Source organism: Capricornis sumatraensis, chromosome 6, assembly GCF_032405125.1.
Source record: "Capricornis sumatraensis isolate serow.1 chromosome 6, serow.2, whole genome shotgun sequence".
Lineage (NCBI taxonomy): Eukaryota > Metazoa > Chordata > Mammalia > Artiodactyla > Bovidae > Capricornis > Capricornis sumatraensis.
This window is the reverse complement of record NC_091074.1, coordinates 62,276,831-62,348,919: the sequence shown is the minus strand read 5'-3', so window position 1 is coordinate 62,348,919 and position 72,089 is coordinate 62,276,831. Positions and strand designations below refer to the sequence as shown.

The 72,089-nt window shown below is 43.5% G+C and overlaps 1 protein-coding gene across 2 annotated transcripts; it reads right to left on the bottom strand.

Annotated features, from left to right (window-relative positions):
- Positions 1–43,590: 43,590 nt before the first annotated feature.
- Positions 43,591–71,210, bottom strand: PSAT1 (phosphoserine aminotransferase 1). Of its 2 annotated transcripts, XM_068974287.1 has the most exons (9): positions 71,089–71,210; positions 67,118–67,178; positions 66,115–66,184; positions 63,058–63,263; positions 61,907–62,079; positions 60,202–60,371; positions 54,033–54,161; positions 45,588–45,725; positions 43,591–44,689 (listed from the first exon to the last, which is right to left on the bottom strand). In XM_068974287.1, exons 1-9 carry the CDS (start codon positions 71,146–71,148, stop codon positions 44,584–44,586), a joined length of 1,113 nt encoding a protein of 370 aa, XP_068830388.1. In that variant the 5' UTR covers positions 71,149–71,210; the 3' UTR covers positions 43,591–44,583. The 2 variants fall into 2 exon arrangements, with proteins under 2 accessions (XP_068830388.1, XP_068830389.1); XM_068974288.1 differs by lacking the exon at positions 45,588–45,725.
- Between the last annotated feature and the right edge of the window lie 879 nt (positions 71,211–72,089).

Here is a 72,089-nt window from a genome sequence, read left to right as displayed (position 1 = left end):
TCTCGGAAGTTGGAGACCCCTGCCTTAGTGCCTCAAACAAAATCTGTGTGGCTTTTCCCCATTTAGAAGTCACAGCTTTGGTGACATTACTCTGAGAGCCTTCCCTGACCTTCCTCCCCGACCTGTGCCTCATGAGCATAACTCACACCTTCTTCCACACTCATATCCCACCCACGCACCACCCACCCCCAACCATTACTTGTTTGTAGCTTTTACACTAGGTTGTCATGTATTTGCATGTCTGTCTCCATCAAAAAACTCAAGATCTGGATGAGGGCAGGTTCCAGATCCACTCACTGTTAACTGTTGCCTAAGCCAGTGCTTCAATGTTAAGGTGTCTCAAATCATGAGTTACCAGGATCTTACCTGAAAACCAGACTGATCCAGCAGGCCCAGAGTGGGGCCTGAGAGTCTACACTTCAAACAGGCTCCCTGAGATGCCAATACTGCCTGTCAGTGGACCACATGTCCAGTAGCCAGGCCCTAAATGACCTTCAAATCCAGTCTCTATGTCATATTCCCAGTGCTCGGTACATAATACGAGGTTTTAATAATTACCTCCCCCAACCAGTTGTTAGATGATGAGCTGGTAAGTCTACCTACTGGTTCTCATGTCTACTAAGCCCATAGTAAGATACATTCTCTTGGGTTATTTGTTACTAGAAACAATTCAGGTGCACAGACAAATGGATCACTAGTCCCCTGAGGGTTCACCAGCTTACCTAAATAGGAAGCTGACTCCTCCCTCCCCACTCCCTCAATTCAGTCACCCCAACCCTGTCACCTTCAACAGGTCCAGTACAATCTGTTTCTTTGAAGCACTAGTACTCAAAATCATGTGAGTAAAAGTCATGCTATCCATTCATCCCTTCCCCTGCTCATTGCCCATCTTCCCACTGAAGGGCCAGGTCCATGGAAGCATGTCTGTCTCTCGCTCCATAACTTCATGAGTGCAGAGCACGCCTTGCATTTAAGCATCAAAAATGCCCCCAAACCACTGGGGGTCCCAGGGGTATCCCACAAATTCCCCTGGGCCCACCTCGCGTTTTTGTGTGGAGACTTTTGAACCACTCTTGCTCTTCTTCCTCTTATCAACACTGAATGACTCCATAAGCCAAAAAGGCAGAAACACCATAGGAAAAACTATATTTTCACCCTGGAACAGAGGCAGGATTTATCTGGAGAGCACTCAGTCATTTTTTAACCTCAGTTGGCTTTTTAAACATTAGAGTCCTCTGGAAATGCTGATTTGCATGAAAAGCAAACAAGCATCCTCTTTTGTAATGATCTTTATTTCTGAGGACCCTTGTACCCCCTGTGCTGTTAACATGTGCTCTGAGGTTGAGGAAAGCATTCCATTTTCATCCCAATGCTTCAATCTTCTAAGGAAGCTATTTAAAAAGAGCCAAACCATGAAGATTGGCTTGGGGTGGGGGGTAAATAAAGCTGGAACATGACTTCACTAAGGCAGCTTTGAAATTCAGAACAATACTTAACACTGCAGCTGAGGAGATTTGCATTTTCTTCCACTAAGAACTCGGTTTGGATAAGAACACTGGAAGTTTTACTATTTTCCTTAAAAATTCAGTTACACAATTATCAGAAACTGTTCAGCTAGAGAAAATCGAGAAGGAGGATAGGAGGGACAAGTATAAGCCTCTCCACCCTCTACTCTGAATTTCTAGCTCTCTATTTTGTTCAGAAGTATTTTAGGAGTAACTGACAGGAACCCACCTCATATCAGCCTAAGCTGAAATATAGAAGGAATTCATTGGCTCATGTTATTGTTAAGTTCATGAAAAGATATAGCATTAGGCATAACTGGACCCAAGGTCTCTACAAAGGTCAAATGTTAGAAGGTCAGTTGTTTTTAAATCCTTCAGCAAAGACATGTGAAATCATGTCTATGTTGGTTCAGCTTCAATTCTAGGGACAATCTGTAGCCCTAATATTGATAGAAACATTATACAAAAAACCTACAAGAGACAATGACACACACTTCAATTATCCAAATTTCTATCAACACCAAGGCTTTGCCAATTAACAGTGAGACTAAGAAGACAGGAGCTAATTAATTAACATGATGAATGTTAAGAATGAGTTATTAATGGTGGAGTTAAAGATATTCAAAACTATGCAGACGAGCAAGTATTTGAGACATTCCTCCCCCTGCAAGAAAAATGCTGGTGTATCATTTCTGCGAGACGTAGGGTTTTTACCCCCAGGGATCCCCTCCCAGTGCTTCATCCCAAACTAGGCCTGTGTCAAGCTACAGGTCTGGCAGATTTCTGGTTATTTACGCAGATCTTAATGGTAGCTCAGCGGGTAAAGAATCTGCCTGCAATGCAGGAGACCTGGTTCAATTCCTGGGTCAGAAAGAATCCCTGGAAAAGGAATTGGCTACCCATTCCAGTATTTCTGGAGTTCCCTGGTGGCTCAGCTGATAAAAAAATCTTCCTGCAATGGGGAAGACCTGTGTTCAATCCCTGGGCTGGGAAGATCCCCTGGAGAAGGGAACAGCTACCCACTCCACTGTTCTGATCTGGAGAATTCCAGGGACTGTATAGTCCATGGGGTCACAAAGAATCAGACACAATTGAGCGACTTTCACTTTCACTTAATGGAAAAGAATCCTGCCTCTAGGATATCATTATCTCTGCCTCAGTCAAACCTTCTAAGCAAACACCTTGATGTGGTCACTCTGCAGACACAGGATGGACTCTCACCCAAAATTGCATTTGGAGATCAAGACTGAAAAATAGAAGACTGGCTTGCCTTCTTATTATGTTTAGGGGATGGAGCTGGGGACAGCATTTGCACAAAGAAAGAGGCTTGAGTGGTTTGAATCCACCCCCCACCCTACCCTGGCAACAAAGGAAGGAACACCCAGGCTTTCTGACCCTTACCCACATGTGGGGAAGAGGAAGGATGCTAAGAAGTTGTCAGAAAACATCTAAAAAAAAAAAAAAAGGAGAGCAGCCTCTTTACTGCAGCCCTAAAAGAAATCAAGATTTCTAAATTGGTAAAGCTAATTGAATACATCAAACTATGTGGCTCCTGCTCGCACTTACATGCACTTATTAGGTATCTACCTGTGTGATAACATTTTTGGGAGACCTGCTTTCCTTACCATCAGGAAGTAAGGTTAGAGGGCAGTCAACCCTACCCATCTTAAACATTTTGATGGTTAAAATCACCAGTCAAAAACCACCCATGGGCTTCACATGAGCCACTTCTTTCGGGTAGCTTTACAAGTCCCCTGCTTTCCTTTCTGTCACACCCATTTGCAGGCAGATTCTCTGCAGGTGGTGACAAAGGTCAGCACACTGGCCACACAATCCCAGCCAATGGACAGGTCTCCATTCTGACAAAGTCATATCGGGCCAGGGTCACATACCTGAACTGGAACCAAACCCCTGACGTCCAGGCCTGGTTCCCCTGCCCTGGGACCAGACACGCATGCATGCATGCGTGCACCCATGCACAGACACACACACGTACACACAGGCAGTAAATATGACTGTACAGACAGAATCAGTCCTGGCAGAGAAGAGTTTAGGCTCCGAGGTTTGGAGCCCCTCTCACCCAGCATCTCATGTGACCCAAGGAAGCTTTAATTATCCAGTGGCAGTTTAGCCATATTCTTGCTTCTCTCTTTAAGGCTTCCTTCCTTCAAACCACAATTTCCCAAAGTGGTCTTCTGCTGATCACCTTGGAAGTTTGGGAAACAGTCAATGGATTAAACAAAGTCAAAAATTTTCCTTCTGCAGGAGTTCTGAGGGTCTCACCACGCCAATGAGCACTGTGAACCACTGAGAAGAAAATAGCAGGCCACTTCTCATAGTGGGCCACCAAACAATTTGGTTCCCCTCCACTACTCTAGGAGGAAGATCTTCTGAAATGAACTCCATGGAAAGTGGTTTGAAAAAACACTGTTCTCCAGAACTAACTAACTGGCTTTTCTTTTCTTTAGATGTGGAAAGATCTATACACAACAGATCTCATTAAAACTTTTTCTTCTTTAATCTACTGCAAGGTTTGATCCCTGACTTTGCACTTTATTGACTGTGTGACTTTAATCAGTTGCTTCAGTCTCTGAGATTGTTTTTCATCCATCAGATGGAAATAGTACCTACCTCTCAAGATTATTAGAAGGGTTCAATAAGAACAAATGTAAAATGTCTAGCACTGTACTTGGTACATAGCTGGTGTTTAATCAATGTGCATCCTCTTTCTTTATCAAATGTAACAAATCCTTCTGGGAGAAGCAGCCATCTTTCTCTATAGCCCACAACGCTGGCATGTGCTGTGTCCAACATGGACTTAAAATATTTTCTAAGTTCATGGATGAATGAACCACCAATGCTCTGCTAGACCCTCATCCCTGAGCCACACAAATCCAGGGAGGATGACCCATGACAATGTGATGATCCTAAAATGGAAAGAGTTCTGGCGCTTACAACTTGATCTCTAGTTGAAAAATTTTCACTGAATGTCATCCCTCCATGCCAAAATAGATAATTAAAGAGCATGGCAGGGAGGTTTAAGTGTTCCAAATCTTTGCTTAAGGACACTGATGACACGATGTTGCTTTTCTAGTGTAGGCAGATGGATGATACTAACGCAGAGAGCATTAAAGCAGAGAGGAAAATCAGTACACACAGGAAACCCTGCACTTGAACCTTGGAACCAGACCAGAGGGGTTTGAACTGGAGTCTGGTCAAGTGTGACCTTGTCCTCCTCATGTCTCAGTTCCCTGTCTCAGCACCTGTTTGTAGGGCTATGGTTAGGATGTAAGTTAATAAATGAGATGTGCTCAGAGCAATGCTTAGATCACATAAGCACTCAATAAATACTGATTGCTATTACAGTCGCAGTAATTGAAACTGCTATTAATTTCTCATCAGAAACCCACTGCAGCCCTGTTTCAAAAGGTTTCTCTCACTTCACTGTCCTAATCTCATGGGTGAAACTGGAGAAGAGACTCAGCAACACAGGAGGAGTTACTAAAGAAACTTTATTCACAGAACAAGTGTGAAAATTTTTTTATTGGTATTAAAATGGAATTTTCAAGCTGTAATACCAGCTCTTTATTCCTCAAAGGGAAGTAGTTACTGTAATGATGTACTTGGAGCCACATGGCTAGTTAGCACCCTCTTTCTTCAATGGGGAACCATGAAATCTATTATGTTCCCTTAGGAGGGCAGTTTTCAACGAGAAATTGCTACATTTGTAAAGAACATATTGACCATGATGAAAGATTTTATCCACATCTACACAATGATGACAAAATTGGACATGACTGAAACGTTTGGGCAGCCCAATTCTCAGGAACAAAAGGTAGAAACAAATGTCATGATACCCATAAAAATACCTTGATGTGTCACAGGACAGCAATCTAAGCCTTTAATTCACATTCCAGTGCAGATGGCCTCAAAGGTGTTTAAGATCAGTGGTTTTTAAATTTTATTTTAGCAGAACAGCCCTTTTCTCAGAATCTTACATGGAACCCAAATATGTAAATAAAAAAAGATACTGCTGGGCCACTCTAGGTTGAAAACTGTAGGATGGCAGTTCTATCCAGCAGTGGCCTCTGAGCTCTTCAAAGAATTTTCCTGGCTCTGTGAGATCTCATGAGCCTGTCTCATAAACTGATATTAAATTGGAGAAGATCAGACAAAATGAAGGAGAAGGTATTGCAACAGAAGAGACTATGCAATTATCCCCCAAAGACCAATCACTCTCTAAAGGGACTTTACACTTATTGGAGCCTACCCAGTTCTAAACCACAAAAGACTTAATGGTATCAATTTTTTTTCCTTCAACCGGGTAAGTGGGGCTCTTGAGGAATATTAGACCAGCTTTAAGCAAATTTAAGAAACATTTTTTCTATATATTTCAGTTGTAGTTTCAGTAAATTTGGAACCTGTGCACTAAGGACTTTCTCCTTCTAGACCTGGCTTTCTCAACCTCAGCATTATCTCCATTAGGAGCAGGATAATTTGGAGGGTGGAGGTAGGAGCTGTCCTCTGTGTTCTTAGATACGTACCTAGATGCCAGTAACAACCTCCAAGTTATAATAACCTAAAACATCTCCATTCATGACCAAATGTCCCCTGGGGGATAATATTCCTCCACCCCATAAGAGTTCTGTTCCACATTCACCCCTTTCAGACTACTTTTCATAGTGGCAGGAGAAATTCTGAAGTCCTTCCATTCATTCATTCAGTCATGTAGTAAACATTTATGAGCACTCACTGTGTGTGCATGAGCTTACACAGCTCCATATGGCCTTCAGAGGGTGCCTTTTACAGCATTAGCCCCACCTCCACGGGCACTTTGACCCGCAGCCTTCCACCAGCTGGCCATCATGTAATAACTGAAGATTTGTTCATAATCTTGCAACTTTGTGCTTGCTTTCTCTTGTATCTGAAATTTCTTTTCTCAATACCTCAACCTCCGTGAGCGTCCCTTTTTTAACTATTTAACAAAGCTCCCTCAATGCCACATTCCAAGGATAAAGTTAGTAAGCATACACAATCCCTGCTCTGCAAAGACTTAGCCACCAAATACAAACACAAAGACCTATGGCAATTGAGGGCTGACTCATCTGCTTCTGCCTAGAGGCTGAAACTCCTTGAGGCATGCCTATATGCTCAGCAACCACCACAGCTGTTAGAAGAGTAACTTCAGCAGGATAAAAGTTTCCTACACTCTTTTAAAATCTTAAGGGCCACAACAGTAGCGTTAAATGCCATTAGAGAGGATTTAAAAAAGCAGAAAAACAATCCAAGAAGGAATATTCAATAGGAAAAGATACTACAACTTCTTATAATTCATTATAAGGACAGCAAAACATCAACTGATATTAAATTGGAGAAATGGGTAATTAACTAATTTCAGCTCTACTGATTTCAAGATTGCTGGAGGAAAAAAACCATGGTTGAAGCTAATTTTGAGCCCTCTCTTCAAGAGCTTTGTATCAGCCAAATGCTGTGTATTAGGCTAAATTTCCACTGGCTTTTCTAAATTTGTGTCCAGACAAATTGCAAACATCACACCATCCAGTGGTCACTGTGAGTCTGCTTTTCACAGGCTGATTGATTTTTATAATGTTCCAGGCAATTTCAAGTTGTCAGTAAGAACTAATTCTGTCTCGTTACTGCCTTCACTCTTGGCAGCTCTGTGACCACTTATTGGTTTTTTGTCTTCGTGTTCATTTTCTCCTGCTAACTCTAAAGTCTGATTTTCCCTCTCTAGCCCCATTCAAGGTCTGAAGCTGTAATCACAGGGAGCACCCCCCCAGCAGTTACAGGTGTAAGCATCAGCCCTTCTCATGGGCTCCAAAGTTGAATCCTAAAGCCCCAGACCCCATGAAACCTCCTGTCAAACCTATTATGGCCTGTAATACTGTATTACTTAATCAATCCAGCAACTCTGTAGCTGCAGCCCTTTCTTGAGCTGATATTAAGCCAACTTGTCAATCTGTAATTGTGGCGTTCCACACACTCAACTTACACAGCTAGGAAATAGAAACTGGCTCTGACACGATTCTCTGGGTATCATCACACAATCTAAAATAGGAATCACTTATGAACTCCTTTGCTCAAAATCCATATGGTGGGTGAAGACTCAAACTCATGAAATCTCAACCAGCACGTATTATAGTGGCCAATTATTAAATTTGTAGGACTAGTGGGGCTTATGGACTCAGAATCAAATTATTGCCATTAAACAGAAACATAGGCAATTACTCCCTTTGTACCACACATACTTCTTAGACAGTGGAAACTACTGTTAAGACCTGTACTCAAAATAAATTCTAGCATAGCATGCAAAGTATTATAAACAAAATGCTCTGTGGCTTCTCCCTAGCTGATGAGAGCTATGTTTTAAGAGGAAACAGCAAATCTTTGGCAACATTACATACATTACATCTTACCCACATGATTGTTGATATTGTTTAGTCTGAAAGTCACTGCCACTCTTTTGTGACCTCATGGACTACAGCCCCACCAGGCTCCTCTGTCTATGGGATTTTCCAGGCAGGAATACTGGAGTGGGGTGCCATTTCCTTCTCCAGGGAATCATTCTGACCCAGGGATTGAACCTGCAGTTCCTGCATTGGCAGGAAGATTCTTTACCACTGAACCACCAGGGAAGCCCCTACCCACATAATTACTAAGAACCAGACCTCCTTTGGGTAGAACCAATAAGAGGATTAAAATATGCTTACACACTTGAGGAACTCAAAATCAACCGAGGCCCCTAAAACTGAAGCAGTGCCATACAAGGAGTGTAGACTCTCGGGGCTCGCAGACAAGAAAACCACGAGTTGGGGTGAGTGTCAGGAAGCGTTCCACAGACAAGATAAGAGCTGTGCCCTGGGGAGGTGGTCCCAAGATGGCGGAGGGATAGGATGAGGAGACCACTTTCTCCCCCACAAATTCATCAAAAGATCATTTGAATGTTGAGCAACTTCTACAAAACAACTTCTGAACGCTGGCAGAGGACACCAGGCACCCAGCAGGGCAGCCCATTCTCTTCGAAAGGAGGTAGGACAAAATATAAAAGACAGAAAGAGAGACGAAAGCTTTAGGGACAGAGACCCATCCTGGGGTGGGAGTGATGAAGGAGGAGAAGCTCCCACACAGTAGGAAACCCTCTCACAGGCGGGTCTGTGGGGAGTTTTGGAATCTCAGAGGGCAACATAATCAGGAGAAAGAAAAAAAAAAAAAAAAACCCACAGAATACATGCCTAACTGCAACTGCCAGCAGAGAAGTAGCTCAGATGCTCGCGTCAGCCACCAGCGAGCAAGGGCTGGGCAGGGAGGCACAGGCTGCATCATCGGTCCTTAGGGTAAGGACCGGGCCTGAATGCCCTGAGGACAATCTGAGGGAGCTAAGACGAGACAGCAGCCCAAATCGTGGACCACCAGAGAGTCTGCTCACAGAACAAAGGATTGAGCAAATACCAAAGGAGAGCTAGCCGGCTGTGTATAGACCCCGCCCCCCACTCCTGGAGGCTGAGAGGCCGGCGTGCAATAGCTGGAGCAGCAAGGCAAGGGGCTGCTGCAATCTCGGCCCCAGAGACAGCATCTCCCACCAAACTGTGAGCAGTCTCCCAGTTGCTAACCACATCTTCCTGGGATCCTGGCTTGTTGGCATCCACCGGAAACGTCGCAGCCTGAGTGAGATCAGCTCCCCAGAGGAAACATGTGGCACACCTGAAATGGTGCTCTGGTGACGCATCCAGGAAACCAAGTGACCAGGATCAGGGAGGTAATAAAGATGCACGGCTCTCCTGGGACAGTGCACTCACCAAGCACCTGGTCGCCTGAGCTGCTCGGACTTGGGAAAGGCACAAAACGCATGCCCCGTTAGGTCTGTGCCCTTGCGGAGTACCTGAGAACCTGAGTGGCTTAGACTTGGGAAGTGCATGAGGTGCAGGGTCCACTTGGGACAGTGCCCCTACAAAGCACCCTGGAGCATGAGCAGTGTAGACCCGGGAAGCACACGCTGCCTTGGGCTGTGGCAAACCCAGTGTGATCCATAAACTGCAACCACTCCCCACGCATGCCAGTGATATTTGTTTGCAGTATCCCTCCCTCCCCACAGCACAACTGAACAAGTGAGCCTAAATAAGTGACCACCTCTGCCCCCTTGTCAGGGTGGAAATTAGACACTGAAGAGACTTGCAAGCAGAGGAAGCCAATAAACAAAGAAGAGGGAACTGTTATGGAACTGACTGCAACAGATTAAAACCCTGTAGTTAACATTGACTGTGCATCGGAGAGGGCCTATAGACTTGAAAACAAGTGCAAAAAGGAACCATCTGAAACTGAACTGATCCCACATTGCCCACAACAGCTCCAGAGAAATTCCTAAATATGTGTTTATTATTATCACTTTTTAATTTTTTTTAATTTCTTTCAGTTCAGTCGCTCAGTCATGTCCAACTCTTTGTGACCCCATGAATCGCAGCACACCAGGCCTCCCTGTCCATCACCAACTCCCAGAGTCCACCCAAACTCATGTCCATCGAGTCCATGATGCCATCCAGCCATCTCATCCTCTGTCGTCCCCTTTTCCTCCTGCCCCCAATCCCTCCCAGCATCAGGGTCTTTTCCAATGAGTCAACTCTTCACATGAGGTGGCCAAAGTATTGGAGTTTCAGCTTCAGCATCAGTCCTTCCAAAGAACACCCAGGACTGATCTCCTTTAGGATGGACTGGTTGGATCTCCTTGTAGTCCAAGGGACTCTCAAGAGTCTTCTCCAAGACCACAGTTCAAAAGCATCAATTTTTGGTGCTCAGCCTTCTTCACAGTCTAACTCTCACATCCATACATGACCACAGGAAAAACCATAGCCTTGACTAGATAGACCTTAGTCGGCAAAGTAATGTCTCTGCTTTTGAATATGCTATCTAGATTGGTCATAACTTTCCTGCCAAGGAGTAAGCGTCTTTTAATTTCATGGCTGCAATCACCATCTGCAGTGATTTTTGAGCCCCCAAAAATAAAGTCTGACACTGTTTCCCCATCTAATTCCCATGAAGTGATGGGACCAGATGCCATGATCTTCGTTTTCTGAATGTTGAGTTTTAAGCCAACTTTTTCACTCACCTCTTTCACTTTCATCAAGAGGCTTTTTAGTTCCTCTTCATTTCTGCCATAAGGGTGGTGTTATCTGTCTTTATTACTCCTTTAATTTTCATTTTTACAACCTACTGTTACCTTGCCCCAAAAGACCCTATTTTTAAAACAAATTTCATACATTTTTTTTAATTTTTGTGATTTTGTTTTAGATTTTTATATTGTATTTTTGAGAGTGTAACCTCTATTTTAGATTTTTAATCTTTGCTCTTTGGTATTATCAATTTTGTACCTTTAATAATCTAATCTTCAGTATCCATTTTCACTTAGGGATGTGATTACTGGCTTGATTGCTCTCTCCCCTTTTGACTCTTTTTCTCCCCTAGGTCACCTCTATCTCCTTCTCCCTTCTCTTCTCTGCTTAATTCTGTGAATCTCTCTGTGTGTTCAAGGCTGTGGAGAACACTTAGGAAACTGCTTACTGGATAGATTGCTCTCTCCCCTTTTGACGTCCCCTCTTCTCCTGGTCACCTCTATCTCCTTCCTCCCTCTTCTATTCTCAATGTAACTCTGTAAATCTCTCTTGGTGTCTCTCACTGTGGAGAATTGTTTCACCATTAACCTAGATGCTTTATCATCTGTGCTGTATGGATGGAGAAGTCTTGAGGCTACTGTGAGAGAAGGACTGAAATTCAGAGGCAGGAGGCTTAATTCCAAAACTCGAGAACATCAGAGAACTCCTGATTCCAGAGAATATTAATAGACAAGAGCTCACCCAAAAGTCTCCATACCTACACCAAAACCAAGCTCCACCCAAGAGCCAACAAGTTCCAGTGCAACACATACCAAGCTAATTCTCCAGCAATGCAGGAACACAGCCCTGAGCATTAAAAGACAGGCTGACCAAAACAGTGTCAAACCCATAGACACCCCAAAACTCACTACCAGACACTTCCCTGCACTCCAGAGAGAAGAGATCCAGCTCCACCCACCAGAACACAGATGCAAGCTCCCTCAACCAGGAAACCTTGACAAACCACTAGTCCAACTCCATCCACAAGGAGAAGACTCCACAATAAAGAGGAACCACAAACTTCAAGCCTACAGAAAGGGCACCCCAAACACAGCAATCTAAACAAAATGAAAAGGCAGAGAACTATTCAGCTGGCAAAGGAACATGATAAATACCCACCAAACCAAACCAAAGAGGAGGAGATAGGGAGTCTCCCTGAAAAAGAATTAGGAATAACAATAGTAAATATGATCCAAAATCTTGAAAACAAAATGGAGTTACAGATAAATAGACTAGAGACAAGGATTGAGAAGATGCAAGAAAGGTTTAACAAGGACATAGAAGAAATAAAAAAACAGTCAATGAATAATCAATAACTGAGATCAAAATCACTCTGGAGGGAACCAACAGTAGAATAACAGAGGCAGAAGAGAAGATAAGTGAGGGGAAGATAGAATGGTGGAAACAAATGAAGCAGAGAGGAAAAAGAAAAGAATTAAAAGAAATGAGGACAACCTCAGAGACTTCTGGGACAATGTTAAACATCCCAACATTCGAATCATAGGTGTCCCAGAAGAAGAAAACAAAAAGAAAGGGGATGAGAAAGTACTTGAGGAGATAATCATTGAAAACTTCCCTAAAATGGGGAAGGAAATAGCCACCCAAGTCCAAGAAACCCAGAAAGTCCCAAACAGGATAAACCCAAGGTGAAACACCCAAAGACACATATTAATCAAACTAATGAAGATCAAACACAAAGAGTAAATATTAAAACCAGCAAGGGAAAAGCAACAAATAACACACAAGGGAATCCCCATAAGGATAACTGCTGATTTTTCAATAGAAACTCTTCAGGTCAGAGGGGAATGGCAGGACATACTTAAAGTGATGAAAGAGAAAAACCTACAAAGACTACTGTACCCAGCAAGGACCTCATTCAGATATGAAAGAGAAATCAAAAGCTTTATAGACAAGCAAAAGCTGAGAGAGTTCAGCACCACCAAACCAGCTCTTCAACAAATGCTAAAGGATCTTCTCTACACAGGAAACACAGAAAAGGCTTATAAAATTGAACTCAAAACAACAAAGTAAATGGCAACAGGATCATACTTATCAATAATTACCTTGAATGTAAATGGGTTGAAAGCCCCAACCAAAAGACAAAGACTGGCTGAATGGACACAAAACCAAGAGCCCTATATATGTTGCCTAGAGGTGACCCACCTCAAACCAAGGGATACATACAAACTGAAAGTGAAGGGCTGGAAAAAGATACTTCATGCAAATGAAGACCAAAAGAAAGCAGGAGTAGCAATACTCATATCAGATAAAATAGACTTTGAAATAAATGCTGTGAAAAGAGACAAAGAAGGACACTACATAATGATCAAAGGATCAATCCAGGAAGAAGATATAACAATTATAAATATATGTGTGTTAAACATAGGAGCACCTCAATATGCAAGCAAATGCTAACAAGTATGAAAGGGGAAATTAACAGTAACACAATAATAGTGGGAGACTTTAATACCCAATCACACCTATGGATAGATCAACCAAACAGAAAATTAGCAAGGAAACACAAGCTTTAAATAATATAATGGACCAGTTAGACCTAATTGAAAGGTCTATAGACCTTTCAACCCAAAACAATGAACTTCACCTTTTTTTCCAAGTGCACACAGAACCTTCTCCAGGATAGATCACATCCTGGGCCATAAATCTAGCCTTGGTAAATTCAAAAATATTGAAATCATTCCAAGCATCTTTTCAGATCACAATGAGGTAAGATACAGGAAAAAAAAAAAACTATTAAAAGCAAAAACATATGGAGGCTAAACAACACGCTTCTGAATAACCAACAGATCATGGAAGAAATGAAAAAGGAAATTAAAATATGCATAGAAACAAATGAAAACATGACAACCCAGAACCTATGGGATTCAGTAAAAGCAGCGTTAAGAGGAAGATTCATAACAGTACAAGCTTACCTCAAGAAAAAAGAGAAAAAAAAAAAAGAAAAGAAAAGAAAAAAGAGAAACATCAAATAAATAACCTAATTTTACAGCTAAAGCAACTAGAAAAAGAAAAACTGATGAACCCCAAAGTTAGTAGAAGGAAAGAAATAATAAAAATCAAAGCAGAAATAAATTAAAAAGAAACAAAGGAAACTATAGCAAAAAGCAAGACTAAAAGCTGGTTCTTTGAGAAGATAAATAAAATAGACAAACTATTAGCCAGACTTATCAAGAAAGAAAAGGGAATAGAGTCAAATCAACAAAATTAGAAATGAAAATGGAGAAATCACAACAGACAACACAGAAATATAAAGGATCATAAAAGACTACTATCAGCAACTAAATGACAATAAAATGGACAAGTTGGAAGAAATGGACAAATTTTCAGAAAAGTATAAACTTCCAAAACTGAATCAGGAAGAAATAGAAAATCTTAACAGACCCATCACAAGTATGGAAATCAAAACTGTAATCAAAAATCTTCCAGCAAACAAAAGCCCAGGACCAGATGGCATCTCAGGTGAATTCTACCAAAAATTTAGAGAAGAGTTAACACCTATCATACTCAACTCTTCCAGAAAATTGCAGAGGAATGTAAACTCCCAAACTCATTCTATGAGGCCACCATCACCCTAATACCAAAACCAGACAAAGATGCCACGAAAATAGAAAACTAGAGGCCAATATCACTGATGAACATAGATGCAAAAATCCTCAGCAAAATTCTAGCAAACAGAATCCAACAACATATTAAAAAAGATCATACATCAAAACCAAGTGAGCTTTATCCTAGGGATGCAAGGATTCTTCAATATTTGCAAGTCAATTAATGCAATACACCACATTAACAAATTGAAAGATAAAAACCATACGATTATCACAATAGATGCAGAGAAAGCCTTTGACAAAATTCAACACCCATTTATGATAAAAACTCTCCAGAAAGCAGGAATAGAAGGAACATACCTCAACATAATAAAACCCATATATGATAAACCCACAGCAAACATTATCCTCAATGGTGAAAAATTGAAAGCAGTTCCCCTAAAGTCAGAAACAAGACAAGGGTGCCCACTCTCACCACTAATATTCAACATAGTTTTGGAAGTTTTAGCCACAGCAATCAGAGAAGAAAAAGGAAATAAAAGGAATCCAGATTGGAAAAGAAGTAAAACTCTCACTGTTTGAAGATGACATGATCCTATACATAGAAAACCCTAAACACACCAGAAAATTACTAGAGCTAGTCAATGAATGTAGTAAAGTTTCAGGATATAAAGTTAATACACAGAAATCCCTTGTATTCCTATACACTAACATTGAAAAAACAGAAAGAGAAATTAAGGAAACAATCCCATTCACCACTGCAATGAAAAGAATAAAATACTTAACAAATAGATGGAGAAATATACCATGTTCATGGGTCAGAAGAATTCATATAGTGAAAATGTTCATGGATCAGAAGAATCCATATAGTGAAAATGAGTATACTACCCAAAGCATCTTTGGATTCAATGCAAGCCCTATCAAGCTACCAACAATATTTTTCACAGAACTAGAACAAATAACTTCACTGTTTGTATGGAAACACACACACACACACACACACACACACACACACAAACCCTCAAATAGCCAAAGCAATCTTAAGAAGAATGTTACTGGAGGAATCAACCTGCCCAACTTCAGACTGTACTACAAAGCCACAGTCATCAAGACAGTATGGTACTGGCACAAAGAAAAAAATATAGATCAATGGAACAAAATAGCCCAGAGATGAATCCATGCACCTATGGTCATGTTATCCTTGACAAAGGAAGGCAAAAATATACAATGGAGAAAAGAATCTCTTAAACAAGTGGTGCTGGGAAAACTGGTCAACCACCTATAAAAGAATGAAACTAGAACACTTTCTAACACCATCACAAAAATAAAATCAAAATGGATTAAAGATCTAAACGTAAGATCAGAAACTATAAAACTCCTAGAGGAAAACATAGGCAAAACATTTGATGACATAAATCACAGCAAGATCCTCTATGACCCACCTCCCAGAGCAAAAATAAACAAATAGGACCTAATTAAACTTAAAAGTTTTGGCACAACAAAGGAAACTATAAGCAAGGTGAAAAGATAGCCTTCAGAATGGGGGGAAATAATAGCAAATGAAGCAACTGACAAAGAATTAATCTCAAAAATATACAAGCTGCTCATGCATCTCAATACCAGAAAAATAAACAACCCAATCAAAAAATGAGAGAAAGAACTAAACAGACATTTCTCCAAAGAAGACATACAGATAGCTAACAAACACATGAAAAGATGCTCAACATCACTCATTATCAGAGAAATCAAAACCACAATGAGGTACCATCTCACACAGGTTGGAATGGCTGCTATCAAAGAGTTTACAAACAATAAATGCTGAAGAGGGTGTGGAGAAAAGGGAACCCTCTTACACTGTTGGTGGGAATGCAAACTAGTACAGCCACTATGGAGAACAGTGTGCAGATTACTTTAAAAACTGAAAAGAGAACTGCCTATGACCCAGCAATCCCACTGCTATGCATACACACCAAGGAAACCAGAATTGAAAGAGACACATGTACCCCAGTGTTCACTGAAGCACTGTTTGCAATAGCTAGGACATGGAAGCAACCTAGATGTCTATCAGCAGACGAGTAGATAAGAAAGTTGTGGTACATATACACAATGGAATATTACTCAGCTATTAAAAAGAATCCATTTGACCCAGTTCTAATGAGGTAGATGAAACTGGAGCCTATTATACAGAGTGAAGTAAGTCAGAAAGAAAAACACCAATACAGTGTATTAATGCATGTATATATGGAATTTAGAAAGATGGTAACAACGACCATATACACAAGACAGCAAAAAAGTCACAGATATAAAGAACAGAGTGTTGGACTCTGTGGGAGAAGGTGAGGAAGGGATGATTTGGTAGAACAGCATTGAAACATGTACATTACCATATGTGAGAGAGATGACCAGTCCAAGTTCAATGCATGAAACAGGGCACTCAAAGCTGGTGCACTGGGCCAACCCAGAGGCATGGGATGAGGAGGGATGTGGCAGAGGGGCTTGGGACAGGAGGGACACATGTACACTGGTGGCTGATTCATGTCAATGTATGGCAAAAACAACCACGATATTATAAAGTAATTAGTCTCCAATTAAAATAAATAAATTAATTTTTTAAAAAAGAGAGGGAGCTGTGACCTGCACAGGAAGGGCCCTGGCAGGTAACCAGAGAGGTGAACAGCTAGAAAGAGGTAAGCCTGTACAACACTCTCTAGAATGGTCCAAAAACAACCAAGAGGGCTGGGGGTATCAGTTGGCCTCAGCAATAGGCAGGGTGGATACACATGAGGCTGCAGCAGACTAGGAAAGAGTCTTAATTATCCTGAAGACCTCAGAAATTTAACAGGAAGATGGTGTTGCTATTTTAGAAACTGGCCAAGATGGCCTTAATCCCCTCAAGCTGATTAAACTTTAGATAGTATTCTTCCTGACTCTGGAGCATTTTCTTTAGAAAACTTGTATATTCTCTCTCTGTCCTCCTTAAAAATTATCAAAAAATCTTTTTATAAAGCTTCTTGGTTTCTCAATCCAGTACGATCTTTCTCCAGGACCTGGGCACCTTCTCTTGAAATACTGATGCAATCAAAGAGGATAGCACCTTCACCACTCATTTCCTATGAAAGGGGAGGAATCTAACCTCAGTGGGCACCTTGCTTGAAGTTGTAAACTTGCTTTAAGTTGTAAACTCCCTCCTATTATAAAGATATGAGTTTACTTTTCTTTTGGGTAAATCCAATTGGCAAATATGGATAGCCTACAGCTCCCTATCACCAACGCCCTTAAGAACCCTCTCTGACCCTAGCTTCAGATGAGCTGAGCTCAGAATGAGATCTGGCCTCTCTCTCCTATTGCAATAGCCTTGAATAAAATCTTCCTTGCCCATTTAGCTTCTCCCAGTTTAATTTTGCTATAACAAAACATTCTCTTGGGTCCCACATTCCCCTTCAGCTACCTCCCCATCTCTCATCCCTTTTACAGCAGAACTCCTTCCAGGACTTGTCTAGACTCACTGTCCCTCTCCTCTGCTCCACTCTGACTATTGCCCCATGATTCCACCAAAACTGCCCCATCAGTCCCATAAGTGACTTCCCCTTGCTAAATCCCAGGTCACTTCTCAGGCCTCAGCAGCATATGACCCAGCATATGATCACCCCATCCTCCTGGAAATAACTTCAGCTTCCAGCATATCTTATTCTTTATCTTACCTCTAGCTGCTCCTTCTCAGGCTCTTACTGACCCCCTGATCTGTATGTAAACTCTGAAGCATTCCAGGACTCAATCCCCATGCCTGTTCACTTCTCCTCATCCCCTCATCCCCTAGGTGTTCTCACTGCATTTAGTACGATGGATTTGCTGACTGTCTCCAAGTGCATATCTTCAGCCTGTACTTTGTCCATGAACTCCAATGTGCATTACAAGAGCTTATATATCAATGATTACTAAACATCTCTACTTACAGCTCTAACAGGCATCTCAAACTTAACTTGTCCAAGACTGACATCCTGTCTCCCTTCCCCAACCTCCTCTTTCCACAGTCTTCCCCATCATAATAAAAGGCGACTCCAACCTTCTACTTTCATAGTTTAAAAAACGCTACAATCATCCTTGATCCTACTTTTACACATAACCATGTCCAATTGATCACGATATCCTGTCCCTACTTTTAAAATACACCTGGAATACAGTCAAGTCTCAATTCTTCCCCTGCAAACACCCTACTCCAAGCCATCATCTCGTCTGGATGATTGCAGTTACCTGCCACTGGGTCTCCTCTTCCCTTCCAGCACTGCCTCCACAGTCTACTCTCACTGCAGCAAGCAGACGCATCCTTTTAAAACACATGTCTGTCATGACGTCACTTCCCTGCTCAGAACTTGCCTGACACGTCCCCCTTCACTCAGCACTGCACATCCCTGCAGGGGTGCAGCAGGCACTACATGGCTGGTCTCCACAGCTCAGGTGGTCAAAGCCCCCACTACTTCCTGTCCTCCCTCCACTCCACTCATTCTCTCTTCCTCACTCTTCCACAAGCCTTCTCCCACCTCAGAACATTAATGCATGCTGTTCTCTCTCCCTGGAGAGCTTCTCTTCAGGCCTCCACCTGTATGTCACATTCACAGAAATGTCTACCCTGAAACTCTGTTCAAAGTTGTAGCTCTTCTCCTTTCCCCAAAGCTATGATTTTTCTCCGAAGCGATTATTCTCTCCTATCCTGCATATTTTTCGCTGTAGCATTGTTTTTTGTTTGTTTGTTTGTTTTTTTACCACTACATCACTCCCTTGACTAAAGTATAAAAACTCCATGAGGGCAGGCCACTGCCCAGCAACTGGAACAGTGCCAGCATCCAGCATGTGCTCAGCTATGAGTGAATGGAGGTAACATGAAAGATCAAAGATGGTGTGAAATAATGACATGTATCAGAAATAAGGCTACTGAAGAAGTCCAGACAAGTGAGGGGTAAGGGGTCCAGAACAAAGGCAGTAACAGACAGAAGAACTAGAGACACAGAACCTATTACCTTGAGGTGGTGACATCAGAGGCAGGATCCCAAAATTTAACTGGTCATGGAACCTTCCTGGGTGGAAGTGACTGACAGGCCTATAAGTTGTATGGAACCTAATGTGGGAAACCAGCAATTAGAGGTTCTTTAAAGTTGTTTCCCCAGCAGTAAAGACCAATGATCCTGGGTCAAAAATCATAGATGACTAGGTACATCAGAGTCACAATTATGGAAACCCATCTGTGATGTGGGGATCTAATCTCAAAGATGAGGATAATGAGAATACTCCCAGTTTCCAGTAATAGAACCAGATTAACACGTGTGATCACTTCATGGGAAATAGATGGGGAAACAGTGGAAACAGTGTCAGACTTTATTTTTTGGGGGCTCCAAAATCACTGCAGATGGTTACTGTAGCCATGAAATTAAAAGACGCTTACTCCTTGGAAGAAAAGTTATGACCAACCTAGATAGTATATTCAAAAGCAGAGACATTACTTTGCTGACTAAGGTCTGTCTAGTCAAGGCTATGGTTTTTCCTGTGGTCATGTATGGATGTGAGAGTTGGACTGTGAAGAAGGCTGAGCGCCGAAGAATTGATGCTTTTGAACTGTGGTGTTGGAGAAGACTCTTGAGAGTCCCTTGGACTGTAAGGAGATCCAACCAGTCCATTCTGAAGGAGATCAGCCCTGGGATTTCTTTGGAAGGAATGATGCTAAAGCTGAAACTCCAGTACTTTGGCCACCTCATGCGAAGAGTGGACTCATTGGAAAAGACTCTGGTGCTGGGAGGGATTGGGGGCATGAGGAAAAGGGGACAACAGAAGATGAGATGGCTGGATGGCATCACGGACTCGATGGACATGAGTCTGAGTGAAATCCGGGAGATGGTGATGGACAGGGAGGCCTGGCGTGCTGCGATTCATGGTGTCCCAAAGAGTTGGACATGACTGAACGACTGAACTGAACTGAATACATGTAATAAAGATATCTAATCTCATATAACAGGAAATCTGGGAGCATATATTCCAGTTCTCAGAGAAGGGAATGGCGACCCACTCCAGTACTCTTGCCTGGAAAATCCCATGGGCAGAGGAGCCTGGTGGGCTGCAGTCCATGGGATCGCTAGGAGTCGGACACAACTGAGCAACTTCACTTTCACTTTTCACTTTCATGCATTGGAGAAGGAAATGGCAACCCACTCCAGTGTTCTTGGCTGGAGAATCCCGGGGATGGGGGAGTCTGGTGGGCGGCCATCTATAGGGTCACACAGAGTCAGACAGGACTGAAGCTATTTAGCAGCAGCAGCAACAGCATTCCAGTTCTGGTGACAGCCTGCCAATCAGGTTCCACCTGGTTTCTCCGATTTTCATGTTTCTAAACTTAGGGTTGCAAATTGGCTGCTACTGCTCCAGATATTGTATCATCACAATAGTGTTCAACCTTGGGAAAAAAGAGGAGGTATAAGGCAAACTCATTATCATATTTCTATAGGGAAACATTTTTAAAATTTTATCCTAGAAACCACAAAACTCATTGGCCAATGTCACATTGCCATTCTGAGCCATAAAGTAGGATGGGTTTGAGTTTAGATATGCAGGTCAGGAAGCAACAGTTAGAACTGGACATGGAACGACAGACTGGTTCCAAATAGGAAAAGGAGTACGTCAAGGCTGTATATTGTCACCCTGCTTATTTAACTTATATGCAGAGTACATCATGAGAAACGCTAGGCTGGAATAAGCATAAGCTGGAATCAAGATTGCCGGGAGAGAAATATCAATAACCTCAGATTTGCAGATGACACCACCCTTATGGCAGAAAGTAAAGAGGAACTAAAAAGCCTCTTGATGAAAGTGAAAGAGGAGAGTGAAAAAGTTGGCTTTTCACTTTCAAAATGTTGAAAGCTCAACATTCAGAAAACGAAGATCATGGCATCTGGTCCCATCACTTCATGGGAAATAGATGGGGAAACAGTAGAAACAGTGTCAGACTTTATTTTGGGGGGCTCAAAAATCACCGCAGATGGTGATTGCAGCCATGAAATTAAAAGATGCTTACTCCTTGGAAGGAAAGTTAAGACCAACCTAGATAGCATATTCAAAAGCAGAGACACTACTTTGCCAACAAAGGTCCGTCTAGTCAAGGCTTTTGTTTTTCCAGTGGTCATGTATGGATGTAAGAGTTGGACTGGGAAGAAGGCTGAGCACCAAAAAATTGATGCTTTTGAACTGTGGTGTTGGAGAAGACTCTTGAGAGTCCCTTGGAATATAAGGAGATCCAACCAGTCCATTCTAAAGGAGATCAGTCCTGGGTGTTCTTTGGAAGGACTGATGCTGAAGCTGAAACTCCAATACTTTGGCCACCTCATGTGAAGAGTTGACTCATGGAAAAGACTCTGATGCTGAGAGGGATTGGGAGCAGGAGGAGAAGGGGACGACAGGATGAGATGGCTGGATGGCATCACCAACTCAATGGACATGCAATTGCATGAACTCTGGGAGTTGGTGATGGACAGGGAGGCCTGGCATGCTGCAATTCATGGGGTCGCAAAGAATTGGACACGACTGAGCAACTGAACTGAACAGGTTTACTGCAAGTAGTTCAGACCTCCATGCTTCATCCCTTAGGGTTAGAGGAGGGGTATCTGTTTCCTAAGATCAAAGCATCTTCACTCTACCTGAACAAAACAGCAACCACTTAAAGGGAAAGAAGTGAGGGTAATGGGCAATGAACAATGGGCCACAGCTGCTGATGATTGAGTTGTTGGCTTTAAGGCCACCACATCAGTCCCAGCAGTTCCAAATAGCATATGGTATGCTTATCACCCAACGATCTTGACTGATAGCAGCAGCATCCTGGAAATGCTCTGTTGGGAAGCACCTACCAATGAAGTACTTATAGGATCCCAGAAAAGAAGTACTGTGCTTTACAACAGCGGCCGTGACCCAAATGGCTCAGGCAGGTAGCAAGTAGCATGGTATCTATACTACAGGTCTTTTCTCACAGCTGCATAGCCCTAGCTTATGACGTCAATTCCTGTTTTCTTCCCCCTAGAAGACTAATCCCAACCCCACTACACCTGCTTCCACTTCCTCTGGGTCTGAATGTCAACTGCTCACATTCAGGAGGAAAGGATGAAGCCCAGGAGAGGCATAGGCAGATGAAATCCCACATTCCTACTGATATCCGATTGAAGCACAGGTAAAATGAGCCTTATGTTGTCCTTACCAAGTTCTAAGTGTAATGAACTGTACTATACCCACAACCCCAGAGTAAGAACTGGAAATAAATCAATCTGGAAACTTTGTATCTGAAAAATCACCTCAAATCTGAAACCACCAGTATTTCCACACAGTATTTAGTATCTGTTTTTACGAACCAGTGTCCAGACTTGAACACTTTTAGGCAAACTTTTCATCTTCCTTGACTAGATGAGCTCAAGAAAAACATTTCATTTAAGAGGGCTGCATTATAAAGCTCTGCCCCAAGAAAACACAAACTCCTCAAGAGTAAGGATTTGGGGCTGGTTTGCTCAGTGTCCCCTGTATCCACCTGAGGTGTCCTTACATCAAAGTATTCAATAAATATTTGCTGAATTTATGCCATCGGATGACCATCCTTCTTGCACTGTCTGAGATGAGCTGTATGACTTCTCCCTTGAAGATTAAGATACTGATGGAGCATCCTTCAAGATCATGGTGTGCTAGATGAGAGATAAGGATGTATAGGAGGAAATGTTGCAAGTCAAAACTATCTATCTATTCAGTCTTAAGTGCAAACTCAAAAGACACACACCAAGGGAGCTGATAGTAGGCCCAAAGTTACAGCTGGTTAAAAGGAACTGTGTCATGCTAGAAGTCACTTAACAATAACAGCAGACACTTATATAAATGTCAGGCCCTGTTCCAAGTGTTTTGTTTAGATTACCTCACTTAATCTTCACAACAAGGCTACAAAGCCAGTTCTATTACCATCATGTTCCTTTAACCGATGAGCAAACTGAGGCACTGTGTTAAATTACTTGCCCAGTGTCACATACACAGTGTCAGAACCAAAATTTGAACGTGGCAATCCAGCTTAAGTAGCTGTGTGTATAACATCTGCACTGTGTGACCACCTTGGCCTCCCAGGACCTCTTGGATTTCAGTTTGCTCACTGTCTGGGGGTCGGGGGGCAGACAGTGAGGAATGATGGAAATACTAGGGGGCTATCAAACCTTTTCAGCTGTTTGATTGCTTTTTGAAAAGCAATCTTACTTGGCTAATCAAATTCATAGAAACAGTGCAGAAGGGGAGGAAAGGGAGAATTGCTTTTTAAAGAGAATAGAGTTGCGTTTGCAAGAGGAAAAAGTCTGGAGATCTGTTTAACAGTGAGTACACTGGGTCAGGAAGATCCTCTGGAGAAGGAATGGCAACTCACTCCAGTATTCTTGCCTGGAAAAATTACATGGATAGAGGATCCTGGGGGCTACAGTCCCTGGGGTCGCAAAGAATTGGATGCAACTGAGCACGCACACACATACACACACACTTAACACAACTGTTTTTAAATGTACTACTCAGTAAAGATGGAATTTTTTGCTATGTGCTTAACCACAGGAAAGGAGGAAAGGATGGAGGAAAGAAGAGATGAAAGGACTCTTACCTGGCTGCTCAGTAAGGAAAACAGAGGCGGAACTGCTGATTCAATGGGAATAGGCACCTAAGCTCCCAGCCTCTCAGCTTCTTTTCCCAGCCCCTCCCTCCAGAACAGCCCTGCAAGGAGATCATCAAAGCAAAGGTTTAAAACCACTAGACAAGACAAATTCTAAATTCTCTTTAAGACAGTTTCAAAGGCCTCAGGTTAAATCATACTCTCAAAATTCTCCAGCTCAAAAACCCTTATGGCCCCTCAGTGCAGAATCAGTTCAGTTCACGTTCACTACCATGGTCCTTGAGATCAGCCACGATGTAGCCCCAATGTAAGAGTCCAAGCTTAGAGAGCACCACTGAGGCCCCCTATACTCAGAATTACTCATCACAGCAGTCTCTCAAGCCTGTACATACAGCCTATTCCATCCCTTTTGTGAAGCGAGAGAGTGTGCTCACCCGCCACCCCAGCTTAGAAGACTGTGTCTATTCCCACCTTAGTTATGGTGGCAGTGCTACCTCCATTCCACTGGCCCCTGCACAAGATGCCCAGTTCCCCATCCTGTCCCTGAGGGAAGGGAGGAGGAGGAGTAATTCACAAAAGCATGATGATACCCCAGCTCTCCCCATCCCTTGACCTGTTTCATGATCAGGGAGAGAATGGATGCTGGGAAGGCAGCAACATCATAACCAGCTTGAAGCAATGAAAGCCAGAGAACTAGGACAAATATGTGCCATTGTAAGGACCATTGTAAGGACAATGGCACATATTTTCAGTTAAAAAAACAGAAAAAGGAATGCTAGGTAAAGGGCAGAATAATTATTATCTTTGACTGTAAACCTCTCTCTACATCGTCCTTGGGCCCTAAAGTGACTTATTTCTATCACATGTTCATTCCACCAGCAGCCAAAATTCATCTCAACACCCATGTTATATTCTCCATTTTACATGGAGCTGACTGAAGGCAATATTTGCATAAGAAAGTGAGGCATTTGAAAGGGAAATCAAACTTCCTAGTTCAGAACTACACCAACTCCTTTGCCCACCACAGGAAAGGATTTGGCTACTCAAACCATGTAACCCATTTCTCTTTGTTTGGGAACATGGTGATTATACTCAGGGGGTATAAATAAGATAAAGGACCCATGCACACTAGATTTTTTTAATTTAGCAAGCAGAATAAAAATCATCTGAATATATCCCTGTGGAAAAATTATCAATTTTTTATAGACTTGTTACAGGTTTCACAAAATCTACTGCACACTTTTTTTAAAAGTAAGAAAATGGCTTTTTAATGATACTTAAAATATATGGCATGGCAAGAATTATTTAAAATGTGTTTCTGGGGCCTGAAGTTTGGTACTGCCTATTAAAATATAGATGATTTGGATAAAGCTGTCTTCTTGGGATAAATGTGAGACCCAGGCTCCGCTTATTACAAAGCTAATAGGAAGGAACTTGGTATTCAGGCAGTTAATTAACTGGTATAAATCCTCCCAAGATATTAGATCCCCTGAACTCACCAGTTAGTGGTTGGTCATTGGCCTATGTGCCTTAACTTCTCTTAACCCAGAGACCAGGAACACATTGTTCACACAGAAGAAGTCAACACAAAACAGACCAAGAAGCAGCAGAGCTGAACCCAACAGATATGTGACCACGACTCACCAATAGTGTTTCCTGAGCAGTGTGCCAGGCCCCGGCAAGCAGGACACGTGATCCCTGTGGTTAGGATTCTCAGTCTCCATTTTTACGAGCCACAGGCTTGATTTTCCATGTTGGTGGGCATACTTTGTGCAAAAACATCTCCATTTTTTTTTTAAAAAAGGTTATGCACCTATACCTGTGACCAGCCTGTATGAGCGTGTGTGTGTGTATGTACATACGTGCATGCATGTGGGTGTATGCATACATATGCGTGACTGAATGGGTAAATGAATGAAGCTTTTCATATCTACATGAAGCAGATCTAATATATGAAGATCTATGTTTGCAAAAAGGCTTTCCTTTTTTTCATCATGTAGCAAGTCACTGAAATATTACACTATTTTGTGTCTAGCATCTCCTTTCAAGGAGCTATGAAGACATGAAGCACCACAGAAGTCAGAATTCATAGTCTATCTGAGAAGACACATGACAGACTTGAAACAGGCCACATCAAACATCTGACACCAAATGTAAAACTTCCAAAGTCACTTCAGGCCCAGTTTGGCTGAGAAGACTTAGAGAGAGAGTGGGTGTTAAGGACAGGAAAGATGGTAGGTTTTAGATGGCTAAACAGGCATCTCAGGGAGGTACAAAAGCAGAAGAAATTATTTAGGAACAAAAATAAGCCTTCTGTTTGCTGATAGAGGTGACAGCACCTGCCCTGATCAGAGCCACAGGAAACAGGGATCATTATAGGGTGGGTACTCGTTATGAAGGGGTAACAAGCTGCCTAGAGAAGTTGATTTATTGTATCAGGGAGTCATTTTAGCATCTTTAGTTGAAGTAATGGTGTTCCTTCTGTATGGTGAGAATTCACCCCAGGATTCCTTTAAAGAACACACCCCCCTTGACATTGAGTTAATGATTTCATTTGCACTCAGCTTTTCAATATTTCATCTCAGTAGTTCCCAACTTTTGGGCCACAGAGTTATGGCAGAGGTCCCTGCAGTCAAATAAACACTGCCTAGAAATGACTTGCTCCTGGTATATTGCTACGATCTCTTTCTAATATGAGTAGATACTGCATGAGACATAAAATGCAAATTCACTGGAAAGCAACAGTAACCTACACTGCCCCAGGCTCCAGTCTATGGCTTCACATGGAGTCACTTTAACAATAACCCAAATGTCACCGGCTCCAATCTCGCTGCTGTTCATGCAGGACATCAGCCTCCAGTAAAATACACCCTAAGCATATCTAGGCGATCTCAAGGATTTGGGGTCTGCACCTGCAAACAAAGCCGTCCTCTTCTCCAGCCGGCCACTGGGCAGCGCTGCGTTTGCACGACTTTCTTGAGCCTTCAAGCACCCCAGGCCTCTAACTCCAGCCAGGCCAAAACTGCAGGATGGTTTACACAGAGTATATATTAGTTGCTCAGTCGTGGCTGACTCTTTGCAACCCCCTGGACTGTAGCCCGCCAGGCTGCTTTGTCCATAGGATTTTCTAGGCAAGAATACTGGAGTGGGTTGCCGTTTCTGTCTCCAGGGGTTTTCCCTACCCAGAAATCAAACCTGGGTCTCCTGCACTGTAGGCATATTCTTTACCGTCTGGGTCACCAGGTAGATGGGGAATATCTCATTCTTCCTTCCAGCTCCTATTCCCAGAGCAGTCATATTAGCACCACACACAATATTTTACTGAAAGTTTTCTGGGAAAACCACTCCTTCAGTTTTTACTTACGGCCCCTAAGCTATAAATGAAAACTGTATGTGAATGTGAATCCAGTTGAGGTTGATCAGGAAGAAATATACCAGGGACAGAGTCCAAGATGTGCTCACAATCACCCTTCCCATAATCTGCTGTCAAAATGTACATTCTGTTTGACCCAGCAAATTAAACCTCTAAGTGCACAAGGAAGTAAAAGGTGTAAAAGGATTTTCACTGCAGATTATTTGCAAAAGTGAAAAAGGAGAAACACACATCTCCTCGTACAGAACAGAAAGGGTTAAATTATAACACACTGACAAGGTAGAATATAGGCAGCTGTCAAAACAAAAATGATGTCGACTTGTAAGTACTGCTGGAGATCCCTGCAATGCATCCTTTTTTAAAAAATATTTATTTGTTTGGCAGCTCTGAGTCTTAGTTGTGGCATGCAAGTTCTAGTTCCCTGACCAGGGATCAAACCCAGGTCCCCTACATTGGGAGCAGAGTCTTATCTACTGGACCACCAAGAAGTTCCTCTGTGATGCATCTTTAAGTGAAACAAGCCAGTCAGAAAACATTAGGGGAAGTGTGATCAGATTTCCAAAATGTGTGGGGAAGGGAGGGGAGGTGTACATACTGATATTATATGTCAGGAACAAAACCCGTGGAACTATTGAAAACCTTTCTCCCTCACCCCCATTCTCTGAACACTCAGATCCTTTATGAAACTGATCTGGGAAATAGTAAGAGAGATCCAAGTGTTAAGAGTCTTCAAATGGCCATATTCATCTTCATAAGAAGAGATGAAAGAGGAAATAGTGAACGAAGGAAGATAGGCAGCCAACCAGAAGATGGAAGAAAAGAAGCACCTAGGGTTTTTAGAAGGAGTGGGGAGATGGAGCTCCTGGAGCAGTTACTGAAGATTTGGTTTATGGGAGAGAAAGCTAGGTGAAGTAGGGCTCAAAGACGCTTTAACGTGTCATATTCTGTGTGACCTCCACAGGGTCTGCAAATACAGCCATGGCAAAGATTTAAAACACGCGTGAGGTTCTGAGATCAGGTTGGTGTTTCTTTCCCATATTTCTGTGCTGCCCATGAGGTGACAACAAAAGCCTAGTTAAGGTTGTAGCGGTCTGAAAAAATGCAAGGAAGGACATCCCAGAAGTTGTCCCAGTATTAACCTCTGCCAAGTTGAATTAGGTACTGGTGGGCTTTGTTATAACAGAAGTCCACCAGTTATAATGCGAGTATATTACATTTATAACTGCAATAGGTAGATATTTTACCTTCACTCAGCACAGGGATTTGGGTGAGGGAAGCAAGGTGATAGGGTGCAAAACTTAAGGAGACATCAGCATCTTGCTGGTTCAGAGCCCACATATTAAAGTCCCCATGAGGGAGTGCCTCCTTAACTGAGCACTCTAGCCCACCCTGCTTGCCTCAGCCCTTCCTGGCTCTGCTTACTTTGTTAATCACAGTTCTGAATTTCATTTAAATTCAAACTGGGATGTTACCTGCCACACAGACTGTATACAGAGTACCTTGCCATTCCAAAAGCACTTTCATATACATATTTCACTGGCTCCTCATGACAATCTCAGAGGAAAGTGAGAAGGGGATGATAATTCCATTCTACCAATGGAGACCAGAAAGGTTAAGAATCTTGTCCAAGGTCACACTCCTAAGTGACAGCAAACTAAGCTCAGTTCAGCTGACTCCAATGCAGCTGACTCCAATGATCACCATCCCCAAGTATTTCCATGACACCACCCACACAGAAAACAAGGCAAAACAAGCAAAAAAAAAAAAAAAAAATCCCTTGTATATATCAGGGGAAAAAATCAATCTCTGAAGTGAACCTAGTCCAAATATTCATGTCTCCCATCAAATAAGGCTCTGCATCACCCTCTGCCCCCTTGGAAACATAGGAGGCAGAACCCACAGAAGACAGAGGCAGCCTCTAACCAAGACAGCCAGCCCAGTAGGAAAAGCTCCTCTGAATTCTCCATTAGCAGCAGGTTTTCAAGAGGGACTGTTGGGGGTGGGGGGGAGGGGACAGGTGTTGAGGGTGGAAGTGTCACTGGCTGCTGGTTGGTACCAGGTGTGAGCCATAGGAACTCTTCTGGAGTTTGGGGGTAGGGGGAGGACATCTGCCCAAGAGACGTTAGCCTAAGAGAATCTTTCCAAATTGGACATCCCAGCAAGAGTCCATGCAACTATTCGTGGTCAGCACTTCCAGCTTTTCCACTTGACAGGAGCAGAAGGAAATCACATGGCATCGCTAGCCGCCAGCCTGGACCTCAGCCGGGTGGCCTGGAGACCTAGAAATTTGCTTAAGGAGTTAATTTGGGCAGACCCTGAACCACCCTGTTCATCCAGTTGCATTTTAGGGCACAACATGATTCCCAACACTGCATTTAGTAAAAATGAAGAATAACTCTTCCCCTTCCCTCTGAAGGTTTGTTTTTCTCAGTTCCCACTGGTACTTTCTTTTTTTAAAAAGTTTCAAAATGAATCAGCAAAGCATACTCATTTGCCAATTGTGCTTTTTCTCACCTTTCTTTCACAAAAAAATCCTTAAACCATATCTGGTAGAATTCATCCTCTTCTTGTTTACCTGTTCCTCTAAGAGTATGGATTCATTTCCCTCTAGCCTAGGTTTTAGGTACACTGTTTAACCAAGCCTTTGCCTCCCTCTTCTGTTAAAAAGAGGAAAAACACACAAACTCAAGTTCTATATTTAAGAAAAGGTTAAGAGGAAACTATCTTGGATGCTTACACAAGCTGTGCAAAGTGGCTTTAAACAGCGTCTAGTATTACAGAATTACCCTCTTACCAGGTTCGAATTAATACTTCCCAGAAAAAGTAAACTTTAAATATCAAATCAGGATCAATTGCACACCCACCTGAGTAGCTGAACAAAATCAATGGAGCAATTCTTTAGTCACTGGACTAAAAGATTCAAGATTGATTTTCCCCCCTTTTAGCTAAGTATGAAACTCCCTGATAACCTGAGCTATTATTGGAGTCCTGTATCTTGCAAGGATTTCTGGGCATTTTATCGAAAAACCATCTTTCAACAGCTACACGGGTAGCTGAATTTGCATGATCTCATCAGGCAAAGATTTTTTTAAAAAACATTAACCTCAGAAACAGAAAAAAATTTATAAATGTATATATGTGTGTGTGTGTGTGTGTGTGTGTGTGTGTGTCTTCTGCTAAGTACCAGAGTTTTCAATTATAATATTCCTTTGCAAACTCAGCTATATCCTCAAACACCCAGTGATCACCTCTCATTATACTCAGCATTCTGAGGAGAACTGAGTTCTAAAGGACCTTAGGCTGTCTTGAAGGTAATGGGAGATTCCTTTAAGGGAGTTGTTCTTTCGGAGGAAGACGATACACACCCGTGGACTAATGAAAAGCCCTGCTGGGCCTGTCTTGTTTAGGAGCTGTTTCCACAGTCGCGTCTTCTGGGTTTACACGGTACCCCTCCTCTAAGTGAGGGTGACCACTACTGATCATTGAATTAGGCTCTCAATGTACATATATACACACGCTGCCAACCAGGCACCATTACCCTCACTTTTCAGCGGAGGAAAGAGACCGAAAAGTAACTTACCTGATGGAATCGCCAGATCTGTGCTCTCGAAGGCAGCGCGCCTCTGCCCAGCCCCGCTTCTGTAAAGCCTCTTTCCTTGCCTGGTAGGCAGGCACACCTGAGACCAGTAATTCCCTGCTGATCAGAATCACCTGGGAAACTTGTTCACTCTACCTTCCCAAAGCCTCTACCCCCGAGATTCTTCAGCAGCTCCAAGATGGCCCCGGAAATCACCGTTTTAACAAATGATCCAGGTGTTTCTTATCATCAGAAGATTGTGCCAATGGTTTTAGACAGGGAGTCGGCTAGGCCGTGGAGTATTTTTGGCTTTATGGGCCATTAGCTCTCCATCACAACTACTCAAGGCAAAAGCAGCTGGAGAGAATTCATGAATGAACAGGACTGACTGTGGCCCAATAATTTAGTTACACAGTCGGGTAAGTGGCTACAAAGATGAGTGACTGGCTACAGTTTGCTGACCCCTCTCGTAGACCATTCATCATAGCATTAAAAATGAGACATTAATGCTTGCTATTTGTCAACTCATTAATCAGGCAACTGACCCAATGAAAATCTCCCCAACTCCATGAAACATCACTCTCATCAAGGGATAAAGTCAAGGTTGTGTCTTCCCGCCCTCTTCAGGGAGCCGCACTTTTAATGTCAGATGCAGGCTCGTGACTTCCTCTGTCTGCATAACTTATGACACAGTGGAAGACTTAAGTCAGATACATGCAGATAAAGCAAAGCTTTCACTTCAGCATGTTGGTGTGTCCAGAAGGCAGAATTCTAAGATGGCCTCTGGGTTGGTCATCCATGCTGAATACACACCTTCCTCTAAAGATTCAATTGCCCTAATTTTTTTTTATTTTTTAATTGGAGGATAATTGCTTTACAATGTTGTGTTGGTTTCTGCCTTACAGCAACACGAATCAGTCATAACTGTATGTTTGAATATATCCCCATACTCTTAAACCTCCCTCCCACCATCCCCCATCCCACCCCTAAATTGTCACAGAGCACCAGGCCAGGCTCCCTGTATTCTATAGCAGCTTCCCACTGGCTATGTTTTACACATGGTAGTATATGTAGGTGAATGCTTCTTTCTCAATTCATCCCACCCTCTCCTTCCCCCGCCGTGCCCACAAGTTTGATCTCTACATCTGCATCTCCATTTAAGTGTTGCTTTGCAGGGACTTTGCAGATGGAAATTAAGATCCCAAATTAGTTGATCAAAATCACCCTGATGGCCCTGATCAAATCAAGTGAGCCCTTTAAGCTTGAGTCTAGAATTCTGAAGTAGAGAAGTCAGAGAGAATTACTGTGAGAGGAGGATTCAGCGTAAAGAAAGAGACTCCATTGCTGGTGGGGGAAGGGGGCATGGGGCAAGGGTAATGGTTAACCTCCAGAAGCTGAGAGAGCATCCTCACTGACAGCCAGCAAAGAAAAGGGTTCTCCATCCTACAACCATAAAGAAATGAGTTCTTCCAAGAAGTATGAGCTTGGAAGCAGACATTGAATGCCAGATTAGAACCCTGAGCAAGGCCTTGACATCAGCAGGTGAGAATTCAGTCATATCATGTCTGGATTTCTGACCTATGGAAACTATGAGTTGATAAAGTTATATATGGCAAACTGCTAAGTTTGTACTAATTTGTTACACAGCAATAGAAAACTATTATAGGGAGGTCCAAGACTTTGATCCCCATTACTGCTGGGGATTTTTATTGGATTGGCCAATAAGTTCATTCAGGCTTTTCCATAACATGTTATGGGAAAACCCAAAGTTTTTTATGAACACAATAAGTCCAATAACTTCTGGGTTTAAATGTAGATAGATGTGTCCCTCTAGATCCATATTCATTCATTCTGTCTGAATTCTCATGTGGCTCAGGCCAGTGCATACAGCCCACCTTTTAGGACTGTGCTTATCAAGATACTGACCGCAATAATGTTTACCCAAGACCAACTTGCAGGCTTATTTCAACATGCCTGCCATATGCAAAGCATCAAACCGCATATTGGGGGGTCAATTAGTGATCAGGGATGAAAAGATAGATAAGAAGTTTACATCTTGGATGAGGGACAGATGTTTGGAAAATTAACTGTCGGGCAGGTATTATAACTGAAGTGTAAGAAAACCATATGGGAGCTCAGAAAGCAAGAAATGATGGAATTTACATGAGAGGATGCAGTCTAAGCCAAAGTGTAAGAAGCAGGCTGTATTTTAAAGGACAAGAATGAGGTGGTAAGTGTGAGATGTTGGTGGATATTGTGGAGGGTTTTCTTTATTCAATCAATATTCCCTGAGGGCCCCCAAAACTCTTCCTGTACCCTGGGAATTATGAGTTTGGACTGCCACATCGTTTTTAAGGTACCTATTGTTATATTCTTTTTTCACTCCCTCGTGAGGATGACTGGTGCTCATCTGAATTCAGAGGCGTGCTTGATTTGCCTGCCATCCTCTGGGAGTACCCCTGCTAAATGCATGAAAAGTCACTCAACATCAGAGATCATTCAGCCGCAGATGTGAGAGCACCTGTCACCTTATAGAGCTTACAATAGCCAGTGTCCTCTTAAAATTTTCCCCAGAGGTGGGAAGGCTGGAGGGAGTACTGGTTAATACAGTGGAATTTCTATTGGCACCAGCTCCAAGCAGTCTTTTAACAGAGATGTTTAATTGATCTTTATTGAGCAGAACCTTCCCTTCTGCTTATAAAAGAAATGATTGCTCTTCCCTCTGGTTCTTTCTGAAGAAGTTAATAGCCCCAGTTTTCTCTGACAGCAGAGATACTTAATAACCTGGAGACTATCATAAATGGAGTTTATTGTCCAAAATACAAGTCACGTTCTAATCACCCTTCACACTGAGATTGCCTTGCTTGTATCTGTTTTTATATTTGGAGGAGTTTTTGGCAACTGACGAGTGCATTGTTCTTTCTACTCAGGGTCTGCTGTCCAATTAGACATAGGCCTTCAGTGAAGTAACCTAAACAGGCCTTTGCCAAAGGGCTTCCCTGATGGCTCAGACAGTAAAGAATCTGCCTGCAGTGCAGAAGACCTGGGTTTGATCCCTGGGTTGGGAAGATCCCCTGGAGGAGGGGATGGCACCCACTCCAGTATTCTTGCCTGGAGAATCCTTATGGACAGAGGAGCCTGGCGGGCTACAGTCCATGAGGTCATAAAGAGTCGGACACGACTGAGCGACTAAGCACAGCAGCACAAAGACTGTTGTAAATGCCCTACCATGCATCAACGTGATCCTCACAGGCAGTAGCTCCTAGAGCAGGCCCGAGAGCTGAGCTGTAAGCATTTGCCTACCTGGTGCAGGAATATTTTGCAGGTGTGAAGATGATCACTGCAATATTTCCAGGATGCAGACACATTCAGGATTCAGTACAAACAGAGTCATTACTGCCTAGTAGCTATAAAGAGTGATTGGGGAAAAAAAGTAATACTTTCCAAGTTTCCAAGTTCATTTATAAAGGGCTTTATTGATATTAACATTACTTTTTGAAATAACCTTCAAACAGGAAAAAGCAGGTATTAATGTTTCCATTTTACAAGTAGGAAATTTTGTATTAAGTGTTCCAACTCCTGTGCTACTTGGAGAATAGATTTAGCAGTAAACCAGAGGCTAGGCCTTGCTGCCACAGTAAACTATTATTATTTGGGAATTTGCTCTAAAGTTATGGATCTTCTGGGCCTTTTACTTTTTTCTTTCCTCCTCCAGGTTTCTGACTTTGCCCACTTGTCACCTGGTATGTCTTTCTCACCCCTCTCAGTTGCCATCTTAGCCTGGGAAGCACCATGGCCACGATTTCTGAACCAAATTTTGGAAGTTGACTTATGAAAAATACAAATGTTCTTTAAGTGGACAGGAAGACATAATTTTTGAAACCATTATTTTCCAGAAAAATCTGAGATATATGATCACCCCCATTTTACTGAGATATGGTTGTCATATAATATTGAATCAGTTTTAGGTATACAACATAGTAACTTATATGTTGTAAATTGCAAAATAATCACCACAATATGTTTAGTTAACATGTACCACCTCACAGAGTTACAATTTTTTTCTTGTGTTGAGAACTTCTAAGATGTACTCTCTTAGCAACTTTCAAATTTAAAAACAGTATTATTAACTATAGTCATTGTGTGTATTTTAAATGCCCAGTACATATTCACATTATAACTGCAGGTTCGTACCTTGTGACCACCTTCACCCCTCCCAACACCCACCTCTGACAACCACCAGTCTGGTCTCTGTTTCGATGAGCTCAGCTGTCACGATTCTACGTATGTGTAAGATCATAATGTATTTGTCATTTTCTAACTAATTTCACTTAGCATAATGGCCCCAAGGTCCTTCCTGGCTTTCTTTTCACTCAGTATCACAGTCAAACATTCATAATCTTGTGCGTGTTTTCACAAGGTCCTTGTCAGCTGTTATGGACTGATGCGTCCCCTCAAATCCATACGATGAAGCCCTAAACTACAGTACCTCAGAATGTGACTATATTGGAAGTTAAGGCCTTCAAACGGGTAATTAATATGGGTCCCAATCCAGTCTGACTGGTATCCTTATAAGAAATGGAGATTAGGACACCCAGAGACCCCCAGGCCTGCCCAGAGTCTAAAGGCCATGTGAAAACAGAAGGAGAATGCAGCTCTCAGCCAGCAAAGGAGAGAAGCCTGGTCCCTCACAGGCCTCAGGAAATCAACGCTGCTGATACTTTGACCTTGGATTTCCAGCCTCCAGAACTGTGAGAAAATATATTTCTGTTGTTTACATTCCCTAGACTGTGGTATTTTATTATGGCAGCCCTAGCAAACTAATACAGATACTTTAAAAATGGATATAGAAAGAGGCCAGAATATCTACCAATTACACGGATTTTGCCACATGCAAATAGTTGCCAAACACTAACTCGATCCTCACCATAGCCCTGTGAGGGGCCATAGCACTATCATTTTCATCCCCATTTTACAGATAAGAAAACTGAGGCACAGAGAGGTTCAGTGAAAGCCTAAGGTCATCCATCTGGCATGTGGAAAAGCTGGAATTTGAACCCAGTCACCAGTACAGGAGTTCTCTGTTTCCTCTCAATTTTCTGCCTATGTTCCCCAGTTGATCATCCACTTTGGAAGGACCATCCTTCCAAACTGGTTTTGGAGGCAGCATGGAAGGTAAATCTGAGGATACTGTGCCCCACTCTTGAAAGACAAGGACTCAAGATTTACTTGGGAAGCTTTGGAGAGACAAGGAAAGCTGGTTCATCCCAGAGACCCCTGGAGAGAAGGAAGAGACACCTGGGCCTGGTGAACTGAGGGCATGGAGGCAGGAAGACTTTTCCCACAATGGCTGTCAGCCTGATCCACAGCTTTGCCAGCCTGAGGGCTTCCTGACTGACCTAAGTTCAGGGTTGGGTTTGAGACTAACCTTTCTCCTCTCTGAGGTAAGGGCTAAGAAAATAAAACCTATGCTGATCCTTCTGATTTTCTAGTTCAGCCATTGATGTGACAAGGCATGAGGTGTTGATAACATTTTTTTCTCTCTCTTTGTTGAAGGAATAAATAAAACAATTTTATAGCTGTGTTCCCCTATCCCTAAAGCAGGCAGTATTAATTAGGAAATAAAGCAGTGACAGGGTGTGCATTAATGGGCTATTAATGCCTGCCATGGGTGCCCGGCATGGTCCGAAGCCAAAGGCCAAGCAATTTCCACCACCCGGTAAGCGCATTAATGACCAATTAAAGTCCATCCTGAATAGGCTCTTTCCTCTTGGTCGGGAGTTTTTCAATTTAAAAAGTGGTGAAGTTTCCAAGTATGCATAGATTTGTTTTCGTGCATGTTCCCATCTCTCTCTTCTTGCAATAAGAGGCGAATCCACCCACAGAGGGTAAGGAGAAGAAATCAAAGGAAGGACTGGAGTGACAGGGACCAACATACTGACCCTTGAAGCAGTCCCTTGGGCCTGTTTCCTGGAGGCAACGGGCCCCTCTTGGGGAGATTGTACTCCACCCATTTCTCTCCTGTGTGTCCAAGATGCAGGAGGGAAGGAAGCTGAGAAGCTTTTGTTATAGAGACTATTCAGTCCTGTTGACAGCTTATCTTTCTAACAATACCTACCTCCTAATCCATGTAAGAGCTAGGGTAGCACACACTGGGTGTCCACCATGTGTCCGTGCATCCATCTATATGTCACTGAACCCCCATCACGGCCCCTAAAAGAGGGATTCTGAGTATCCTCATGCTTCTGATGGAGAAACAGGCCCAGAGAGGTTCAATAATATGCCTAAGATCACACAGAGGTGGAGAAAGCCAGCAGTGTCACCATCACCTAGGAGCTTCTTAGAAATACAGAATCTAGTCCCCACTCCAGAACTACTGCATAAGAGCCTTCATTTAACAAGATCCACGGGAGAGGCATACCCATATTAAAGTTTGAGAGGCACCAAACTGGAGTCTCATCCCCTGTTATGTTCTTCTCTGCAGTCAATTAAAAGGAAGTGAAGATTCATTCTGTGCCTACTCTGCCTCAGTCACTTGGTTATCACACAAGTTTATTTACTCCTCCCAGAACCGGCAAGTGAGACTGAGAGTCAGAAGTCAAGCACCCAAAAGAAAGGGACCAAGCTTCACTTGAACCCAGAGACGTAGGTCCAAAAGACGTAGCCCCAGAGATGTAGGTCCCTGAGCACAGCAATTCAGACTGTGGATCAGTGGGGCAGTCAGGGTCCCCACGCAGGGGTCACACAGTTCCATAGATGGCCACAGCAGACCACAAGGCAAATGTGAGAAGTTCTCAGTGTGGAATCTCTGAATTCTGAGGTTTAAAGAAAAAAAATCTGCTTTTCTGGGCTGGTTAAAAAGTTCTATCAAGGAGTAAAGAGCAGACCTCTCAAAGCCCCTTCTGGACTTAGAATTTAATGCCTATTTATTGAGAACCTCTCTGTGCATTTGCTCAGTCCTACATCAAGATGAAGTTGTTCTCTGTGTCCTAAAAGCTTCAGTTCTAAAAAGGCCACAGAAATGGGTGAGACATAAAAAAATACCAGAACAATGCAACAGCTTTAATCAGACTGTCTTTGCTTTGCTTGCTTATAAGTCACTGGCTTTAAATTTAATATAGTGTCATGTCTTTATTTTTCTTGAAGTTTTTTTAAAAAGATCATATAAAGATTTTCTTCCATGTTGAGACTTTTATACTGTATTTTTCTTAAAATGGAGTATGGTACATTTACCCTCCATCAGATGATTGCTTATAACTCACCTTGCTTTATTAAGAACACTGCTAGAGGCTTCTATGCCCCTAGTAATAAAAATGTATTTTCAGGCCCATTCAAACCAATGAAAATCCAAGTTTCCAGAGCACAAGATAATAAAAATTCTCTAGATCAGTGTCTTTTAGTACTTTTAATCTGTTAACAGACCCTAAGTGTCTCAGATGAAAGGTACTCTAGTGTGAATTGCCATCGTTAGCAGCATTCCATACAGGTAACTCTTGATTATTCCAATTTCTCATAGATTTGGACACTTTTACTTCCTCTATAAAATCTTTAAGGTGTATGAAAGATAAAAAGAGGCTTGTCAATTTATTTCTCAAAATATACACAATATTATTTTGCATATACATATAGGCAAACCTTATAAATTTTGCATGAGGAACAATGTCAGTAAAGGAACAACTCATTTAGAAACACAAAGTATATGAGTGCTCAGTTGTGTGCAACTCTTGGTGACTCTAGCCCACCAGGCTCCTCTGTCCAGGGAATTTTCCAGGCAAGAATACTGGAGTTGCCATTTCCAATTCCAGGGGATCTTCCCAACGCAGGGATTGAACCCACATCTCTTGGGATCTTCCAACCCAAGGATCAAATCCACATTTCTTGTGTCCCCTGCATTGGCAGGCAGATTCTTTACCACTGTGCCACCTGGGAAGCCCTGGAAAGACACCACTTGTTACCAAGTGTTCCCTCACTGAAACCAATTGAGAATTTAAGAGAATCTGCCTACAATGTAGGAGATCCAGATTCAATCAACAAGACTTGTTTTTGTCAGCCAAAAGACAAATAGATCTCGCCACCCACCTGCCAGAATTTTGAGTTTACATGCAGACTTTACCAGGGTTCAGTCATGTATACTGTCCAGATGGCCTCAATAACACATTACTGTCTCAAGGCAGTGTCCTTGGAACTTCCCTGGTGGTCCAGTGGTTGAGACTCCACCTTCCACCGCAGGGAACACAGCTTGATCCCTGGTCAGGAAAGTAAGATCCCTCATGCCACAGGCAGCTAAAGCCCATGTACCGCAAGTAAGACTCAACACAGCCACATTGATTAATTAATTAAAAACAAAAGGCTGCACCCTTCAAAAGGGTCCCCACTCCCACTGTAGCAGCGGCAGGCAGCATGTATAATCCAAGGTCAGGGGAGGAGTCCTTGATTGCCAGGTCAAGCTCTCAGGTCAGCTAGTGGTCACACCCCTCAGTGACCTCCTCCAATGTGTCACCAAGGAAGAATGCCAGGAAAGATGGCCTAGGGAAGAAATCACTCGACTTGTTATCACGAATGCCTGGGCAACTGAGCAAATGGATATATAAGCATAGGTAGGGCTTAGTTCCCAACCAGGAATTGAACCTGCGCCCCCTGTACTGGGAGCTCGGAATCTTAACCACTGGATTGCCGGGGAAGTCCCCATAATCTCTTTTCTTGATTAATACCCATTCTACCATTCAGATTCTAGTCAAGGCTGTGGTTTTTCCAGTGGTCATGTATAGATATGAGAGTTGGACTACAAAGAAACCTGAGCACTGAAGAATTGATGCTTTTGAACTGTGGTGTTAGAGAAGACTCTTGAGAAACCCTTGGACTGCAAGGAGATCCAACCAGTCCATCCCAAAGGAAATCATTGAATGTTCATTGGAAGGACTGATGTTGAAGCTGAAACTCCAATACTTTGGCCACCTGATGTGAAGACCTGACTCATTTGAAAAGACCCTGATGCTGGGAAAGATTGAGGGCAGGAGGAGAAGGGGACAACAGAGGATGAGATGGTTGAATGGCATCACCAACTCAATGGACATGGGTTTGGGTGAACTCCAGGAGTTGGTGATAGACAGGGAAGCCTGGCATGCTGTGGTTCATGGGGTCACAAGGAGTCAGACACAACTGAGTGACTGAACTGAACTGATATAAAATAAATACACAGAATTCAAAATAAATGCATCAACCTAAGACCCAGACTATCCTTCCGGTATTGTTAGGCAATCTGAAGAGAAACAAAGGCTAGAATATCAACAGGCACTGAGTCAGTAGATTCATACATTTGTATTCTGAAGATATTTCTACCAACTTAAAGTATGCTTTCATTTGAATAAAACAATTTGTACTTCCTTATACTTGGTGCCAATTACTTATATGTTTAAATACTCAAAGTACAAATTCCATACTTTCCCCAAGTGAAGTCCAATGTCATCAATATTCTCCTGTGCTAACAAGTAAACAAGGGAAATTTCTATAACCTAACTATAGAACCTCTTTGTCTATAAACTTTTTCTAATATACCCAGTTCTTACAAAATCAAATTTACATCTCTGGGATTTCAAATACCACAAGCTATAGTTTTTGTCACATCAAATGAACTATTTTATTCTTTATCTTCTTAAAAAGGAGTTCAATAAATCTTTGCTCACTGCCAGCTCTTCTCTCTCTCTCCCAACATCTCTTTGATCAAGCTTTTTCCATCAACTCTGGAATGATCCAAAGGTAATTAGAACTTCTTACCTTCTTTAGCCCAAAAGGAGCCAATTTATCACAAACTGTCATGGATTCTGATTCTAAATTACCAAAAGCCCAATTACTAACAGAGGGAAGGAATCTTCCTTCCAATTAAAGTGACTGATTTCTTTGCAGATGCAGTATCATTTTACTTTTTAATTATGTGCATTCTGATCAAATATGGAGAAATTCTTCCTCATTTTATTTTCCTTCCAAAGAACATGACACAACAAACATTAACCGTACAGTGATTCAAGGTTAGACCCGCAGGTGCCTTCGGCCAAATTAGACCTCTGTCAATGGGGCTTGTCCATTTTCTTATTGGCTCCTTAAGCTCGAAAGGGAGAAGGGAATAATTATTTGCTATATCACATAGTTTACCTAAGAGTTTGCCAAGCCTGCCAGACCTGCTAAGCTGTGATGAGACAGCATTAGATATTTAGATAAACATAGACTAGCAGGGAACAGAACACCGTATTATTTCTCATGCACACAAAGAACTGCAGTGCTGGGCACAACGCAGTGTCAGGAGGTAAACATGCAATGTGAAAATAAATCTGCTTTTTCTCACTTGGGTGGTATTAACATGATTATGTGTTGTCAAATTTTGAAAAAGAAAAATAAAACTTTAAAATCAGTTTAGGGGAAGAGGTACAGTTTGGAGAATCTAAAGGAGGATAAGGCCCCCAAGCCTTACACAGATTTCCCAAGGCCTGAAAGACACTTTTCTGTCCACTTGGCTTTTAATCAAGACTGGCCAGTCATGGCTCCCACAGCCTGCTGACCCAGAGCCTGCATCCTTATTTCCTCTTCCCCCTCTTCTCATGTGGTCAGCAGCCTGACGTCACTTCATTCACTTGAGACACACAAAGGTCAAGGTTTTCATTCAGTGAGTGTATTCCAGCAATCTGTGCTCCAGAACCTCCCTTTGTCCAGACAACAGTGTCTACCCTTTGGACTGGTACGAATGCAGCAAGTGCTGACTATTTTTCAAACACTTTCATGGATACATAAAGAAGAGCTTGGGAGCCATCCAAGATTTTAAGTCTTTGTGAAAAATTAAATTGTATACTAAGCTTTTGAAAATTAAAAATCCTCCTATGTGAGACTGTACCTCTGCCCTTACTGCAGGCTGTTTGTGAAATTCAGGAAGACCCGCCTTCCATTCATTAGACAATTGCTGAGCATCCCCTAAAGGCAAAGCAAGATGTCAGGTGATATAGGTGAATACACAGGACTTGCTTCTTGCTCTAGTGGGGAAGGCAGGTAAACAGACACACTCAACACAGTAAAGAACAGAATGGAGGAGCTGTGATAGGATAAAAGGGTCACCCTTATAAGAACAAAGGAAAAGAGCATGGTTGCAATGGAGGAGACACAAACAAGGTCAGGAGGTTGGCAGGTGTCTTGCAGGAAGGCTGGTCTTACCAAGTTGGGGCATCAACTCCAGGCTTACCTGTGGAAACCTGGGCTTATGCATGACATTCCAAGAAAAAGAAACACAAGAAAGAACAGGCCAAACATATACATTGCTGCTACTGCTGCTGCTGCTGCTAAGTCACGTCAGTCGTGTCCGACTCTGTGCAACCCCATAGACAGCAGCCCACCAGGTTCCCCAGTCCCTGGGATTCTCCAGGCATTATCATATGTAAAATAGCTACTGGGAAGTCTCTGTATGACACAGGAAGCTCAACTCCTCCATGCTCTGTGACAACCTAGAGGGTGAGGTGAGGTGAGGTGGGGGTGGAGGGAGGTTGAAGAGAGAGGGGACATATGTATACCTATGGCTGATTCATGCTGATGCATGACAGAAACCAACATAACATTGTAAAACAATTATCCTCCAATTAAAAATTAAAAAAAAAAAAGAAAAGAAAAGGCCAGTCTAGATGCTACAAAGCTGTGACTGCTAGGCTAAGAAGCCTAGGCCTTTTTAAAAACCAAAGAGGAGCCTGAAGTGATCACCCAACCAGCTGTGCTGTAGGGGATGGTGTGGACAGATGAGGCTGCTGAAATGACCCTCTGAAGGTTGGCAGAGCTGCTTGTGGCAAGGGGAATGAAAATAAGTGGAGATTCAAGAGATTTGGGGTTGGTGCAAACCACAGGGACTTGGAACCATCATGTGAATGGATGAGGAAGGAGGTGAAATAGACTGAATGCTATGACATGTAAACACTTGGTTGGAGTCCATGGACTGGGCAGGTTTTGCTATTTAAACATTTACTGCGGTTATTAGTCACATCCTGCACTGAGCCCTTGTTTTATGGCTTTAAATATCCCTGAGAAAAGTTAAGGAGTTATTTCTATCCCCCTTTTCAAAGAAAGGGCTTCCCTGGTGGCTTAGCTGGTAAAGAATCCACCTGCAATGCAGGAGACCTGGATTCATTCCCTTGGGTTGAGAAGATCCCCTGGAGAAGGGAAAGACTACCCACTCAAGGGCCTGGAGAATCCCATGGACTATATAGTCCATGGGGTCACAGAGAGTTGGACATGACTGAGTGACTTTCACTTTACTTTAAAGATGAGAGAACCAAGCCTGTAAAGGCTTAGCCCTAAGCGGAGAAACACAACTAACCCAACTAATTGGTGTAGGGCTCAGACGAAAGATCAGTATGGTCCTCGTTACATAATCCGACAAAACATGAAGATAGCTCAATACTGTCCTGTTGGCATGTTTTCAGCTGAACTGGGGCAAACTTTGCAGAACTTTATACCGTGAGCTGTGTTATAAGGTCATTTGTTGATACTGTCCATTCCAAGAGCCAATGGAAAGTTACCAGTGTGCTGACTCATCACAAACATGGACGCAGAGAATGTAAGTCTTGCACCTTTAGTTGAACAAACTACAGTTCACAGATGCTATTTTTTAGACTCAAGTTTTCCCAACAGAAAGTTTTTAAAAGAACAATCTGTCTAAAAAGCAGGTAAAGAAATTCACTGACAAAGACTTAGATGTTTTAGGACTTTAATGTCCTTCATTATATTCAACATAAAACACTGACAATGGATGAATAACAGGGGAAAAGAGTCTTCAGCAAAGATCTTCCCAAACTCACAGCATCACTGGCCAAACACCATAAAGAAACAGTCATGTGAACAAAAGAAAGAGGAGTTTAACAGAGATTTTTAGTTTAATGGCATAACTGAAAAACAAAGAAACAACCAACCAACCAACCTTTCTTCTACCCACTGAGAGGAATGGAAAGTGAACCAGGGAGCTTCCAACCCTTGTGAAGTAGCTTTAAAAAGGAAGAGGTAGGGGAGGAACACAGCTGTTGAAAACATAACACTTTAATGCAGAAGATTAAGGATCCTATCAAATTCTCAAAGTCTGAACATACACCCACATGAACTGTATTATTAGAAAACATAACTGCATGGAGATATAAACTATTTAGTGTTAAAAACAGACCTTGTTATATAAACATACAGTATGTCACTTTCATCTCTTTATGAGAATAACAGTATAAGGAAAGATTTCCAGTTTGCCTTTTAGTCTGAACTCCTAAACTCACCGCATAGACAGTGGTGACCTGAATTAATAGCTGCAGAACCCCAGGAGACCCCCACTGCTGTCATTTTGCAAAGGATCAAAATTCAGCACCCAGAGGACCCCACCCCACTCTCCATGCTGTTTGTGTGTTTCTAAAAATAATAACCTGCCAATTTGCATAATTAAAGCCACAGGCAGCTTTGAATATGAGATCTAAGCAGAAAGAGTAGCAGCAAAGACAGTATTAGTTAAGAGTTTTTAGAAAAAAGAGAGGGAAGATTTTTTTAAAGGCTTCCAGTTAAAGTCAGAATTAAGATTAAGTACCAACAGTTTGGCAGAGCTGTGTTGCTGTTTTTCTCTAAAAAAGAAAAATCTATCATATCACTCGAGAAACTGCTGTATTTGTTAATATTTTTTGTAACCATTCCCAAGTGACTTTCAGCTTTGTTCATTGTTCAAGGGCAGAGTATATACTGGTCAGGATCTGCTCATAGCTGGTGCATCTCCAAAAAATTCTTCATGAAGGCTGCCAGCTTCTGGACGTCTTCGACAGTGACAGCATTGTACAGAGAGACCCGGATGCCTCCCACAGACCTGGAAGGACCACAGATGCAGCCATTAAGAACAGGAGCATCTGGTTTAACATCAAGACCACCCTCCTTCCAGTCACCCACTCCTTTAAGAGTCATGGCACCTGAGATCATCGTGTCCAACTTCTAACCTGAAAATACCCATAGGAGGCCAAGAGTTTCAGACATCTCAGTCCTTAGGAATTCTTCCCAACACAGTCAGCGTCATGCTCACATGTGACCTAGGTTAACAGCTCTTCGATGAGCCTGCTGTACAGGGGGCAGGGATCTGGTAGGTACTCTTGTGCATAAGGACATACATTTTTCATGGAGCCTGAAGGATTAATTAACTCCTCTTTCTGATGTCCAGTGGGAGCAATTGAGGCTCTTTCTTACATTGGACAGGGTTGTGCCAGTTGCACCACGGACGGGATGGCAAACTCTGAGCTGTCACAGCAGAGAGCCTCAAAGGTAATTTTGACCAAAGCTCCTAGAAGATGGGGCTTCATCATGCTCTCAGCTGAGAAATCATGCTAAGGGTTCTAAAAGCAATAAGAAGATTATCCTGTAATAACTGGTCTTTTTCAACTAGTTACAGTAACTGCTACTTCAAGCTGGGCAGGCTTCTGGATGTGTTTTACTCTGCATCTGAAGGGGCTTCCCTGGTGCCTCAGACAGTAAACAACTCGCCTGCCAATGCAGAAGACATGGGTTTGATCCCTGGGTCGGGAAGATCCCCTGGAGAAGGGAATGACTACCCACTCCATTATTCTTGCCTGGAGAATTCCATGGACAGAGGAACCTGGCAGGCTACAGTCCATGGGGTCACAAAGAGTCCAGCATGACTTAGCAGCTAACACTTTCACTGCATCTGAAAACTAAACCAATTCTCTGACAAGCTTCTGGATGCGACATGTACTCACCTATGCCCTTTCAAGGAGATCATATTGAGTTCAAGAGCTTTGTCAAGAAATCTTTTTTCTAAAGCATCATCTCCTTTGGTGTTGCCAATGCGGAATGGAATATTCATCTTGCTTCTATTCTGGGGCTCCACTGGACATCTGAAAAACACGTTTATTGTTGCAGATAATTTTCTGCAATGTACAACTTTAACAAGTCAACAGAAAATTTCTTAAAAACCATTTTCTAGATGCAAACAAGAGGTTGAAAATCTGCCCCAGGACATTTATAATTTATTTAAGGAGACCACTTTTGCATTTGGAAAAGGGAGTTAGCCTTCTCTTATACAACTTGTACTTAATTTCCAAGAGCCTCAGTTTCCTCATCCAAATATCAGGAATATTAATAAAATCACCATTTCAGACAAGTTTTGACAGTAATGGCACAACATATATGAAGCTTCCAACACACGGCAGCCACAGAACAACATGAATGACCCTTTCTCTACAAGGCTGAAGAGAAGAAAAAGTTGGTCTGAATAGTGGCTGTAAGACTTAAAAATAATGAGCAGCAACTTTCAAAGCACTTACAACACTGTACTGTCCCAAACCACGTGACCTTGAAACTTACTGACTCTCCCTGTTGTGCCTCTCTGATGTGAGAACTAAACAACAAGGTCTCTGCAGAGAATTTCTGTATTCTCTGTAGCCTTCCCAGCAAGAGGTGGGGCCTAGTGTTCACAGCTTTTGAATCTGGGCTGGCCTTGTGGATTTGCTTTGACCAAGAGACAATCTGGAGGGTTAGGGTGGGTAGGGAGGTTCAGGATGGGGGGAACACGTGCATACCTATGGCTGATTCATACTGATGTATGGCAAAACCTATCACAATATTGTAAAGTAACTATCCTCCAATTAAAATAAATAATTTTTTTTTAAAGAGAGAGACTGCAATAGCAATGATGCCATGCAACTTCCAAGTCAAGGCACATGCAGCTTCTATACCTGTCTTGCTCAAACATTGCTGCTATGTAAGCAAGCCCAAGCTAGCCTGCAGGAAACAACAGCCCCAGCCAATAGCCAGCACCAGCTGCCAGACAGGTGAGCATGGCCATTTTAGACTCCAGATGAACCACCAGATGACTTTGGTTGAATAAGTGATCTCAGATGAGACCAGCAGAAGAAACCACCCAGCTGAGTTCACCTCAACCTGCTGACGGAAAAGAATCCTGAGCAATGAAAATGGCTGTGGTTTTAAGTCAGTGTTGAAGTTTTCTGTGTGTGATGCAAAAGCAGACAACTGATACACTTTAGAAGAGTGCCTGGATCACATTCAATGCTATATAAGTATCTGTTAAAATCAAATAAATTTGTCTTTTTATTCCCAGCACCTTGCACGGGGCTCACACAGACTCTGAAAAATGAATGAGTCAAATTTTCATCTAGCATAGGTTAGTATTTGACTTCAGTTTCTGGTCTGGAAAGCAAGCAAGCCAAAATTATTCTTCATTGACAACCAAATGAGACAAACAGAAGGAGAGCTGATATGCTACTCTGAAATACAAGGGAAAATATGTCATAACTCTCTCCCCATCTTCTCAAGCACATCCTGTTTTATCTTTCCATTTCTGCAGGGCAGGATTCATTAAAATTAAACAGCAAATAAAAGCAGTGTGAGGAAGCCCCCCATTAACAGCTATGCTCACCCCTGAGGGCACATACACAGTTCTTGTTAAAGTTAACAGGAGTCAAGTCCACATTAACAGACAAAAGAGACCCAAGAAGGGAAATCAGGTCTCCGGTAACAGGCTTTGAGCCTGAATTCTGGCCCCCACCTTTTCACAGGCAGTAGGTTTCCTGGTGGACATTTAAATTAAAATTTTAGTGTCTACCTCCTTTGATATTCTGCTGCCTCAGGCTCCCCACGCGAGAGTCCAATTATAGAGCCGGAGCAGCAAAAAGGACATGTGGTTTACGGGTAAAAAATATTAAAAGCGGGAAGAATTAAGAACCTGGGTTTACAAATCTGTAACTACAAATCTGTATTTACAGTCCTCCCCCACAAATTTACCCATGCTACTGTGAAAGTAGATGGTACCATAACAGCAACAACACATTAAAACCTAGAAACTGAAGATGAAATTAGCATGCAGCAGATACCTGCACAGTGCCCGACAGTGTCTCTGATGTGGGGCTGAGGCAAAGAAGAAATATATTAAGGGGAATTAGTGGCTTCCAATCTAGCAAGATGGCTGTGTAGGGAATTAAAATTCCACGGGACAAGCCCTGTGGAAGCACAGAGCTGAGCAAGTAATTCTGCCCAGAGAAGGTTGAAAGGTTTCAGAGGAAGGCATGAGGGATGGGGTTAGGACAGGGTGAGGGGAAGGAATGGCGTGTGGCAGAGAGCCGTGTCCGTCAAGCCCTGGAGACCCCAGCAAGTTCTTGTAGCAAATAGGGTGCTGGGTGCCTGGCAAGCCCCACCCCAAACTATTGGTGGACCCTAATTTCCTTCATCAGACCCCTCCTGAAGTACACCTGGGTTGACTCCAGATTTTCCCCATTATGTAAGCATCCCACATTGGACTTGGGGGCACCTGATTTTATGCACACTTCCATGCCAGGCAGAGTAGTGGCAGAGGGCAGGTGCCTAAGGTAAGTCTTTGGTCAAAGTGTAAGAATTGTGAACTTTGATGGGTGTTGCAACCTCACTCCAAAATTGAACACATTTACACTCGACATAACCAAAGTGTGGTCCCTTGCCAACACCAGCTGTTATCAATGTTTAGAATTTCTGTTGATCAGAAGGAAAACACCTCATGGTTTTAATCTGCATTTCCTAAAGAAATTAATCCCTTTCATGTTAGCCAGCTATTTCTTCCCTGTCATTTGCTCATACAGTTAGACCACCTCATGCCTGGTTTTTTTGTTTGTTTGTTTGATTTTTTATCCTTTTTAATTTGTGGATTCTTCCCTATAGCAAAAGTAACCCTTATAAGCGCTATGCTACCAAGTTTTTCTCATATCTATCATTTTGTTTTGTTTATGATGTCTTGAACTGTAGCAAAGTTTCAAATTTTTCATGTAATTAAATGTCTGTTACTTTACGGCTTTTGAGTTTTATGGCTTATTTTGGAAGGCCTCTGTACACTCTAAACTTAAACAGAAATTCTTTGCTGGATTTTATATGTATGTCTTGCATTTCAATGCATTTACATCTTTTTGATTGATTAGAATTTATGCATGGCATGATGAAAATATATAACTCTAATTTCTGTTTAAATGAATTATTGATGCTTCCATCAATTGAAAACATGTTTTTTTGTCTAATTTAAAATGCAGGGACTTCTCAGGTGGTCCAGTAGTTAGGACTTCCTGCTTCCAATGCAGGAGGTGTGGAGTCAATCCCTGTTCAGGAAACTAAGATCCCACATGTGGCTGAAAAATTAACAACAACAAAAACCAAAATGCAATTCTCAAGTAAACAAAAGTTGCTGAACTTTTCCAGCTATCTGTCTTTCCCTCTGCCAGTAGCTTTGTATTTTAATAGATCATATGCTAACATTCAGAGAAGGCAGTGGCACCCACTCCAGTGCTCTTGCCTGGAAACTCCGATGGACAGAGGAGCCTGGTGGGCTGCAGTCCATGGGGTCGCACAGAGGCAGACACGACTGAGCAACTTCACTTTCACTTTTCACTTTCATCCATTGGAGAAGAAAATGGCAACCCACTCCAGTACTCTTGCCTGGAAACTCCCATGGACAGAGGAGCCTGGTAGGCTGCAGTCCATGGGGTCGCACAGAGTTGGACATGACTGAGCGACTTCATTTTCACTTTTCACTTTTTTCCATTGGAGAAGAAAATGGCAACCCACTCCAGTGTTCTTGCCTGGAGAATCCCAGGGACGGCGGAGCATGCTGGGCTGCCATCTTTGGGGTTACACAGAGTCGGACACGACTGAAGCGACTTAGCAGCAGCAGCAGCAGCGTGCTAACATTACATATTACTAATGTCCACATATGTTAAATATTTTTCAGCTATCCTCTTGCACTAACTTTCCTAGCTAAACACTGAACTAACTAATATTTACTAATGTTTGTGATTATTGTGAATGTAATCTTTCCTCATTTTTTATTGTTATCTCTGGAATTTGGGAAAGTAATTAACTTTTATACATTTCAATGTAACCGATCACAAATCTGAACATAATCATTTCTAATCTTTTCCACTGATTCCTGCATTTTGAAGAGAAAGTCACATCATCTGTGATTTCTGTTGTTTCCTTAGTGTAGTAAAGGCTCTGAAACCAGCCCCACCGACTCTCCCCACGTTCATACTCTGTCTGATCCCACCTGCCCTTTGCACCTGACCCTAACCTGTCTGTGCTGCTGTAAAACACAGTCTGCTCACAAGGAAGTGACAACAATAAAATATATTAATATCTGTAAAACACCAAGAGCTCTGCCTGCTTTATTTTCAGGTTGTCTCTGGACTTGTCAGGTGCTTCCCTCTTTCCTAAGACCTGGTTCCCACAGGAAGTTGATGAGAAAAGGTGACCTCTGATCTGAAATGGATTCTACCACTTGGACATCTTTAGCATGTTAAAGTTAATATCTAAAACATTTTAATTTGATATATGATGCAGGGCACCCAAAGCCAGTGCTCTCTCACAACCTGGAGGGATGGAGTGGGGAGGGAGGTGGGTGGGGGTGTGGTTTCAAGATGGAGGGGACACATGTATGCCTATGGCCAATTCACATTGATGTATGGCAAAAACCATCACAATACTGTAAAGTAATTATCCTTCAATTAAAATAAACAAATTGAAAAAATTAGTATCTAATACATATTAACCATTATGTGTCAGGGACATCCCAGGTGCTTTCCATAATAACCACAGATAATATTAAGAGCTAACTTTCAGGAATGCTCCCTACCTACCAAGTAGGGTTTCTCATGCTTTACTCAAATGACCCAGAGCAAGAGCCCTTAAACCCCTCCATTATGTACTCTTGATTCATCTGCATTTTCATTTAACCCTCATGATGGTCATAATATTCTATGGACTTATGTCCATTGTACAGATGAGGAAACTGAGTCGAGAGTGGTCAGGACATCTGCCCAAGGCCACATGCTAATAAGTGGCAATGCAGGGTTTCTACAGCCAAGATGCTGCACTGCCCACGTGGGCTCAACTCACAGCCAGCCAGCAACTGTGGGTGGTCAGGCTATAGAATGAACAGGGACTTCAGCAGTGGCCCTCTCAAGTCTCTGAGTCCCCAGCCAGGAACACTGGCAGAGGTGGTCCAACCCCCAGCAAACTGCCCAAAACTGTGTTCCATAAAGGGGCTGCTTTACCAGGCAGGGGGGCACCAAAGGGGGGACAAAAATGAGGACCGAAAGTGATGGTAAATGGTAAATTCCAACTCTAGGTTCCTTGGTATTCCTCTTAGAAACTGCTCACCTCCCCTTCAGGGCCATATTTCCATAGCAAAGCATTTCCTAAAAATCCAGACGCACACAGAGACAGCTCGTGAGTGTCCAGCTGCTGAACAGGGGTGAGGGGGAACAAAGCGTGCTCCTGACTATGGTAACAGGGTTCCACAGTAACTCCATGAGCCAGGATGACATTTTCTGGGCAGGCGGCCCAGGAGTGAATGGGAGTTCCCAGAAAGTGGTTTATTCAGAAGAGGATGTAAGTTCGGGCTCAAAAGCCTGTTCATAAGTGAATGAGGAGTTTTGCATGGGAAAGTGATCAGATTGCCCAGGAGACGACCCACCTGCCACGTTGGCTTTGGCGGGCTGCTTTCTGGAAGATGCTGGAGAGTGCTTACAGTTAAAGCATCTCAAGTTGGGGGAAGAATTTCTGGGACTTTTGGTGTTCCTTCTATACTTTATTTTCTTTCTAATGCCCTGGATTTCTTCCAGGGGCATCACCATTCTTTTTGTCCTCCCATTTTGCGCCTATACATTTCCCAAGAAATACATGAAGTCAAATGCTAACAGAAACATTGGTCTCCCCTTCACAATAGCTGCCACGTGCTCTCACTCACATTCATATTCTGTGCACTCTTAGGAAGCCATGAAGAATAAGGAGGCTTATTCTTCTTGGTAATACCAGAGCCTAAAACCAGGCTAGCCCAGAGGAGTGCTCAGGCACCATTACTGGAGGGGTGGATGGATGGATGGATGGATGAGCAGATGGATGGTAGATGGATGGGTAAATGGATGGTAGATGGATGGGTAGATGGAGGGTGGGTGGATGGGTAAACAGACAAATGGGTAAACAAACTAATGAATTAAACATGTCTTTAGACATTTCCACACCATCTTTTCAATCCCAGCACAAGCCATGCCCACTAGGCCGCCCACTCTCTGCTCTCCAAACATACTACTTTCTTCCCTCAGTGCTTTACAGGGGCCATTCTTTCCCTTCCTAAAAATTTACAGAACTTATGCCTTCTCTGCCTAACTCTACTCCCACCCAAGGCTGAAGCTCATCTAAAAGCCCTCCCTTCTCCTCCAGCCAAAGCAGTATCCTCCTGTCCTCAGCTCCTGACTCATCATTTAGCCCTTGGCTATGAACTCCTTGGACCATCTATGGCCAATCACGCATGTTAAAATGGCTCTAGTAAGTGCTAGTGGAGTACTCTGGCTTCCCCTCTCACATATCAGGATCTAAAATGGAAGATTCCCAAGGGCCAAGCCACAGAACCACAGAGAAGGCAGAAATGCATAGTGGGGAATCCCTTCCTCCAGATGGCGTATGGAAGAGGACCCAAAAGGTTAAGTCATTCAGCCAAGCTGGACTCCCTGAGGGCTTGTGGCTGCAGGCCAAGAACTCATAGGAGCAGGCAATCAGTTAAGGGCAGAGATGACAGCAGCAGTTATGGCTGCCCCATAAGTACACTCCCACCCCTCACCCATGGTTGGTTATAGAGATGTGTTACCAAGTCCTGGTAAAACATACAACTCTAAGTCAGGTTTGAGGCATCTTGTGTGTGTGTGTGTGTGTGTGTGTGTGTGTGTCTTATGTGGTCCACTGAGTTCTCAAAAGAGAGCAAAAATTCCTTTGTTATTGTCAGCTACATGTTTTTGTTACAACAGACTGAACTCCGAAGCGTAAATACCACTAAGAAGGGGGTCTTGGCTTGGACAATGAAAGTATCTATGCATATGTGCGTAGAAATGGGTGTGCATACACAGCATAAAGTCAGATCCTCCCACAGGAGTCCCCACCTTGAAGGAAGGGAAAGCAAATGAAAGCATCACCTGTTAAGCTCTTTGTGTACCAGGCACTATAGTAGGTACTTTATATGTGGCATTTTGGTGAGAGGCCTGTTGTAGGGGGTTGAATGGTGGCCTCTGCAAAGGTTTATCCATGTGCTCACCTCCACATTCACCTGCGAATGTGACCTAGTAAGAAAAAGGGTCCGGACTTTCCTGGTGGTCCAGTGGCTGGGACTCTGTGCTCCCCATGCAGGGTGCCAAGGTTCAATCCCTGGTCGGGGAACTAGATCCCACATGCTGCAAGACCTGGGGCAGCCAAATAATTAAAGTAATTACTGCAAAAGAAATGAAAAAGGGTCTTTGCTGGTGCAATTAAGCTGAGGATCTCTGGATGAGATGAATCATCCTGGATTATCTGAGTAGGTCCTATATCCAATGACCACCTTTTGAGAGACGGAAGAGAAGACACACAGGAAGGAGAAGGCCACGTGAAGCAGAGGCAGAGACTGGGTGAGGCAGGAATGCCCAAAGCCCCCAGAAGCTGGAAGGGGCCGGGAATGGACTTTTCTCAGGAGTCTCTGCAGGGAGCAAAGCCTTGCTGACAGCTTGACTTTGAACTCCCAGACTCCTGATAACTGAAAATAAATTTCTCTTGTTTTAAGCCACCAAGTTAATGGTACTTTTGCTCTAGCATCCCTAAGAGATCAATACAAGGCCCATAGGTTTTCTGGTGCTGGTCCAGGGGTCAACACATGTTCATGAATCAATTAGTCACAAGGACATTTAACTAGGAGTCAACTATACCAGAGCCAAGTCCATTCACTGACTACAGGCCCGGGACTGGAGAGTTTGTCCTGTAATAAGGGGAAAGAGTAAGCTTTTCTAAAAGGGTAAATATCCCAGAGAGGTCAGGAGTGGGTGCTTATACCAAGGGTCTCCAGTGGAGTCCTGAGACAAAGCTGAGAGCTTCTGGCATGTTCATGTTTTGTCCCCGGGGACATAGAGCGGATGGTGGGGAAAGAGGGCTGTGCAGTGTGAGCAATTTCACCACCAGTGGGAGACAGGTCCCAAAGCCTGGTATTCCTGGGGTTCAGATGCAGGAGGGAAAACTCATGTGCCTCACACTCCTGGGGACTTCAATGTCTCACAGAAAGATGGCTGCATCCATGTTCCAAAACCAACACAGCATAAACACATTTTTCAATTCACAAGAGGCAAAATGTGAGATAAAAACCATCCACTTACACATAGAATCCTTGCGAATTATCAATAATATCATAAATCATTTGTGATTTGATGGAGCTAAGCTTCTCCATGGCTGCTGCCCCGCCGTTGTTCTTAATCCACTCCAGGACCAAGCCCATGACATAGATGCTAAAATAAAGAGTAAAAAAATACATATATCCATTTAGATCAGCTTTGTACAAATGACACGATATCTAAGCAAACTGAAGCTGTACTAAAATAGACTTAAAGACACCATTAGACAAATTATTTTTAAAAGAAAAAAATTATTTAAAAAGAAAAAAAAAAAACTGCTGAGGGGATTTCCCTGGTGGTCCAGTGGTTAAGCCTCCAAGCTTCCAGTCCAGGGAGCACAGGTTGGCTCCCTGGCTGGGGAACTAAGATCCCACATGGCACATGGCACAACCAAAAAATGAAAAATAAAATGGTGCTGAGGGCTCCGTGTGCACCTCACTGAAAGCCCACAGGGCAGGAACAGAGGTCTTCTGTGGAAAAGACACAGCTCGAGCTGGGCATATGGAGAAGGCCAGCTATGCCCTCTCTACGAGGGGGGACAAAGGTTCCCCAGAGGAATTTGTGTAGACTTAGTTGCTGGGTGTCTAGGTCCACTGAAGGTCTAGGGTGGGTACCCCCCCCAACATAGCTGCTGCCTCGTTTATTAACACTGTGACAGTGGGGAGGGGAAGACACACAAGAAGCTTGTCCCAGGGAAGCCCAAGATACTGACTGCCTTCTTCATTGCCTCCAGGTGGCTGGAGAACTCTGATATTTCTACCCCCAGAAGGTAGCAGAAGCCAATGTGGTGCCCAGGGGCACCGGGCAGAGAACGGCCTGTACCCAGAACCATGCAATGGCTCCTCTGGAAGCTTCCCCAGCGGGCTCCCCAGATGGCCCTGGAAGGAATGAGAAATGGTGTCCAGGGCCAGAGGGGAGGGAGCTCAAAGCAGAAATCAGCCGCTGGGTGTTTACAGCCTCAGCTGAAGCTCTCTGGATAAAGACTGAGAAATCAGAGGGGCAGAGGAGAAAGGAGAAAGCAAGGGGAGGCAAGCAACGTTCAGCAGGCTAGGCGCCCTGTTGGCTGCTCTTCCTTTTACTGATCAAAAAAAGTCTGAGGCCAGAGCTGCCATTATCTTATTTTACAGATGAGGAAACAGGCTCAGAGAGCTTGACTCTGCATGATTTTCACATCCAACAAGTAGCTGATAAAGCAGGATTCCAACCCCAGCTGGTCTGATTCCAAAGCCCCAGCTCTTTTCAAAATAACAAAGGGGCTCCAGACCCTCAACCACTATCTCACCTGCCAGTGGGGCGGTCAGGCTTGCACCACAGCTCAGACACAGGTGCCAAGAGCAGCTGCTACAGGGGCATAACAGCTCACACGTGTGTTCCAAATAAGGCGTTCTCCCGCTTTCCCGTAAGATGCTCTAGAATTTCCATCTAACCCCAAACTGCTCGTTCCCCCAGGAACCACATAAACCCACCGTACCACATGATCCCAGCAGACTCACCTGTGAGTCCTGCCTGTTCAACAGTACATTTTGGTGACCAAGCTTCACTTCTCACTGCAGCTGTTTTCCCAGGGTTCCCAAGCTGCTAGTTCAGTCATCAGATCACAGCTGCAGCAAAGGCTCAGACCAGGTCCATGGTCCCAGCCAGACCTCAGTACCCGCACACTTCCCTCTTGGTGTGTGACCCAGCCCCATACCCAGACTCACTGCCCATGCTCCTGGCTAATCCTAATGAGATCTGAGCAGCACAGTCAGTGCAGAACCCACCCATTTTACAGGCCGCCCAGAACTAGGACCCTTAGCTTTTCTCTACAAAGCCTCAGTGTAAGGCAGATGGCTTGGAAGGAAGTGAGTTCTCCTGGAGACCAGATGCCCCAGAAGTGGAAGGATGTCTGGCCTCATGACTCAACTGGAACCTCTAATGCATAGCTAACACACGCTTCCACTCCCATACCATCCAAAATCTTCAAAACACAGGGGTCCTAAGATGCTTATGCAGCCTTGCATCTTGGTCTCCATTCTCCCCACTAACCAGGGTATCACTTTTAACTGATGTATTGTCTTCACTTCTAAAATGCCACCAGCTTGGGGCTTCCCTGGTGGCTCAGACGGTAAAGAATCCAACTGCAATGCAGGAAACCCTAGTTTGATCTCTGGGTTGGGAAGATCCCCTGGAGAATGGAATGGCAACCCACTCCAGTATTCTTGCCTGGAAAAATCCATGGACAGAGGAGCCTGGAGAGCTACAATCAGTCCATGGGGTTGCAGAGTTGGACACCAATGAGGGACTAACATTTTCACTTTCTTTTCACACAGTGTAAGTGTACTGTCTAAGCCTGTTCGTTAAATGACTATATAAATTACAGCAGATCGATTCTCTGGAATATCACACAGCAATTCAAAGGGGAAGAAAGGTAGGCACTTGTCCTGACACAGCCTGTCCACCAGCTGGGTGGAAAAAGAATTCACAAAGCAGTGTATGGTAACACTTCATTTGCATAATTAAATATATGGCTCTATTTGCATCTGCCCTGCACAGCAAGCAGTTAACAGTAGTTTCGCCTCAGAAACCTTTGCCAAGATCTTGTGTTAACTTTTCTAAGCAATACAAAATGCTTTTTGGGCACTAGGGATTAGAAAAGCACCCCAGAAAGCCCTGGAAACTTCCTGGCTGTTCTGAAGGACTAAGCCTCCTGAGCAGGCCCACACTCCCATTCTGATAAGAAGGATGGCCTGGATTAGTGGGGAATATTTTGTTTCTCATTAGCTACTTTACTTCATACGATAGATAAAACGAATTTATACTTACAGGTCCTGTTAGTCATGGGAAGTAAATCTGCCTTATAGGGTTAGAAGGGAATTTTAGGAATCTGTTTGCTTGTCCACAAACTGGGCTTAGTGTTAAACAGAACGTCCACACGGTCCTTTATTCCACCCCAATTCACTGCTCAGAGTTACAGGCAATTATGTGAAGGCCAGTTGTCCAGCTCAGTTCAAACAAACTGCCCAGGGCCTCTGGTCACTTGGCTCCTATTTTATTAGGGAAAAAAAAAAAAAGAGCTTCTTTTTTAACTTGGGACATTTTCAAGGACTTCCACGTGATACAAAGTTCTGAACTGTTCTGGGTGCCTTATCAGCTCACAGCCAGGCCTGGGGAGGGTGTCACGCACAAACCCCCCTCTCTCCTCCATTCGATGCTTGTTCTCATTGGGAGAGCTACAATTTTCTAATCTTAAAAATACACCAAATGAAATCTTAGATTTTCAAGTCACAGACTGTAGGTAACTGCTCAGTCACACAGATGTTTACTGTTTTTCCTTTTCTCTTCTTTTAGAGTAAAAGAATCCAAGACACCAAGGGGTGTCCTGGGTCAGAATATATTTAACCCAATCTCTTTTGGCCTCCACATTTATGTGGCTCTTTTTGTAATTGGCATGTAACTGCTTTACAGTGTTGTGTTAGTTTCTGTTGTACAACAAAGTGAATCGGCTATATGCAATCCTGATCAAATATTATTGTCAGTCCTGCCCTGAGATGGTCTCAGTTTTCACTATCCTGATCTGTCTGGAGAAGAAACCTTGCTCTTTTTCTCCCCTTGTTTCTGTGTGTCTGGCTCAGCTCCCTCCTTAGGCAGAAAGGCTCTAGGCAGGAAGTGTCTGCCCTCCCCGACCCTGTGCCCCTACCCCCAGGTGACCAGGTTGGCCCTGCACACCTGACTGGGCAAGGCCTGGGGCAGAGGCCTGCACAGGCACTGGCAGGGGCATGACCCTCTGGGAGTCACTCAAGGCGGACCTTCTCTCAGTGCCTCCCCCAGGTCTGACTCCAGACATTTCTATTTCCCATTAGACAGAGTCACCTGCTAACTCACTATTTCTGCTGACTTTTAATATTAACAGGCTGCATTTTAACATATTCATTACATTTTTTTTTAAATTGACTTCAAGGTCACTCACTCACATAGAGAAGGTGCCAGAGGGTAAGACAGTTCATCCTGCTCCCCCAGTCTATGCTCTGATCAGAACTGCTGGCCTTCAGGGTACACCCAGGGCCAGGGCTTTCCCGGACCCACACACTTTCTTGCTCCCAGAGCCTCGGAGGCCTCTGCCTCTGCCTGAAAGACTCACGAGCCCAAGACCAGACCCTGGCTGCTTGGTCTAACTGGTAAGGACTGAATGCCTCCCAGCACCTCCTGCCACGGTATGGCCTGGCTCCAGAGCCCCTTCCCCAGGGCCCAACTGCCCAGCACTGCTCGGCACAGCAAGGCTCCTCTCCCAGCTGGCCAGTGGTTACCGGTTTGTCCACTACCAGAAACCACAGAGACAAGACAAGTGGGCAAGACAGGTTCAGCCCTGCCCCGCAATCCCCACCAGGCACTTCAGAAGCACTGTCAACCAGAGTGAGACAGAGTGGGATTGACAGGTAACCAGGAGAAAATACCAGACACCTCCGTTGCCTGAGGGAAGCAGGGGACACAGAGTGAAGAGCTGCTGCAGCCTACGTGAGCTGCACAGAGAACCAGCAACAATTTTCATCAGCATTCCAGCTGTGGAAAAAGCTCTTTTCTTCCTGTGGTAAATTATATGGAAGAAGTGTCTCTCCCACAGGCAGCACCTTGGAGGGAGACCGCTAACAAAGCCCCAGCCCGCATGTAGCCGAGGCCTGCACTGGCCTGAGCCCCTCTTCATGTGCTCTGTTATGAGAACATCCACCATCACTGAAAAACTTCAAAGAGCTGGACTCCAACAGCCATCTATTCTCCAGAGATGGGACCCTTCCAGCACAAACCCACACCGGTCATTTTGCTGTTGAAGAGCATGAAGGCACCGGCTGTACTTATCCAGGCTTTCAAGTCAGACCGCCTGGGTTCAAACCCATACTACTGCCTAGAAGTGTGGCTTTGGCTTCTTCACTTGCAAAATGGGAATAACAATTAGAGCACCTACCTCCTAGGGTGCTTGGGAGAAAAAGAGGGCCATACACATCACTATTTGTATCACAGATGCCCTGGAAAGATAAGATAATCTATAAACTCTGGCTCTTATCCCTGCTGGTAAATAATAATACAGCACTAACATTGAGATGGCTGGACGGCATCACTGACTCGATGGACGTGAGTCTGAGTGAACTCCGGGAGATGGTGATAGACAGGGAGGCCTGGCATGCTGCGATTCATGGGGTCGCAAAGAGTCGGACACAACTGAGCGACTGAACTGAACCGAACTGAACATTTGTAAGCCACTGAGAGCCAGGCATTGACTAAGCACGTGTTGGTGGTAGAGGGTTAGACACTACAGGCTCCTCCGTCCATGGGATTCTCCAGGCAAGAATGCTGGAATGAGTTGTCATGTCCTTCTCCAGGGGATCTTCCCAACCCAAGGATTGAACCCAGGTCTTCTGCATTGCAGGCAGATACTTTACTGACAGCTACAAGGGAAGCCTCCAAGCACATTTTAGACACATATTTTAATCATCCAATCCTCATCAGCAACTAATTACTCTTGGAGACACCAGATGTACAAATAGATTAAGCAACTTGCCTAAGCTCACACAGATTGTTAGTAATAAAACTTAGGCTAAATCCTAGGTGTCACAAAGATTTTCACCAACTTCCTGAGTCTGAGCATTAAAAGACCATAAGGTGGGATAGACCTACTCTCCCCAAAAGTGCTGTAATGCAGACTCTGACTAGGAGTAACAGGAAGCCAGGCTAATAGGACCCCTGCAGACTGGGTGAAAAACAGAGAAGTGTTTGTTCCAGCCAGTGTGTTCAATGCCAAACAGTGGGCTTCAAGCAGGCCCAGCAAGGGAATGAAAAAGGCAGGTAGCCCAGCCTTTGAAAGTTCTTCTCTAAAGTTGCACCGCTTGTTTGAGATGCAGGCATGACACTTCATGTGCAGAAAGCTTTTGGGCTAATGGTGAACCACCAAGGCTACCAACACCAAACAGAAACACCCCAAAAAAGAAAGGCAAGGAAAGCTGATCAGAAAGTACACAGAGGAGGATGAGGAAGAGGTGAGCTGGGCAGAGAATCCTGAAGAACATCTGGGCGATTAGGTTACCAGTTCACAGAATCATGTCCAGCTTCAGAACGTCACGTAGTATTGATGGGAAATACTGAGAACCCCTCCTTCCCTGGTCCCCAAGCCACACCCTGGAGTTACCTGAAACAGGGTGGTGTGTTGTACAAGGAGTTATTTCCAGCCTGCACTTTGTAATCCAGGACCGAGGGGCACTCTTTGAGGGCAAATCCCAGCAGGTCATCTCGAACGATCACCACCGTGACCCCCGCAGAACCAACATTCTTCTGGGCACCAGCAAAAATCACACCAAACTGCCAAACAGAAAACCCGCTATTTTAAACGTCCTTGGTCATCTTTCATAAATGTATGTCAAATTCCCCAGTCTCTTTCTAAACCACAGTTTTTATGAGGAAGTAACTCTATTTTAATCCTGTTCAGAGCTAATTCCCTTTCCTAAAGGAATCTCTATCTGGACAGAAAATCAATACTTGTGAGTTTAGAGCCTGCAGGTTACGAATCTGCCTGGTCCTTCTCCCCAGGAAGATGCCAGCCCAAGCCCACCACTGTGAAGACCTTGTAAATATTCCTATTCACTCTATTACATCTCTTTTCTACCTCCAAGCCCATCTTTAAAATAAGGCTGCTGTCCTTGGTGACCTAAAGAAACCAATTTTTTAATCTATTTATATTTGTATAAAAAGACAATCAGAAGACACTGAGAAATGAGACAAGCTGCCCAAGAGAGAAAAAAAATTCAGAAGAGATGTTTTAATGTACTTTGGGACAATTTCCACATAAGATATAGAGCCCTCTTCCATGTCTCCCCCATGAAACCTTTAGGAAAATTCAGTAGCATCCCACATGGGAGGAGGGGGATAGCCTGGCCCAACAGGAAGAGGTATTTTTACAACTGACATTGTTTAGAATTGCCAGTGTATGGTAAGTGAAAATAAAAAGTAGGCTATAAACAAAATATATATATTCACAAAACAGAATATTACTTAGCCTGAAAAGAAATGAAGTTCTGACATGCTACCACAAGGATGAACCCTGAGAACATTATGCTCAGTGAAAATGAGCTAGACATGAATATTGCATGACTCCACTGATGTGAGGCTATCTAGACCAGCCAAGTTCACAGAGACTAAAAAGTATATAGAGAGAATGGTGGTTGCCAGTGACTAGGGGGAGGAAGGACTGGGGTTATTGTTTAATGCGGACAGAGTTTCAGGGGGAAGAAAAAGTCCTGGAGACAGATGGTGATGAGGATTGTACAATCATGCATATGTACTTAATGACACTGACCTGTATGCTTAAAAATTGTTAAAACGGTCAGTTTTATAATAAGTATATTTTACCAGAATTTTTTGTTGAAAGGCACACTACCACTTAGTTTGTCTTAACTTCCTTACAGATATCACCCTCCTGACCCCTGCCCCACATGTTGTGCAACTGTGGGTGCCTCTCCCACTGCCCACCCTGGAAAGCCACCTGGGAATCTCCATGTCCTATGGATGTTCTTGGTGCTGGGGTGGGTAACAAGGTAGGGCAGGGCTCCTTCATAGCCCCCCCCAAGTGTGGATAATGCATATCTTCCCTTGACAACAGCAAGCAATTCCCAAGGTGTCAATGAAAAACATTTCTAAAAGCCACCCTCAAAGGCAGATGAATTCCCCAAGGACTCAAGTATGACCCTGTGAGGCAACTGTCAACAAAGGGCGGTGAATGTCCGGATGTAAATACTGTGACAACCAAGGTCAGCCTTTCCCTGTCCCAGTATATGTTAAAATGTCCTTAGAAAAACCAAACGGGGGTCCCCCTGACCCAGGCCTCTTTCATGCTTTACCTTGGAAACATCCACTGGCCTGGACAGGAAGTTTGAGGACATGTCGCAGACCAGCACTGCTCCCTTGACATCAGGGATAAAGTCAAACTCCACTCCGTGCACAGTCTCATTGGCGCAGTAATACACATAGGAGGCATCCGGGTTGAGGGTCCAGGTGCTCGGATCTGGAATTTCTGTCACAGGAGACAAGTTAGGGACTCCACGTTTCCTCCCCTCTTTCCTTAGGGAGACAGGAGTCCACCAGGTACGACACCCCTCGCCTAGCAGGGGAAGACTGATCCCAGAGCATTCACAAGTAAAAGGCATCCTATTCATCTAGTATTACAATCACCACCAACATCCTAAAAGGATGCTCCATCTCACTCTTTTGACTTTTATCGGGGGCAAATAATCTTCGAGAATGGTGTGGTACGTATTTGGGTTTTTCCTTGTCACCCAGCATCCAACATCCTAGGTCCATGGACAATCCCCTTTGGGTGCCAGTCTCCCTCACTCTCAGCTCATGTGATTCCAGTAGAACCAATTCTACCCACAGCCCTGAAGGTACACTGCAGTTCAGGCAAGGCCACTTGACTGATTTGGAATGGGACACAGGAGACATGAGACTGTTACTGGGAACGTTTGTGCAGAGGCATTGAAACTTGGGAGAATACAAGACAAGGAGCAGCTGCAGCCATCTTCTAAAAATGAGGGGGCAGCTTTCCTGACTGTGGAGGAGACAGAAGGAGATACCAGGACCAGGAGAGGTCCCCTCACTGTAGTGGGGGGGTGGGCCTTGATTAAGCCATACCTAAAGCCAACCCAGCCCTTGGGTTTTGCAACTAAGTTAGCAGCCCAGGTAGAGAGGGAAATGGCAGCCCATGCCAGTATTCCTGCCAGGAGAATTCCATAGACAGAGAGCCTGGTGGGCTATAGTCCATGGGGTTGCAAAGAGTCGGACACAACTGAAGCCACAGAGCAGGCACGCACACAACAGCCTAGGAACACTTTCTGCAGCAGCCAGTTAGTAATCTTAACAGGAACAGGCAGCCAATCTAAATGGTATCAAACAGGGGAAGAAAGAATTGCCCAGGGCAGGGGTAACCTGCTAGCTAAGGAGGGATCACCCACTGGCCAGCATTTCACAGGCCAGCTCAGCTACCAGCACTTACTCGTGTAACTCCCAAGTTTGGGGTGGACGATATTCACAGTTCCGAACTTCTTGGCTTCTTCTGCAGCCTTAGCTGACCAGGATCCTGTCACCACATAGTCAGCACATCTTCCTGCTTTCAGGCCAATCAGGTTTAAGGGGACCGCACTAAACTGGCCACACCCACCTCCTTGTACAAAAATCACTTTGTAGTTGTCTGGAATGGCTCTGGGCAGAAACAGAGGTGACAGTAAACAGAGTCAAAGATTGAGAATGAGTGATGCTCCTCTAACACTTGACCCTGGGGTGGACACACTGTAAGCGCAACGGTAAAGCCCCATCTCTGCCTTCCCCAAATCAGTCATTTATCTACTCAGCTTCTTGCACAGATACTTACCAGGCCCCACAGTGGAAGTCTGGGCTTCCCTGGTGGCTCAGATGATAAAGAATCTGCCCACAACACAGAAGACCTGGGTTTGATCCCTGGGTTGGGAAGATCCTCTGGATAAGGGAATGGCTACCCACTCGAGTATTCTTGCCTGGAGAATTTCATGGAAGGGGAGCCCGGCAGGGTACAGTGCTGCTGCTGCTGCTGCTGCTGCTGCTGCTAAGTCGCGTCAGTCGTGTCTGACTCTTTGCGACCCCATTGGGGGGTCGCAAATTGTATGAGGCCCATAATTTAAAAGCTACTCGGACATGACTGAGTGACTAACACATCTTCACTCACTTTTCATGTTGAAATCGTATGGTTACTGTTTCGACAGAATCTTAGTAACACCCTGCTGTTCCTTCAGGGAAGCACTGGCTACCACTCTCAGTCCAGCTGGTTCAAGGGTGCCCAATCCCAGCTCCAGGGAATGAGCATGTGACCCATGCTGGTCAGTGGAATTTGGTTCCAAAATCTTGGATCCAAACTTCTAGAAAAGAGAAGCTGTTTCTATTGAGGGAAAGAACTTGTAGGAGCTAAATCTGCAACCACTAGTGGCCATCTGATAAAGCAAACACATAAAAAAGCAGATCCAGGAGACACAGGAAAAGACCTTCTTTACATCATGTGAGCTCCTGCACTTTTCTGTCCTATGAAGTAATAATTTATTTATTTATTTGCTTAAGCCAAGAGTTGGGTTTCTCACTTGCAACCAAAAGTCCTAAAAGTATGTATGTGCTGGTCCATGCTATGAATCAGGTGAACAGTGGAGAAGGATCTTCCATAACCCTTTAGACCTCACCCTTTAGACCATAACCCTAAGACCTACTCCATATATACTGAGATTAAGAGCAAAATGATTTGATTCCAGCATGGAAAATTAAGATGATGATTGGGATAGCCACAGGCCATGGAAACTGGACCCGAGGTTTTGAGCAATGTCAGAGCTTAAGAACAGGTTATGCAGAAGGCAAACGGCCAGGCAACAGAGCTCCAGAAAAGAGGCTTAAGGAAAGCAGCCAAGAGCTGGGCAATGAGAGAGGGTCTTCTCGCCAGCAGGTGGTGTGATGTGCATGTATCTGGTTCTGAGCCATGCCTGCCTATCTCCAGGGCTCCAGAGAATAGCAGAGCAGACAGTCCTTGGGAGGCTCTATCAGGTTCTTGGCAGCTGGGAGGACAGCAGCCCAAAGCAGGGTTCCAGGTTTATGTTATTCAGATGCAGTTAACAAGGCCAAGAACTGGATGGAAGGACACCAGAGGCCTGGGTACAGGGGTCCAAAGGGATTGGCCCATACATTGAGCCAGAAGTCCAGGCTGGAGAGGCTCACAGCTCTGTGGGTCAAATGGCACATCTCTTGGGCCAACATTCCAAGCATTCGTGAAGGACAGGATTGCTCCATGAACATAATGGGGACCCAGCAGGCAGCCCCGCATCCTGTCAAACAGATGATGACTGCCTCTGACATGCACATTGCGGTGGGCTTCTAACACTCCTCAGAAAATGTCACTAAGCCTGCCCCATCTAAGGCATTTTATTAAGGCAACTTAAAGAGCAAGTTATTACACAATTAGTACAAATCCAATTTTTTTAGTGAAATAATGCAAGGATGGACCCTAAAACTTTAACAATGATTATTCCTGACTGGTGGGGTTATGGACAATTCCAGTTAAATTTGTGAGTTTTTTCCCTAAGCTTCCCACCATGAACATGCACCAGTGTTATGAGCAGAAAACAAACAAACAAGTATTTTGTTTCTAAGGTGACCATATTTGTATGGCTATATGAGTATGTAAGGCATAAAACTGTAGCTTAAAGCAGCAATCTATTTAAGAATATAGTTTCCTCTAGGTAAGAAAAGCAGTGAAGATAACTAAGAGAGTTCATTTGAGGAGCAGAGCCCAGAGTTCATAACCCTTAAAACTGCCCGAAGAGTCTGTTAAGAATGAAGTTTCTAAAGAGGCTGTGATTCAACAAGTCTGGGTGGGGCCCAGCACTTGAATTTTTTTATATTTCTCACAAGAGGTGATTCTGACAGATTGTATGAGGCCCATAATTTAAAAGCCAGTGAACTAAACTACAATTAATTATGCTGACAAAGTTGACCACTTGTCATTTAAATCCCTTCTAATCCAATTTAGGACTTCCCTTGTGGCTCAGATGGTAAAGCGTCTGCCTACAATGCAAGAGACCAGGGTTTGATCCCTGGGTTGGGAAGTTCCCCTGGAGAAGGAAATGGCAGCCCACTCCAGTACTCTTGCCTGGAAAATCCCATGGACGGAGGAGCCCAGTAGGCTACAGTCCATGGGGTCACAAAGAATCGGACACGACTGAGTGACTTCACTTTTTAATCCAATTTAACTTCAACAGTGCTGAAAACTCTTTCCCAGATATAATGATTTCAAATCTTTGGAAAAACCACATAAAAATGAACACACAAATGCAGGATGAGGATCAAATTAAAAGCATTATGTACTGATCTAGTGAATCTGGGAGAATCTTTACAACGATCTTTTTAAAGAATCTTAAAAAGATGACTTTTAAGAATGAAACATTCTGAACACATAGCAGAATGTAATAATGCAACATACACCTACGTATATGGATTACCAAACAAGAATAACACAACTTTGTCTTTAAAATTTTATACTTACAACAATTCCCGTACAAGGTTCTCTGTGTTATTGATAATCTTAGAGAAATCTGATGACCTGTGGCTCATTTCTGTGGAAGGAAAAATAAACAACAAGAAAAATATTCCAGTTAAAAACCAAAGGAACAAAAGTTATTGAAGATATAACTACAAAATTTGCAAATAAAATAATAAAGTGAAATGTCAGTCATATTGCATATAAATGATGGACCACACATTTTAAGAAAAAATTCAAATTGATCTTCAAACTGCAAACATTTTAACTTTATTGTCACAGTAGAATGATTTTTTTCAAGTGGCGATAGTCACTGACTGAGCCATTTGCTAATTTATTCTTCAGTCTCTGATTTCTCATCACTTTCTCACAAACAAGAATTGTTTGCAAAGGCTGCCCTTTAGGACAACAAATTTAAGCACATGTCACTTAATTCAAATTAAGGAACAAAATTCAATAGCAATAGCACACGAAGTTAACCCTACGATCTCTTAATACTCTGTAGCCTCTGGAACTACCAAAAAAGAAAAAGAAAATTAAAATTTTTAAAAAGGTACATTTTAGAACTCAAAAGTCATCTTTCCTAATAACAGAGGGGAGAGAAACAATGGAATTATTAACATGCAAAATCTTCCCAGAAAGGCTTGTGTACTTCTATACATTCAATGAGTTCATGTTTAAGAACAGCAAAAACTGTAAAAAGAATGTGAAACAATATTGTAAATGTTTGGGCACTATTATGCAAATGCAAAGGATCTTTTGATCTCAGATCCTATGTATAGCAAAAACTGATTATGAAATTGTAAGCTGAGATATATAAACCCCTCACCAGCATTTATGTTGATTTCAAAATTGCTTTGATCAAACATGCCACAGAAGTTATTAAAATTTAAAAATACATCTACAAACACCTATGGGAAGACCCAGTAGAAATTTTAGGCTTGATGATGCATTTTAATTAGTTCCCTTTAAACCCTGGACATTCACAACATCCAAAAATAAATCTTACCAAGAACACTAATCCCAATTCCTTTGTAGTCTAATAATTCTTTTTGCACCTCTAGCAACACCTAGGAAAAAAATATAAGAAAATAAGATGATTTCAGTATGCTATGCACAACTCTCTCTGGACACACAAACTCCAAGAGGAGGGGCAAGTAGAAGCTCCACCTGCTGGGTCTGTGAGGAAGCATCTGTCCCTGCCACAGCCAATCCCCTTTCTCTGCCTGTTCCCACAGAACCTTGATGATGCAACTTACACTCAAGTTGAGTATGAAATTATGCAATATGACCAATTCTAAGATACAGTTTTTCCAAAGGCACAAATTTAGAGATAAAAACTCACTTGAAGGTAAAATAAAAATCAAGTAGGAAGTTGTCTAATAACAATTCTTTACCTGTCAATATCAGTTAAAGAATAACTTTGGGAAAAATCTGATTCCCTAGAAAATGTCCCCTTCACAAGTGCATTTGCAACTCTCACAACTGCATTTGCCACTCTCTGAAAGCAAAAGCACAAAAAGTTCCAGGTATAGAGGACAAAAAAAATAATTTATGCCCAAATTAAACTGATAACTCAATTTTCCATCTTTTTGGTCTACTGGAATGGGTGGGTTGGGCAGGAAGTAGGAAGCACTTGCTGTGAATTAAGATTAGGCTGGGGTGCTTCCCAGGTGGCGCTGGTAGTAAAGAACCAGTCTGCCAAGGCAGGAGATGTAAGAAGCACGGGTTCAATCCCTGGGTCAGGAAGATCCTCTGGAGGAGGAGACCTACTCCAGTATTCTTGCCTGGAGAATCCCATGGACAGAGGAACTTGGCAGGCGACAGTCCATAGGGTTGCACGGAGTCAGGCACGACTGAAGTGACTTAGCATGCACACATATACCGATGGGGGTACTGATCACCCCCTCAACAACAGCGCTGAAGGTGATTTTCTCATCCCCAGTGTGCAGGTGAGGAATCTCAGCTGAGTCACCAAAAGAACTTAACTGTATGTCCCTGTCCAGCCCTTTGACCCATCTTGTAAGATCACTGCAATCCCATAAGCACATTCTGTCTCACAAGAGCAACTGGACAGGTGGGACCCATCTTATGGCCAATCCTCCAGTGCCAGGAAAGGGGGAGAAGGGCAAAGCTCATTCTCCACCCAGGTCCCCCAAATACACAGCTCACTTGCTAAAGAGGTGCCTCATTGTTATTTTTCCCAAAGGTAAGTAAAAAGCAAATTACTACACACTGAAAAGAAAAACACCTATTTCATATATGTATACACACACACACAAACACACACACACATTTTAATATGGCCTCCCTGATGACTCAGATGGTAAAGAATCTGCCTGCAATGCAGGAGACCCAGGTTCAATCCCTGGGTTGGGGAACATTCCCTGAAGAATGAAATGGCAACCCACTCCAGTATTCTGGCCTGGAGAATTCCATGGACAGAGGAACCTGGCAGATTACAGTCCATGGAGTCTCAAAGAGTTGGACACGACTGAAGCAACTTAGCATGCACACACACACACATATGTACTTATTTCATCTATATATTTCATACACGTTTCAGTAAGAAGAATAGAAAGCCCTTATCAGAGATGCATGCTGCAGCGTTTACAGGAATGAAATGACAAAATATTTGGAACTAGCTTAAAATTTATCCAAAAGCAGAAGGGGAGAAAGAGAGTATAGGGGAGGGAGTGCTGAAACAAGATTAGCAAAATGTCCTTAGTTGTTAAATCTTGGCTGGGTCTACAAATTTCATTATATTATTCCCTCTCTACCTTTGAGTATGAGTGAACGGCCATAAAGTAAAAATATCAGAAAGCAAAGCTCTAAAAATGTATACAAAATAGGTGAGACAAACCCTTTGTAGAAGCATCCTGCCATCAAAGGAGGTTGCCTTAAAATATATCAGGCTAAAGATCTCATAAAACATAACCTAAACTAGATCGCAACTTGTATGAAAAAACATTTCAGCAATAAAGAATTAGACACTAAAAAAGGAGGCTTAAGAATTTGTCATCATTTTTGTTGGACACATTAGCACTGGCTGATCAAACAAACATAGTGAATCCTTTTATTTAGTATAAACAAACATCTATGATAGAGTCATCCTTGAACTTCTTTTCAGACTCCCTCTTATAGAATTCTCTTATAGTATTCTCTGAAAAGAACATCTATAAATGTTTATAACCAAAACCATTATAAAAAGGTTAAAAGACTTCTACCCAAAAAGCATACCCCTCTAATCAAGTGAAGTTTATTTTTTTTCAAACTGAAGAATGCAACCATTTTATGGATCACAACCGATATTTTTTTAAATGAACTAGAATAGACCAAAGCAGAATAGAATATAAAATTGTGTACGTTGTAGTCATCAGGCTAAATACTTCATAAACTTTTTGTTTTAATTATGTGCAGGTACTTGCTCACTTTGTGAAATATATTTTTCATTATGGTTACAGCCAAAAGAAGTTTGCAAAACTTCTCTAATCTTTATAATTCAACTAACTCAAGAAAAAACATAAATAGAAACAGCTGCCCCCTCCCAGGTTAGAGAGCACATATGAAGGCATAAATCCTCCAGGAAAATAAATAATAAGTAATTGTATTACAATTATCTTTATAATAAATACAGAACAAATTACACAGGAAACAAATATGCAAAAGTCCAAAACATGGAGGGTGAAAACCAGTGAGGGTAGCAGAAACGTTTGCATATTTATGACAGGGAATCTAACCTAAAACAGACTGCAATAACTAAGAAAAAAGTAAGCCCTGTACTCTCAGCTACTATGAGCACTGAGAAAAGCAAAATGTTCTTTCCCGTCTACAATTATAAAAATTCTCTCTTCTTAGAACAACACAAAGGAGGCTCTGTCCCAGGGATATTTCCACTCTGTTTAACAATAGATAATTGAAAAGCACTTGGCTATGTCCCATGTTGCTACAAGGTATTACCAGAGTTATCCCGGCTAGAAAAAGCAAAATGTAACAGCAGGGGCAGCTGGTCAACGCGTCCAAGGCACATTAGAGATTAGGCCTCCTTCACAGCTGGGGGGTGGGGAGGAGAATGGGGGTGGGGGGAGTGGGTATTGAAGGTTAGGGAAGGAGCTGGAACCCGGCTGGGGGCTGGGAAGGCAGGGAAGGCAGGGAATGAGTTACACTTGAACTTGAAAGGCCTGGTAATGGCCCGGGGGAGAATTCAGTCATTCATTTGCTCCAGAACAAAATGAAGCGAACTGGGCTAGCTGCCCAGTGCCTACCAGAGCTTGAATATTAGAATGCCTTGAGGGTACACGCCAGTACAGAGAGGAAAAACCTATGCGTGAAACAGAGCAGAGAAAAATAGGTTTAGGGATGGGTGGAGTCTCTGAGAGGCAAAGAGGGAAAGGCTGGGCTGTACTGAAGTCTTTCAAACTTACATTTTTGAAAAGCAACGTTTCCAAGTGCTAGCTGAAGCCAACACTGCTCCCGAGGGGTTTTGCACGGGCCTCTAGTTTACACTTCGCTCCAATTAACACGATACCCCATTCACCACTCACTCACCACGTTCATTCACCCATCCACTCAACACTGCCTGGCTCGCAGCACTGCTGAGCAAGGCGAATGCACAGTCGAGAGCTTTTTCTTTCCCGCCGCACCCCCAGTCCGACCCGGTTGAAAGCACAGCGCCTGAGTTTACAGGTGTGTTGCGCAGCGAGCCAGCAGGTCCCCGGCGGGCCGAACTCAGCACGCGGCGCACCAGTAGCCGGCGCCAGGGGCAGCTGAGCAAGCAAACTTCAAGTTTCCTTCTCCAAAATATTCTTCCAAAGGCCCACCCGCGACATATCCTGAACTGAGCGTGCACACTCATGCAGAGTATTCAGGGGACTCGGGGAGGATAGAGGGGATCCGAGCCCTCCACGCAGGGATGCACAGCCACCAACGTGCCTGCTCCCGCCTGGAGCGCAGTCCTAGCGCGCGCTCCCTGGGACTTACGGAGCGCGGCAGCTTGGCAGGCCCGGGTCCGAAGTTGACCACCGGTATCAGGGAGTCCATGCTGCTGCTGCAGGGACGGCGAGTCAGCCAGAGAGGACCTATCGATTGGGCAGCGCAAGTTTGAGGCTGGCGAGGACTCTCCGCTCTCTTTTAGTTCCGAGAGGCGCCCGTAGCGGCCTGCACTATCGCTGGCCCTGCGCTGATTGGTTCGCGCAGCGGGACTCGCATCCCTATTGGTCGGGCTCCGCAGTCACAGCTCATGAGCAGTTGCTCCACCTCGCGTTTACTGTTTCAACCCTTTTTGATCAATGCAAGGCGCGCGGGAGATTGCACCAGCCTGTCGGCTCGGCTGCTTGCCCGCCCGAGAACCGTGGGCGGCTAGAAGCGGTTGCCCTTGCCAAAATACGTTGGCACTTCTGCACCCTTGAGGCCGGTTCCAGTCCTGCAACCCTGACCTCAGACTCCGTGGGCTGCACGGGGAGATGCGGAGTAAATCATTCCTCACCCCCATCCAACTACATCTTCACCAGACCGTAGACTGGACTGTGATGCATTTGTTTGAGTCAGCAGTCATTAACTCACTAAACTTTCCTAAGCACCCCTCCATGGGCGCCAGATATTACAGGGGAGAACCAGAGCCCCCAAGGATGGAACTGCAGGGTGAACTATGGGCTGGGGGTGGGTGGGTGGGAGATGAGGTTCTCTGCAAAACATCAAGTGGCCAAGGGTTAAAGCAGGATTAAGAGACGTGTGTTGCCAAGGACGCTGAGAGGAAGTTTGACCTGGGAAGTCTAGATGCTTCCCAGGCAAGTCCTTTTAAGTTGCTGATGCTCCGTTTCCTCTTGTGAAAAGAGCGAGCTGGAACCTGGCATTACCTCTCGGGTTTCGCAGGCGGTGACAAGCTGTGAGTTTAGAAACGTGAGGAGATATTAACAAGAAAGCGATACCTCTGGGGAACCTCAGCCCAAGCCAGGGCCAGGCACAGGGCCAGCACAGCTGAA

Excerpts from the sequence above, each read along its gene's own strand:
- PSAT1 (XM_068974287.1), bottom strand. The coding sequence starts at position 71,148 with ATGGACTCCCTGATACCGGTGGTCAACTTCGGACCCGGGCCTGCCAAG. Across the intron at positions 63,264-66,114 it reads AACCTTGTACGGGAATTGTT|AGCCATTCCAGACAACTACA; the intron begins GTAAGTATAAAA and ends GTTTCTGCCCAG. Across the intron at positions 60,372-61,906 it reads GGCCAGTGGATGTTTCCAAG|TTTGGTGTGATTTTTGCTGG; the intron begins GTAAAGCATGAA and ends TCTGTTTGGCAG.